The 60,948-nt window shown below is 43.9% G+C and overlaps 1 protein-coding gene across 3 annotated transcripts; it reads right to left on the bottom strand.

Moving 5' to 3' along the window:
* Positions 1-32,651: 32,651 nt before the first annotated feature.
* Positions 32,652-60,306, bottom strand: ALDH8A1 (aldehyde dehydrogenase 8 family member A1). Of its 3 annotated transcripts, XM_068985078.1 has the most exons (7): positions 60,144-60,306; positions 53,715-53,862; positions 50,703-50,858; positions 48,937-49,086; positions 43,601-43,857; positions 41,481-41,642; positions 32,652-33,926 (listed from the first exon to the last, which is right to left on the bottom strand). In XM_068985078.1, exons 1-7 carry the CDS (start codon positions 60,279-60,281, stop codon positions 33,474-33,476), a joined length of 1,464 nt encoding a protein of 487 aa, XP_068841179.1. In that variant the 5' UTR covers positions 60,282-60,306; the 3' UTR covers positions 32,652-33,473. The 3 variants fall into 3 exon arrangements, with proteins under 3 accessions (XP_068841179.1, XP_068841181.1, XP_068841180.1); XM_068985080.1 differs by lacking the exon at positions 48,937-49,086; XM_068985079.1 differs by lacking the exon at positions 41,481-41,642.
* Between the last annotated feature and the right edge of the window lie 642 nt (positions 60,307-60,948).

Raw genomic sequence — 60,948 nt, forward strand, 5'->3', positions numbered from 1 at the left:
GTGGTTGACTTTATTTAGGGGGGCTCCAAAATCAGTGCAGATGGTGACTTGCAGCCATGAAATTAAAAGACACTTGTTCCTTGGAAGAAAAGCTATGACCAACCTAGACAGAATATTAAAAAGCGGAGACAGCACTTTACCAACAAATGTCCATGTAGTCAAAGCTATGGTTTTCCCAGTGGTCTTATATGGATGTGAGAGTTGGACTATAAAGAAAGCTGAGCACTGAAGAATTGATGCTTTTGAACTGTGGTGTTGGAGAAGACTCTTGAGAGTCCCTTGGACTGCAAGGAGATCAAACCAATCAACTCTAAAGGAAATCAGTCCTGAATAGTCATTGGAAGGACTGATGCTGAGACTGAAACTCCAATACTTTGGCCACCTAATGTGAAGAACTGACTCACTGGGAAAGACCCTGATGTTGGGAAAGATTGAAAGCAGGAGGAGAAGGGGATGACAGAGGATGAGATGGTTAGATGGCATCACCGACTGGATGGACATAAGTTTGAGCAAGCTCTGGGAGTTGGTGATGCACAAGGAAGTCTAGTGTGCTGCAGTCCATGTGGTCACAAAGAGTCAGACACAACTGAGTGACTGAACTGACTGACTGACTGTTTTATATGCCAAACTCTGAAGTGTCTTGAGCGTAAATCTCTAAATGCTGTGGACCCATTAGAAGACTATTTTGATGGTCATAAATTGTAGTGCCTGAAAACATTCTTCATGACCAAGATAATCATGATGGTGTGATCACTCATCTAGAGCCAGACATCCTGGAATGTGAAGTCAAGTGGGCCTTAGAAAGCATCACTATGAACAAAGCTAGTGGAGGTCATGGAATTCCAGTTAAGCTATTTCAATTACTGAAAGATGATGCTGTGAAAGTGGTGCACTCAATATGCCAGCAAATTTGGAAAACTCAGCAGTGGCCACAGGACTGGAAAAGGTCAGTTTTCATTCCAATCCCAAAGAAAGGCAATGCCAAAGAATGTTCAAACTACCGCACAATTGCACTCATCTCACACGCTAGTAAAGTAATGCTCAAAATTCTCCAAGCCAGGCTTCAGCAGTACATGAACCGTGAACTTCCAGACATCCAAGCTGGTTTTAGAAAAGGCAGAGGAACCAGAGATCAAATTGCCAACACCCGCTGGATCATCGAAAAAGTAAGAGAGTTTCAGAAAAACATCTATTTCTGCTTTATTGACTATGCCAAAACCTTTGATTGTGTGGATCCAAAAACTGTGGAAAATTCTGAAAGAGATGGGAATACCAGACTTCCTGACGTGCCTCTTGAGAAACCTGTATGCAGGTCAGGAAGCAACAGTCAGAACTGGACATAGACCAACAGATTGGTTCCAGATAGGAAAAGGAGTATGTCAAGGCTGTATATTGTCACCCTGCCTATTTAACTTCTATGCACAGTACACCATGAGAAACGCTGGGCTGGAAGAAGCACAAGCTGGAATCAAGATTGCTGGGAGAAATACCAATAATCTCAGATATGCAGATGACACCACCCTTATGGCAGAAAGTGAAGAGGAACTAAAAAGCCTCTTGATGAAAGTGAAAGAGGAGAATGAAAAAGTTGGCTTAAAGCTCAACATTCATAAAACGAAGATCATAGCATCTGGTCCCATACTTCATGGCAAATAGACAGGGAAACAGTAGAAACAGTGGCAGATTTTATTTTGGGGGGCTCCAAAATCACTTCAGATGGTGACTGCAGCCATGAAATTAAAAGACGCTTACTCCTTGGAAGGAAAGTTATGACCAACCTAGATAGCATATTCAAAAGCAGAGACATTACTTTGCCAACAAAGGTCCATCTAGTCAAGGCTATGGTTTTTCCAGTGGTCATGTATGGATGTGAGAGTTGGACTGTGAAGAAAGCTGAGTGTCAAAGAATTGATGCTCTTGAACTGTGGTGTTGGAGAAGACTCTTGAGAGTCACTAGGACTGCAAGGAGATCCAGCCAGTGCGTTGTAAAGGAGATCAGTCCTGGGTGTTCTTTGGAGGCAATGATGCTGAAGCTGAAACTCCAATACTTTGGCCACCTCATGAGAAGAGTTGACTCATTGGAAAAGACTCTGATGCTGGGAGGAATTGAGGGCAGGAGGAGAAGGGGACGACAGAGGATGAGATGGCTGGATGGCATCACCGACTCGATGGACATGAGTTTGGGTAAACTCTGGGAGTTGGTGATGGACAGGGAGGCCTGGCGTGCTGCACTTCATGGGGTTGCAAAGAGTTGGACACGACTGAGCGACTGAACTGAACTGAAAACATTCTTAAGTTACTAGTCTTTTAAAACATAAAAATTCTCAAAAATATAGGAACAATGATTATAACAAAATAATTATGGCCAATATGCCTGTGATTTTTTGGAAATGCTGCACATTTTGTGTTTTCCATCATGAGTACAGTTTGAATGAATAGTGTATAGTTCACAAGGTCTTCATGCCTGCATTTTAAGATGAGGTAAATTACCTCATCTTTCAAGCTTGAAACTCTTTTTAATTTCATTTTAATTTTAAACAATGTGTAAATGGTTCCCTGGTCTCTGCATTTAGAAGTATAAGCAATATAATCTGTTGATTCTGTATATCATTTTTATAATTATGGTGAAACTCTGTCCTTAAGATGTTTAAAATAAACCTTACGTGTGCCAGAAAAACAAACGAAAGTTGTAGCATGTATTGTACTCCTTGGTAACAGTGAGGTCACCTGAAGTTTGCCTGTCTTTAGGCTTCAAGCCCTTCATCCCCTACACTGAAAATATACCATCCTCGTTCCTCAACACACTCAGATTTTCTTATATACATACTTTTGCGTAACTGTGGCTCCCCTGTGACTACACTCCCTTGTACACTTCATTCTACCTATTGAGTTTCTAAAATAAAACTAGAAATCACTTTGTTTCCTTCCCTTCTCTGTCGCTCAGCCTGGGCAGCTGCCACTGGCTGCAGTCTATCTTTTTACCAACCCTGAACACCACCCCCTCCCCTGCCACCTCCCACAGATCTCCTGCAGCGCTCAGTCCTCTGCATGTCATCATGCAGAGGCAAAGACACAGACCCCTTGCCTGTGTCTTCTGTAAAGACACAGACACACTTTCCCATGGCCTTGTGACTTGGTCCATGATAATATCAGTTCAGTGAACTTCAGTCGCTCAGTCATGTCTGACTCTTTGTGACCCCATGGACAGTAGCACACCAGCTTCCCTGTCCATCACCAACTTACAGAGCCTGCTCAAATTCATGTTCATCAAGTCAGTGATGCCATCCAACCATCTCATCCTCTGTTGTCCCCTTCTCCTCTTGCCTTCAATCTTCCCCAGCATCAGGGTCTTTTCCAGTGAGTCAGTTCTTCGCATCAGGTGGCCAAAGTACTGGGGTTTCAGCTTCAGCATCAGTCCTTCCAATGAATAGTCAGGACCGATTTCCTTTAGAATGAACTGGTTTGATCTCCATACAGTCTAAGGGACTCCCAAGAGTCTTCTCCAACACCACAGTTCAAAAGCATCAATTCTTCAGCACTCAGCTTTCTTTATAGCCTAACTCTCACAATCCACACATGACCACGGGAAACACCATAGCTTTGACTAGATGGACTTTTGTTGGCAAAGTAATATCTCTGTTTTTCAATATGCTGCCTAGGTTGGTCTCCATGACAACATAGTGCCTGGCAAATCACGACATCTTCCCATGGTCTTTGTGACTTGGTACATGACAACATAGCACCTGGCAAGTCACATTATCATATTAAATGAAGTAAGTCCAATGGAGAAAGACAAATATCATATGATATCACTTATATGTGGAAACTTAAAAATGATACAAATGAACTTAGTGACAAAACAGACTCAAAAACATAGAAAACAAACTTATGGTTACCATAGGGGAAACAAAAAGGAGGGATAAATTAGGAGTTTGGTATTAAAATATACACACTATTATATGAAGAGTAGATAACAAAGACCTACTGTATAGCACAGAGAACTACATTCAATTATCTTGTAATAACCTATAATGGAAAAGAATCTGAAAAATAATATTAACTGATTTACTTATATATAACTGATTACACATGATTGATTCAGTTTATATATGTCATTGACATTGAAGTCGCTCAGTCTTTGTGACCCCATGGACTGTAGTCTACCAGGCTCCTCCGTCCATGGAATTTTCCAGGCAAGAGTACTGGAATGGGTTTCCATTTCCTACTCCAGGACATCTTCTCGATCCAGGGATCGAACCCGGGTATCCCGCATTGTAGGCAAACGCTTTACCATCTGAGCCACCAGGGAAGTCCCAGTTTAAATCACTTTGGTGTGTTCCCAAAACTAACATAATATTGTAAAGCACCTATATTTCAATAAAAATTGTTTTTTAAATGATATGTGTCCTCTAAGATAAGAATTATCACTTCAGATTAATTTGTTTAGTCAACTAGCAAGATTAAGAATGGAACACAGAATAGAGTTTTGATGGCTGACCAGCTCAAGTAAGATATATATCATAAAACATAAAATCCCTAAGGAGGGGCTGGGTCTAAAGGAAAAAATCACAGAAATAAAACCCGAGACATTTAGGCTTTGCCTTTAGAATGAGATAAATCACAAGAAAGAAAAGCGAATACTTCATGCTTGAGTCAGAAATAGGAGAGGCTGTGTTTCCTGTCTTGGGCCACAGCTCTTATGCTCTGCTTCCATGTAGAGCGATAATTCTCCTTTGAGACGAGAATTTAATAAAACCATGTGTTTGGGTTTCCTGGAATTTTTCTGACTTTGAATATGGACTTGTTCCCCAAAACTTCCATGTCCCATCTGCTCTCATGAATGGGCAGTTTCCGTGATGTTGGCGGAGGGGACTCAGGGAGCGGCCTAATGGCTGCTGTGGCTGCTGGATGTGACACAGCAGGCGGTGGAGATTTATCCTCCTTGAGATTTACACACCGCTAAATTCACCTTTTAATTTATTGCCCCCAGCAAAACAGAATGAAATAAGAGCTAATAAAATAACCCAGTTGGCCAGAAAATGTTTTCCATCCTATTTCTTCAGAGTGCTCTAAATGAGCGTGAATCATCCCCACATCTATCAGACACGGTGGATGGTTAGCGATGCTACAAGCCTCTGAGCTCCCCCCTCCAGCCTCCTCCTTCTCCTTTTCTGTTTCCTTTCCCTTGCTTCTTTCTGTTCTTTTCTTTCTTTCCTCCCTTCCCTCTCCTGTAGCTCTCCTTTCTTTCTTTCTTCATTTCCTTCCATCCTTCATTCATTCAAAAAAAAGGAGGGCTTACCCCAGGTAAGGTGCTGCAAAGAGAGTAATAAAATTATTGCACAGAATCCTTTTCCTGCTCTCTCGCTCTCTCTCTCTCACACACACACACACATACAGAGACACGCACTCTCCTATTTGGGGACACCCCTGGTAACTCCTCAGCGTGAAGTGGATATTGGCTTTGTTACGTTTCACTTGGTGGTGAGGCATAGCTGATGCACACCAATGGCCTGGACAGGATGGGACAGCAAAAGCAACAGACAGGAGATCTGGGTCTGCCTCCTGGCTCTGCCTTTGCTTCTGAGTAAGGATCTGGCCCAAGGATCTGGGCCGTTAAGATTCTAGATGGTCTTCTCAAGTCCTCTCCGTCTCCCAACTGGTTACAAGATCTGAAAGACCTGAAGTGTTTGAGGATAATAATGAGGAAACTGGTCCTTCAAGGTCAGAAATGTTCAAACGAAAATCGTTTTTTAAAACCTGACTTTTTGATACCCTTGTTTATCAGGGATTACATAAGAAATGGAAGCAATTCCTATTTCCACTAAGGTTGTTGTTGTTTGGTCACTGAGTCATGTCTGACTCTCTGCAAACCAACAGACTGTAGCCCGCAAAACTCCTGTCCATGGGATTTCCCAGGCAAGGATATTGGAGTGGGTTACCATTTCCTTCTCTGGAGGATCTTCCCAACCCAGGGATCAAACCCGTGTCATCTGCATTGGCAGGCAGATTCTCTACTGCTGAGCCACCAGGAAAGCCCCTCCACTAAGGTAAAATATTCAAATTGTTTCTTGGGGTCTGGCCTCTGCAGTAGCAACATGAGAGAGAGGGAGGCTGATGAACCCATCAAAAAAAATTTCTGCAGGGAAGCACCACCACCTGCTGGTACATTATGGTGCTGCATGCGGTAACACAAATCATGAGGAATCATGGAGTCTGAGGTTTCACTGAATACAAGAATCCGGAGCATTAGTCTTAATCAGAAGCTGAACCTTTAAACTTTGACAAGACCATCAGACTGTGGAAAGATTTCTCCACAGGTTAATTTTAGCCATGTCTTAGATATACTTCCCTGGGAGAGGAAATGGCAACCCACTCCAGTATTCTTGCCTGGGAAATCCCATGGACAGAGGGACCCTGGCAGGCTACAGTCCATGGGACCGCAAAGAATCGGACACGACTGAGCGACTTTCACTTCACTTCACTTCACTTCACTTAGATATACTTCTGTATCAAACTGTTCATGCATGCTATACATCTTTCTTTATAAGTCAACCTCAATAATACATACTAATAAAGCCACTTAGTCAAAATTGATTATTTTGAGTATATAGCTAGGTTCAAAAGTTTAAAGTGTTCTTTAGTTCAGACTCCATTAATCAATCGACCAACTTGTCAGGTCTCCAAACCTCCATCCAGCTCTAGAATTCTACCACATGGAGAAAACCCTGTGTCTAATGAGTGCAATTTCACACAAGGCATTTTCAATACTGAGGGGTATATACAGTGTAAGACAGGCTTCCCTGGGGGCTCAGTGTGTGAGGAATGCACGTGCAATGCAAGAGTCACAGGTTTAATCCCTGGGATGGAAAGATCCCCTGGAGGAGGGCATGGCAACCCACTCCAGTATTCTTGCCTGAGAAGCCTATGAAGAGAGGAGTCCAGCGGGCTATAGGCCATGGGGTAGCAAAGAGTCAGACATGACTGAAGCGACTGACCACACAGACATGCACAGTGTAATATGCATTCCTGATCTTTCATTGTGGAGAATTGGCATGAAAACATACAAACATAAATGGCAACCATAAAAAATAAATAATTGGGCTAATCAGCAAGCAACATAGGCCCCAGAGGGAAAAGGACCTGATTGCTTTGAGAACCAGGGCTGCAGGCAGGGGACCAGAGACGGTTTTATGGAAAAAAGATTTCTGGAGTCACATCTGGAAAAATTGCTAGAATTCAGATAACATTCAAGGATGATGAGGGAAAAATGGAGCAAACATAAAAAATAGAGGCAGAAAACATGTTAAAATTCTTTATTTTTAAAGAAAATGAAATGCAATGTGCTAATAAACAACAGGAAGACCAACTTAACCTGAGTAAGACTTTTTAGGAGAATAGAGTGAGATAAGGCAGGAAAGGGAAGTTGAGACATGATTAAATGATTTCATAAATGCAAGAATAAGGAGTTTGAGCTTGTTCCTGTAAGCCATTGAAAAGTATTGAAGATTTCTGGGAAGGAAAATAAAATGATAAGAACTAGGTTTTAAGATGACTCACCTGGCAATCAGACACAGGACGAAATGACACTAAGATGTGAAAAGATGTCCTGAATGTACAAAAGACACATAAGTAAAAAAGAAGGGTTTTCAAGATCACAAATGTATACACAAAAACCGAAGAGGAATCTGACTCTGCAATACTTTTCTGAATCAAGGAATACATAATAACCTCAAATAATTCTGAATATTAAACCAAGAGAGGCCCCTGAACACAGGAAAGATTAAAATTTTAAGAAAAGAAAGGGTATACACCCCCATCCCCACCAAAAAGAAGGTACTTTAGAGGAAAGAAAGTGATCCTGACCCAAAGCCTGGGGGAGGCAATAACAGTGTTAAGGCCCCAGAGACATCTAGATTAACAAGAATTGAGAAACAAATCCATTAGACATGGTTCCACGATGTAGACAATCCATAAATAATAAATGGGTTAACTGATTGACTAATTGTTTAATATGTCGCTGAAGCTGAAGCTCCAATACTTTGGCCACCTGATGTGAAGAGCTGATTCACTGGAAAAGATGCTGATACTAGAAAACACTGAAGGCAAAAGGAGAAAGGGGCGGCAGAGGATTAGATGATTAGCTAGCATCATCTGCTCATTGGGCTTCCCTCGTAGCTCAGTCAATAAAGAATCTTCCTGCAATGCAGGAAACTCGAGTTCGTTTCCTGGGTTGGGAAGATCCCCTGGAGAATGAAATGGTAACCTACTCCAGTATTCTTGCCTGGAGAATTCCATAGACAGAGGAGCCTGGCAGGCTACAGTCCATGGAATTGCAAGAGTTGGACACGACTTAGCGACTAAACCACCACCACTCAATGGAACTGAGTTTGAGCAAACTCCGGGAGCTAGTGAAGAACAGGGAAGCCAGCATGCTGGAGTCTATGGGGTCGCAGAGAGTCAATTTACCTGTGTATCCATACAGTGGAATAGAATTTAACAGAAAAAAAGAGAGTAAAATATATGTACTGTGACATGGATGAACAGCAAAACCATTACGCTCAATTAAAAAAAAAAAAAGCCAGATACAACAGACAATATGTTATGTGATTCTATTTATATGAAATAGAATAGTGTGCTTGAAAGCCCCGCCCCCTCATTCTCTTTCTTTCCCTCTGTCTCTATCACTCTCATTTCCTCTTTTCCCACTTTGAGTTCCATTATAAGAACTCTCTTCTGTTATGCTGTGTATGTGCCCTGCCTCTCTTGGAAGAGAGAAATGTTTTAGGAAGGGAAAACCCCCAAACCATCAGGCCACCAAAAATGTAGATTTATAGTATTGTTAAAAACAAAATGCAACCAAGTAAAATTAAAAATGAAATTGGCTTAATTCAACAATTCATGAATGCGGCAGTATCCCTTTGAGCAACTGGAAGAGCTCTCTGAGAAGCTGTACAAACTGGAACATTTGTAGAGAGAGAAGGGTAGGACAGAGAGCTATTAGAAAAAGAAAGGATTATTTGTGGGCCAGGACTTTTTTGCAGGGAGAAGAAAATGGCAAGGGTTTTAACTTACTAACGAATAGCAAGTAAGAGTTTTGCTCAGAAGTAATCGCATTGGACAGAGTAAGGATCTGTTTTTATTGTCTTTTGGGGGCTGTTTGTGGCTGTTGCACTTTCTTTCAGTCAAAATTAGTCAGGACTGTGTCTCTTATTTCTCAGGAGCCACAGCATTAACTAGCAAATCTGGGACAGAATCCAGCTGGTGTGCTCACAGGAAGGTCTGTGGTGAGAAAGGGAGTACACCCAGGGAGTATTTTAGAATTTTTCCATCATTGTAACACATTTACTATTAATCTGCTTTGCCCACCGTGTCCTCTCCCCTCTACCCTGCCCACCACTAATTTACTTTTTGTTCTTAGAGCTTTGCCTTTTCTGGATATTTCATATAAATAGAATCACATAACATGTCGTCTTTTGTATCTGGCTTTTTTTTTTTTCATTCAGCATAATGTTTTTGCTGTTCATCCATGTCACAGTACATATATTTTACTCTCTTTTTTTTTTTTTCTGTTAAATTCTATTCCACTGTATGGATACACAGGTAAATTGACTCTCTGCAACCCCATAGACTGCACCAATGCTAGTTGCCTGCCAGTTGCCTCTTCTTCCTTGGAGTGGAGGTGGGAGGTTAATAGAGAAGACTTGCATGACAGATCACCTCATTAGTGCTGAACAGAACATTCCAGATTGGTTGATTAAGATGACGTTTCTGGAGATGGAAGCTGCAATAAGGGCAAATATTCATGTGGTTTTCTCTTTAACAGTGTTCACACTGCTTCATTGCCTTTTTGTTTTCATATTATACCACAAACATCTTTTGCTGTATTAAAATTCATTTTTTGTTCTAGCAGTAGCTCTCACATCTAGTATTCACTCCACTGTGCTTTTCTGGTTGGAAAATGATGTGACAGGCTAGGAACCCCCTACTTTCATCCTTCATAAGACCATAGCATGAGACTCCCTGGGCCATACAGAGCAGGGTTGGAAGGGCAGTAATCACAACATTCACTTTAATGGTTGTGTCGCATTTTATAAACTATGGTTCAATATTCAAAAAACGAAGATCATGGCATCCGGTCCCATCACTTATGGCAAATAGATGGGGAAACAATGGCAACAGTGACAGACTTTATTTTGGTGGGCTCCAAAATCACTGCAGATGGTGACTGCAGCCATGAAATTAAAAGACACTTGCTCCTTGGCAGAAAAGCTATGACCAACCTAGACACCATATTAAAAAGAAAAGACATTACTTTGCCGACAAAGGTCCATCTAGTCAAAGCTATGGTTTGTCCAGCAGTCATGTATGGATGTGAGAGTTGGACTATAAAGAAAGCTGAGCGCCAAAATACTGATGCTTTTGAACTGTGGAGTTGGAGAAGACTGTTGAAAGTCCCTTGGACTGCAAGGAGATCAAACCAGTCAACCCTAAAGGAAATCAGTCCTGAATATTCATTGGAAGGACTGATGCTGAGACTGAAATTCCAGTACTTTAGCCACCTGATGCGAAGAACTGACTCATTGGAAAAGACCCTGATTTTAGGAAAGATTGAAGGCAGGAGGATAAGGGGACAACAGACGATGAGATGGCTGGATGGCATCACCGATCGATAGATATGAGTTTGAGCAAGCTCCAGGAGGTTGTGATGGACAGGGTAGCCTGGCATGCTGCAGTCCATGGGGTCACAAAGAGTCGGACACGAATGAGCGACTGAACTGAACTGATAGCTTATGTCAGGTTTTCATTCTTTTAAATAAGGCTGTAGGAAGCAGCATGTAGCTAAAGCAGTGTGCATATTTCAGGCATTTTCTGAAATAAACTCCTAAAAGTGTTGCGGCTGATTCAAGCTTATGCACACATGTATATAGATTGAAAAATTACACTCTAAAAATTTTGTCCCAATTAAACCATAGCACTAGTATATAAGAAGGCTTGATCCCTTAGTCATCGGATTTTTTTTTTAACATCCATTAGGCTTATAGGTGGCAAGTTGTATTCCTTGTTTAAATTTGCAAATCTATCAATACTCATGCAGTTCATAATTTTTCTATTTTTATTAGACATGTATGTTGCTAGGTTATTCACTCATTAGCTCTTGGTTTTTAAATTCACAGTTCAGTCAAATTCTTTGAGAAGAAAGCCTTAGAACATCAGCTTTCCTGGAGCTCAGGCTCAAAGGAGAGTATGAACCCAAGACCAGCCAGCAAAATAGTCCAGGACTGGATTCCAGGCCAGAAGTCTGCAGTTCTGGAACACTCTCTGCCACCCTCAAACTCTTGACCAGCTCTTGAAGTATAATAGATGGTTTGGATACAGACAGCCCTTGTTCATAATTTCATAATAAAACCTCAAAGAGTTCTCTGTGCTACCTCTGAGGAGACAGACAAGCTCAGAGGTCTTGGAGGCTTTAATCAGATCAGTGCTTCCTTATCAAACTAAGAATCTGGCTTGCTACAGACTCTTTGCAAAATAAATTTAAATAACAATAAACTCTTTAGCGTAAAGTTAAAGAGGAGAATGTGAGCCCAGCTCACCTCTGCTCAGTCCTCAGGGTCCCATTGTCATTAATTAGTAATTCGTATCCTGCCTTCCTTCTTTTCTCCCTTCCCGGTGCCCCCTCCCTCCTACCTTCCCCTCCTTCCCACCCCTCCCTCCCTCCCTCCTTTTTTCTTTCCTTCCTTCCTTTCTGTCTTCCTGCCTTCCTGCCTTTAGCATGTCCTATTTGGGAATAGGTACAAGTCTTTGGAATTTCAAAGCAAAGAAAGTAAGATAATATACTCTGTTCCAAAGGTGGGCATAGAACACGCAATCAGGAAATAATTTTTAAGTTGGGTGGGGAGGAGGTTTGAAAGGAAAAGTTTGTAGCTGTTTTGATACATTTGCTTTCCACAGTTTAATAAAAGGGAGCTTCCCAGAGGAGAGTTATTCATGTTTCAATTTTTGTATATATAAAAGTAGAAAAGGTTGTTTTCAAAAGTTAAGCAGTATAAAGCTGTGTAAAGCAGAGTGAAAGGCAGTCCATGCATGTGCACGGGGGATAGAAAAGAAGCCAAAATGTTTCACTTCCCAGAGGAACAGTGTGAACGTGCCCTTGGAGACATGTGTCCATGTCCTGCACATTTGTGACGTATATGTAACAGAATGCTGCATGAATTCTCTCCCTTAGTCTTGAATGGCTAAAGTTCCAAAGTCGCACATTGTAAACACAGCTGCTAAGGAGCTGCCCCGACTCCCTTCAGCCTTCTAAAAGGTTGGCCAAAAAGAGCCCTGACCCTCAGCCCCACATCCATTCTCCAGAAAGAGAAGGCAGGTTCATGGAAGGACACAGGGAATCATGCAGGTAGTGAATAAGGTCATATCCAATTAGGGTGAGTTCTTAATCCGATATGACTGGAGTTCTCATGAAAAGAGGAGGAAAGTCACCATCACAGGGAAGTAATGGGTTCTGGGCTAGCCACCCCAAGGTATGTTGCTCTCTAGCATGCGCATTTCAAGCTGAAAATGATAGTGACCCAGAAGACTCAGGAAAAACCTTCGGAGTTTCTCCTCCTTTGGAGGAATCCTAACTGCCTTAAAGAATGGAGGCCTGTGCCAGGAGGAGCTTGGAGACCCTGTGGACTGTAGCCTGCCAGGCTCCACTGTACGTGGGATTCTCCAGGCAAGAATACTGGAATAGGGTTGCCATTTCCTCCTCCAGAGGATCTTCCTGACTCAGGGATTGAACCCCCATCTCCTGAGTCTCTTACATTGCAGACAGATTCTTTACCCACTGAGTCATTCTTACCCACTGACTGTCTATGGTCTATGGGAAGTCTCCATAGACAACTACAGTAAAGCATTAATGTCAGGTATGGGGGACAGGGAGGAACCTAGTGAAGCCCATTTGATCCAAGACCTCTCCGTGCCTCATTGTCTTTGAAGGGCCTACAAACATTCATTTACATTAACTCTTTTTACCTTCCTGTGAATTACTTTGTGAAAGTGAAAGTGTTAGTTGCTCAGCTCAGTTCAGTTCAGTAGCTCAGTCGTGTCTGACTTCATGCGACCCCATGGACTGCAGCATGCTAGGCTTCCCTGTCCATCATCAGCTCCCCCGGAGCTCACTCAAACTCATGTCCATTGAGTCAGTGATGCCATCCAACCATCTCATCCTCTGTTGTCCCCGTCTCCTCCTGTCTTCAATCTTTCTAGCATCAGGGTCTTTTCCAAAGTCAGTTCCTCTGACTCTTTCCAGAGTCAGTTCTTAGCATCAGGTGGCCAAAGTATTGGAGTTTCAGCCTTAGCATCAGTCCTTCCAGCGAATATTCAGCACTGATTTCCTTTAGGATTGACTATCTTCTTGCAGTCCAAGGGACTCTCAAGAGCCTTCTCCAACACCATAGTTCAAAAGCACCAATTCTTTGGCACTCAGCTTTCTTTATACTCCAACTTTCACATCCATACATGACTACTGGGAAAACCATAGCTTTGACTAGATGGATCTTTGCTGGTAAATCTCTGCTTTTTAATATGGTGTCTAGGTTGGTTATAGCTTTTCTGCCAAGGAGCAAGTGTCTTTTAATTTCATGGCTGCAGTCACCATCTGCAGTGATTTTGGAGCCCAAAAACAGTGAAGTCTTTCACTGTTAGTTCCTCAGTCATGTCCAACTCGACGATCTGTAGCCTGCTAGGCTCCCTGTCCATGAAATTTTCCAAGCAAGAATACTAGAGTAGGTAGCCATTCCCTTCTCCAGGGGATCTACTTCTGTTGCAGGGAGGAAGCGGTTCTGACTCCATGTTGGAAACTGTTTCTTTGACTTGCTTTCGTTATTATAATTATACTCCACGGCCGCCTGGAAGACCCTGCCCCTCTGCAGACTGTAAACTGAAGTGCCTTTGTTCAGCTCATGGAGAGAGAGTTTGTCCCTGTTACCTGTGAATAGAAGAGATTAACACACCCCTTCTGAAGGCTGGACATTCCCTTGGCGATGTTTTGCAAGACCGAAGACCCTTTCACTTTACTTCCCCATTGCATCTCCGCCTCTATTCAGCCTTTTGACTTTAGTTCCTATTTGCTACTTTCTCTCTAATCTATAAAAGAAGCTGGCATCCAGACCCCAATAAGATGGTTATTTTGAGGCACTATTCTGCCATCTTCTCGGTCTACTGGCTCCCCGATTAAAGTCTCTTCCTTTCCTCAACACCTCATCTCTCAGATTTATCGGCCTGTCGTGCGGTGAGCAGAGCAAGCTTGGACTCAGTAACACTCTGACCCCTTTCTCCTTAGTCCAGAAAATACACTTTGCCTTACCTTGCTGTCATCGAAATTCTTCACAGTTATGCAAATTCCTCATGCATACATAATAAATTTGATTTTTTCCCTATTAATCTGCCTTGTGTCATTTTTATTGCCAGCAAAAGAACAAAGAAGGGAGAGAGGGGAAGTTTGCCCTCCCCCAACAAGAGAACACCACATTGCGGCAGAGGCAGAGAGTAGAGGGATACATCTGCCAGCCAAGGATGCCGAGGTGACCGGAAGCTAAGAGAAAGGCATGAATGGAGTCTCCCCTAGAACTTCACAGAGAGCATGGCCCTGATGACGCCTTGATTTTAGACTTCTAATAAAGCCACCTCGTTTGTGGTACTTTGTAAGAGCAGGCTTGGAACACTAACACAGAGGCCAATTGATGTGTGGTCAAGAAGGAGAAGAGGGACGTCTCTGGTGGTTCAGTGGTTAAGACTACATGCTTCTGACACAGGGGGCACAAGTTTGAACCCTGCTCAGGGTACTAAGATCCCACATGCTATAGGCTGTGGCCAAATAAATTTAAAAAATTAAAAGGACATCAAAGTGTTAGTCACTCAGTCATGTCTGACTCTTTGCGACCCCATGGACTATAGCCCACCAGGCTCCTCTGTCCAACGGACTTTCCAGGCAAGAATACTGGAGTGGGTTCCCGTTTCCTTCTCCACAGGATCTTCCCAACCCAGGGATCGAACCTGGGTCTCCTGCATTGCAGACAGATTCTTCACTGTGTGAGTCACCAGGGAGGTCCCAAAGGACATCAAATGCATTACCAAATTGCACTATTTTTTAAAAAAACGAAGAAGGCAACAGAGGGATCAAAAGTGACCTAGATATGCCTGGCTTGGACCAGGTATAGAGGCTGGAGGCTACTACTGGGTAGAAGCCAGTGCTATAAGCAGATAGGGTAGGGGGTCCCAGAAAGAGAATCAGGCAGGACTTTCTTGACTTAAGAGAAGCCACTTTTTGGCATAAGCCTCTTTGTGATGTAAGCCTCACTGTAACACTTGTCCTTTAACAGGTCTCAGTAATTAACCATCCTAATAGAATGAAAGAATGCAGGAACAAACCATTATTTTCAGGCAAGAGAAGTAACAATAGCAAAGATATTTTTTCTATGTTAATCAAAGTCTTTAAAGACCCCCAGTTTTGTTTCAATGTTAAAGATCAACTGGAACCTAAGGGATGATGGAGCTGACCTTTCCTGACCCTCAGTGACATCAATCAAATAAAGCTTGTACCCTGTCGGCCTTTGCCCCAACTCTATGCTGGAATCCCCTCTGCTCATTTCTCATCATGAATAAGCATACACCACGCACTTCCCTTCATGAATGGGCATCTACTCTTAGCTCAAAACTTCCCCCAATTTTGCTGTTTGGGAGGACACCACTTTGGGAAAGATCTCCACTGTTCTTCTTGCTTGCTGCAAGTAGTAAGTCCTTCCTTCTCCCAGTTGATCTCTGGCTTGGCTGTCTTTTGGCTGTCTATCCTTCAAGAAGTGAACCCAGATTTCCTCACAGTACCCTGAACTGTAGTAATGGATATAGAAGATATACAAGGAGAGGCGGTCGGGTTGGGGCAGGGCGTGAGCAATGAGGTCGGTGTCTGACATGGTTTAAGTCATAGCCCCATGGTCCACCTATTTAGATATGCCCAGTCTGTGTTCAGAAGGAGAAGCTAAACTGATCACAAAGAGCCTAGAGGTAGATGTAAAAACGGGAACTGTCAGATTCATTTGAAAAGCGTCCATGTTCAAATTGGAAAGCCTTCATTCAATTAAATTGACAGACTTTGCTTTGGGGTAGAGACACAGATTTCTTGGCAGATTTGTACCCAGAGCTGATCTGGTGAGTTCTGGGAACTAGCTTTATTTCCCACCCAACAAGGGTCCCTACTTTGAGCTGATAGCTCCCTAGAGCTGATGTGGGCCTGTGTGGGCTCTGTCTGCGTCCGGGTGACACAGGCAGCCCAGTGGCCCAGACTGTGTGGGACTCACTGCAAGAAGAGTGGGAGGTGAGGAGCGGGGGGACCTGCCCCTGACCACGGCGGGTGGCCCTGCCCGGGAGAGCCCCGTTTCACAGTGAGAAACCACAGTAGGCCAACAGATAAAGGAGAGTGAGAACTGAAATCACCTACAGTTGGTAAAAGCAGAGTTTTTTTTACAGAGGAGGAAAATCAAACACAGAGAAGTTCAGTGGTTTATTCAAGGTCACCAACAATCAGGTTTCCGAGCTGAAGCTGGAAAGTGTTCTTTTCATTACAGCATTTCTAGGGTCTCTTTCAGCCTTTAAAACCTATGCTTTATAAAGGCAGTTTATAAATAGAATGGGGGTGCTAGAAGTTTCTAAATAGCACCACACACCAAACACTGCTATTTAAAAGAGAGAACTAATTGGAATTCATCAATCTCACAATTCAGACGCCTCACATTAATTTTGTGCATTGGAGCAAAACTGGAATGGCAGATCATTTGAATTCAGGTCAGTCAGACTGTGTTTTCAGAATGTTCCCTTCCAGAACATTCAAGAGTTCTTTCATACATGTGAGATTTTCACTGATCTTCTCTGGGACACAGCAACGGGGCTGGTAAAAAAAAAAAAAATTCCCCAAGATGTCCCCAGCTCAAAAACGAAAAACAACTGTGGTGGTAGCACACATTTAGAGACAGATAAAGCCATTGTTTAGAAATGGTGAAAAATAGCAACTCATGCCTCCCCCGGCTGATGTACTCACTGTAAAGGGGCTTCCCTCAGGTCACACCAAGCCAGGCTTCCGGAGCCGGACTTGGAGTGAATCAGAGAGATGAAGGGTGGGGTCTCGAGAGGACCAGGCTGCGAGGCTCTCACCTGCCAACTGCCGCCTGCAGATGCAGTCACAGACCCAGACTCGGCTGTGGCTGGAAGCCACCAGCTATAGAGCCAACAGTGACGCCTCCAGAGAACAGGAGACAGGAAGGCACTATGCCCCTCCCTGATCCCATCTCATTTCCTCTTACTTTTTTCTCCATCTGGGGCCACCCAAATTTCCCCTCCATCCTCTTCCTTTGTCCCATTCTTATTCTTCCTTCTCTGCCCCTCTCTCCCTTTCTTTCCCCCCTTTACCACGCCTCTTCTCCCGGTCTTTCCCTCCACCGTCACGCTCAGTCGCTCAGTCGTCTCTGACTCTTCGCAAGTCGAGGGACTCCTATAGCCTGCCAGGCTCCTCTATCCATGGAATTTTCCAGACAAGAATACTGGAGTGGGTTGCCATGCCCTCCTCCAGGGGCTCTTCCCAACCCAGGGATCAAAGCCATGTCTCTTGCATCCCCTGCATTGCCAGGTAGATTCTTTACCACTACACCATCTGGGAAGCCCCTCCTCTGCTCCAACCCCTGGTCTATTACCAGATGCGCAGAAATGAAGTTGCTTTCAATCAGTGTAAGTCAATAATGTCAATGTCTTAAAAAGACTAGCTTTGTGGTCATAAGTGGGACCTGTTCTTCCCTCCTAAAAGGCTCTAGTGACTCTAAGTGATCATGGACAGAGCCACCAGGGGATCAGGGACCACCAGCCCTAGGAGGACAGAAAGAGAAAGAGCACCATCTTGGTTCCCTGGTTGCCTGGATGGCCTAGCATCAGAATCTTCAGAAGGTACTAATATGGATTCCATGCTCCATTCTTAATTGAGATAGTAAACTGGACATATACAGAAACTACCCCTTCCAACACATAGAATAGGTAGAAATACTGGATTTAAAAAATACATCTATTGTTGTTTCTGTTTAGTAACTAAGTTGTGTCCAGCTCTTTGTGACCCCATGGACTATAGCCTGCCAGACTCCTCTGACCATGGGATTTCCCAGGCAAAAATACAGGAGGGAGTTGACATTCCCATGTATGTATATATATATATGAGAAGGCACTGGCACCCCACTCCAGTACTCTTGTCTGGCTCCCCATGGATGGAGGAGCCTGGTAGGCTGCAGTCCATGGGATCGTGAAGAGCTGGACACGACTGAGCGATTTCACTTTGACTTTTCACTTTCATGCATTGGAGAAGGAAATGGCAACCCACTCCAGTGTTTTTGCCTGAAGAATCCCAGGGACAGGGAAGCCTGGTGGACTGCCGTCTATGGGGTCACACAGAGTCGGACACGACTGAAGCAATTTAGCAGCATATATATATATATATATATATATACACACACACACATATAATTTGCTATATAACATGTATATGCTGTATAATACAACCAGATTCAAAACAAAGAAATAAAATCTTGAGAACAAGACCTCTAAGGACATAGCTGTGGAAAGATGTTTGATTCAGGTAATCCTCAGATGCTTTGGGAGGAGTTATGTGTCTCAGAACCATTTCTCTAGAGTTTCAGCCTGAAGCCCTTATTCAACAGGTGGCTAGAACTGGGTTCCTTGCATAAAGCCAACAGCGAAAAAGCCAAGTGCCACCCCTGATGAGTGACCAGAAAATTCTACCCCAAAGTGATAAAGCTGCTAGTATTTCTTCCAATCACTTTTGAGGCTGATCAACCCATAACTCTAATAATGGGCCCTCTCTGAAAGTTTTAACCTATGCAGAAGACAGAACCAGAAGAATCTTGCAATGAAACCTGCTTTAATTCTGTACTTTACATTGCATGGGCTTCCCAGGTGGTTCAGTAGTAAAGAGATGCAGGAAATGTCAGTTCCATCCGTGGGTTGGGAAGATCCCCTGGAGGAGGAAATGGTTACCCACTCCAGTATGGAAAATCCCATGGACAGAGGGGCCTGGTGGGCTACAGTCCATAAGCTCACAAAGAGTCGCAACTGAGCACAGCACAGCAACATACAGCAGTCAGCAAATAAGCAGTTAGAGAAAGAGGTGCGTGGATGTCTAGGGCCATCGCCTTAGAATATCACCTGGGATCAATCACTCTTTCATTTGCCCAAACCCTGTACCAGACACAGGTCATGTGTATCCAACAGGCACCCCTTATTGGGTTTTATGGATGTTAATTAAGAGCTTTATTGTTGCCAGGCCATTCAGAGACACTCAGCTGGAAAGAGGCAGCTTCACTGAGATTGTAAATGTGTCTGAGCCTCCCACGGAGACTTAACGGAGCAGCAGCATGGTAGGATGACTCAGGCACATGTTGATTTTGCAGTCTATCTGTGAATCCAGATCATCCAGGTCACTGAAATATGAATTTACAATGGGCTTTTCCATCCCCTCAGATAGTAATGCCTGCACGGTAGAATTCGTGGTAGAATCCCTTCGTGGTAGAATTTTATGAGTTTACTACATACTTTCACAAGATAAGCCAGTTCCTCTGAGGTAGAACATGGGGTCCTGGTTTCTAACCACAAATGAGAAGAGGAGGACAAGGAGGTTTGGTGACTTGTTCACCAAGAGCTGGGCTTGGGTCCAGGTTTCTGATTCACTACACCAGGTGCCCAGATGGCTTTTCCTTCCAATGACCATGACCTTCTACTATCCTTCTCCTGATAGTTGACTTTAGCTATCCCACACTTGTTTTTTATTGTAGTAAAATATACACAGCATATTTTAACCACTTTTAAATGTGCAGTGAAGCAATATTAAGTACATTTCCACTATTGTTCAACCAACAGTACCATCCACCTCCAGAACATTTTTCTCATCCCAAACTGAAACTCTGTACCCATTAAACAATAATCCTCCATTGCCTCCTCTCCCAATCCCTGGTAACCACTGCTCTACTTTCCATCTCTGTGAATTTGATGATTCTAGGTACCTCATATAAAATCATACACTGTCTGTCCTTTTGCATCTGGCTTATTTCACTTTGTATCTTGTTTTCAGTTTCATCCATACAGTAGCAATGATCAGAATTTCCATCATTTTTTAAGGCTGAATAATATTCCATCGTATGTATAGACCACATTTTATTTATTAATCTGTTTAAGTTGCCCTGGTAGGATAGGCACCCTAAGTAACTTCCAGCTGTTTGCACTGCCGCCCCCTAGTGGCCACTGCCACAATGGTGCTCTCACTTCTTACCCCAGCTCTGCGAAGCATCTGGCCCTTTAATGCCTGCCCCACTCTTTTGGAGACATCCAGTGCAGGGTCCTAGCTCTTTCTAGACTTTGACAATTAACCAGGCCATGCCTCAACCATACCTGATCCTGGCTGAACTATACAGCAAAGCCACCTCTCCTTACCGCCTGGTCCAAGCTCTTCTCAAGTCCTATACGTAGTAAATAAAACTAGCTATGTGCCAGGAAAATCCCATGAACAGAGGAGCCTCAAGGCTGGGGTCACAGAGAGCTGAACATGACCGAGCACACACACACGCATGCACACATGTTAACTAGGATTTGTGAACTCCAATGCAGATGTAAAAAATAATTCATGATTAGAGAGGAATTTTCCTTTCGTTACTTGAGAAGCACTTTTGTTCTCAGTGTATATTTCCTCAGCTGGTCAAGAAACATTCATAATGAAGCCATCTTTAGCCTGATGAAAGTCACATTGTCCACAGACTGACAGAGACCAGGAGTCATAAACCGAGTGGCCAATCTCACTCCCCTCCCCTCCCTGAGGCCCACCGGGATTCCTGTGAGGACAGGCTACCTCGAGCTGCAATGCCCACCCAACTCTCCCAACCCAGGGCTCTCCGACTCCAGGACCCTCAAGCCAGCAGAGAAATGAAAGGCATCATCTCTTCCTGTCCTCCTGATACAGAGCAGCCCTGTGCAGAGAAACAGCCAGCCCCAAAGGAGTGCATATTTCCCCAGACAGCTTCGGTCACTGCACCAGGAAGGCATTCAGTGGACATCAGCTCATAGGCCAGGTCAATGCCAAGGACAACCAGCCAGGTTGAACTTTCCTTTTTATTTTTTCTGTTCCTGCCCTTGGGCACAACTTGAAGGTACAATGAGTTTCTCCTCATCCGTCCCCTGCCAGCAACCAGAACAAAACCACTCAGCCATTTCCTTGAAAACTGCACAGCCTGCAGAAAGGCCAAGTTCAGAAACCGCACCAAGGAACATTAGCCGTCACGCCACCTCACATGCTGTCTTAAGGATCTGTAACCTAATATGAGTCCCCATAATCTTCACATTTCATCTGACTTAGCAATACTCAGTGACAGATATGCATGTACAGATCACAGGGGAGCCCGTGATGCGAGCTCTGAGCACAGGTTGTTCTGATCCTATCTGAGAAATACCTAAGGATGGGGGAGGTGGATGGAGGGGAGACTGTGATGATGCAGATCTAAAAAAAGAAAAAATCCAGAGACTGGCGCACATATAAAATTACTCTGTAGAACACACCAAAAGTAAAAAATGAAAATAATGAGGTGTTCTACATCCCCAGTCCTGGATGAGGGGCACCCAGCGGCACCAGGCACATGAATGCAGTTCCCACTGCAGGCCCTCTGTCTGGTTCTATAGAGAGGGCTTCATACTGTTTGTAACAGAAGCCACCCCTACGTCCTCATCTCTGGTGAGCAGACATCACCAGGATGGGAAAACAAATAATTATTATTTTGTTGTTGATGGTGGTGGTCATGCAGCTCGCAGGATCTCAGTTTCCCGGGAACTGAAGCCAGACCATGGCAATGAAAGCTCAGAATCCTGACCACTAGGCCACCAGGGAACTCCCAAACAATTATCTCCCAACAAAATTAAACTCTGAAGGCAGACGAAAGTGAGCAGGATGTGGTCCCAGAGCCCCCATCCCTGCCCTGCCCCCTACCACAGTTGTAAAGCACAATTCACTAATATCATTCCTACTGAAGAGGATTTGGGGTTGGGGATAACTAGGTCAACTCTGGATTCCATTTCCCCACGACCTTAAAGCAGTGGTCCCCAACCTTTTTGGCACCAGGGGCCAGTTTTGTGGAAGACAATTTTTCCACAGATGGAGGAGCGGGCGGGTGGTTTTGGGATGATTCAAGCCACATTATATCTCAGAGGTTGGGGACCCCTGCCTTAGAGGTGGCTACCTGCCTATTGTCTCAGTACAGCCCAAACCTAGATAAATCCCCTCCAAGCCAGCCACAGGGCTCCCAGGCACCATCTCAGTGTCAGCATTTTCCATCCATCAAATAGCAGAGAGAGCCAAGTGGGACTCAATGGCTGAATAAGGCCAAGTAGGACTGAGGCACAGTGAGTCCGTAAATCTGGCCAGTTGTAGTATATACAGCATTTCACAGCTCTAACAGAGGGCAGTGGGTATAGAAATATTTGCATCTTAAAATCACACCCTAACATCTTTGAGGTAAACCCTGCTAGAGAAATGGAACAGTCTGCGAACTTAGGCTATAAAGGACTTACAAAGTTGTTAAAAGAAAGCAAGTTTTTCTTATGAAACATGCACTTTCAGGTTTGCAATTATTTAATTCAGGAAATCTCCATTCAGCGAAAAACATCAGGTCAAGAATAAATATCCAAATGGGAAAACTCCACAACATAAAATAAATATCTAACAGGCCAAGTGAAGATTAATGGAAAACCAGAAATTCCTAGAGCAAAGGAGATGAGGATGTGAACGTCATCGTGAACCAAACAGCTCCCTGGAAGACAGCAAGTGTCCCCAAATTAAACAGAGATTCCCAGGACCAGGATGCATTGCTTCAGTTAACCCGCCTCCAAGGACCTGGCTTCTTTTCAGGAAACTCACATTGAACACAATTCACTCACAGTTACCTCAGGCTAAGCAAAGGGATAAGAGAGATGTCTGTTAAGACGCATCCTCTAAACTCACCAATTCCTGAGGAATGGAATCATCCTAAGGAAACGGGTAACAGCAATGCTTTACTAAACTGTCTCCATGCTTGGAAATACATTTCCTTTTCTAGCATTTCAGTGTCCCACCCCTCAACAAAACCTGTGCTTTTCCAGATCTTCTCGATGGTTTCCCTGGAAGAGAATACCGCCTTGTGATAATATCCACCTTGCTTTGTATTGTATGTATTTACACGAATTTATGTTATTTAATTCTGTTTCTGTTGTTTAGTCATCTTTTTTCATTCTCCCTCACTTAAAACCTCTGTGAAATGAAAGACTCAGAAACTGTTCTTTTTGAGTTCCATTGTATGACCCTACAAATAGCAAGGATGTTCAAAATATTCCCATTAAATATTGAAATTATAATACACTAAGAATTAAATCATTGATGAAATATCTGTTCTTAGTTATTACTGAAAAGATTCCTTTCAGATACAAAATCTTGAGAAAACTATGAAAAAATGTCCACTTCCATTTGACACTCAGGACCTGGACTTCCTTCCACTTTACCATAACAGACTAGTAAAAGTTAGACTCGGTCAGGTCCCTGTGGGTAAGCCCAACTCCTTTTTTCATAGATCTTCTTAAAATGATGATTCTACCCACTAGAACCCACTCTTTTTCGTTTCTGTTCTCGAACAAGCCTGGAACCCAGAAGTGCAGAATCTGTACTCGCCTTTGCAATTTACCTTTGTTCAGATGCCATACTCTGAGTACACGGGGCCTTGAAAACCCAGTTTAAAAACCCCAGTTACTCACAGCATCCACATCACTTGCCCTCCAACTGGGTATGTTTTTCTCCCAGAATATTCTCACCCAAGCATAAATCCAAATATCTCTTCACTTAGCTGTAGTGGGCGTATTTTTCTTTAAGTGATGGGAAATATACAAAAGAAAGGGGAGGGACTTGTCTGGTGGTTCAGTGGTTAAGAATCTGCCTTGCAATGTCGGGGACCAAGGTTCCATCCCTAGTCAGGAAACTAAGAACACACATGCTGCTCCACAACTAGAGCGCCTGCATACCACGACTACCAAGCCTGCATGACACAAACAAAGATCCTGCGCGCAGCCAAATAAATAAGTAAAACAGAGGGGATCAATGTATGCCAGGCTTCCCTGGTGGCTCAGATGATAAAGTATCTGCCTGCAATGCAGGAGACCAAGGTTCGATCCCTGGGTGGGGAAGATCCCCTGGAGTAGGGAACGGCAAGCCACTCCAGTGTTCTTGCCTGGAGAATTCCACGGACAGAGGAGCCTGGCAGGCTACAGTCCATGGTGTCGCAAACAGTCAGGCGTGACTAGGCGACTAAGCACAGTATACGCCACGCTGAAGTATACTGCTTTGGTAGAGGGATTATTTTGAACTGCAAACAAAATATTTACCAAAAATAACAGGGCATAAATTCCTGTGTGAAGGTGTCTCCTGCCGTCTCCCAGACCAGAAAGAGAACCTTTATCACAGAGACAGAGACTAGATGAGTCTGCGTGAACAAACCTTATGAAATAACCCTCATTTACAGTTCACTTCTAGAGGAGGAAATGGCAACCCGCTCCAGTATTCTTGCCCGGAAAATGTCAAGGACAGAGGAGCCTGGGGGACTACGGTCCATGAGGTCTCAAAGAGTCGGACACAACTGAGCGACTGAGCACGCAGACAGTTAATTTCCCCCCGTGTATTTACCTTCCCACAGTTCACCATTCCCAGAAGCCCTAACTCTCTTTCCTTCTTGGCTCAGTCCTTTCTCCACAATTTATCACCTTTGTTAAGATGGCATATAAGCCCTTCCCCCCAAGTATAACTGCTGTTTAGAGGGCTTCATTTCCTTTCTCTGGAAACCTCATACTCAAAAAATTAAAATTGTGATGCCTTTGCTCTTGTTAACCTTTTGTCAGTTTAATATACAGGCCCCAGGTATAAACCTAAGAATACAGAGGAAAAGGTTTTCTTTTCTTTTTTTCCTATGCTACAGAAATAAGGTGAAAATTTTTATTTCTCATCCATGGATGGAATTCAGAATTTTGCATCTGTCACAATAAAGGAACCATCATAGGAAGAAAGGGTTGAAGGAAGGAAAATAATGGCTTTAGGGTTTTCAGGAGATGAAAGTAGAAGTTTGTGAATGACATGTCCAAACTTTGGCCCCAGGGACTTTTCTGGTCCATGATGTCACCTCTTCATTGAAAGGCCAGATCACCCCACCAAAAGGCTTCATTTTATAAGGTACAAATTATTGCTTTAGTGAGTTTAACCCAAAACACTTGAGTCAATACATATCTGATTTTAAATTCCCACAAAACCATAGTTCATGCTGCCAATTTAACATTTTGTCATTAGATTGACTTCAGTACCTACACTCTGTCCTGCATCTTCAAGTACAGAGTGTTTCTTCCTCCTTCAGATGCCAGACACACATTTTGGAGAGTATTACAGAAATTCGATGAGTCATTCTAGGAGACCTAAGGCAATGGTGGTACAATCATTGCCTTTCAGCCACACAGTGAAGCCTACGCCCTTCCTGAGTGGTGGTTTAGAGGTTACATTTAATGAACTCTCTGAATACTCTGCACCTGAACAAGACCTGGGCCAGGCCACACCTCCTGAGCGGTCTGAGGGCCTGACCCCCATTACCTACCACTTGGGCCACAACCCTCTGCCAAGAAACAAGCAGCCTGGCTTCAGAGTTTACATTGTCTGATGTGCCAGGACACCTGATTTCTGTACTCGTGTTTGTGGGATGGATGGGCCTACCCAGAAATCAGTCAAGATTAGCCTAACTATTAAACGCAGTCTCAGCCTCACTGTAAACCATGCATTATTTCTCCAGAACCAAAGACAGGTGATATAGTCACACAATGATCCTTATTTTTATTAAATTCAGTCTAAGTACAGTAAACTTGTATTCAGTTTCCACACTGTCAAAGGCACTGATCTAGGATTTGCAGGAATAAAGAAAAATCCTGGCATTCATCTAACATAAAATACAATCCCTGCCTTCCAGGAGTTTACACTCCGCAGAGAAGGAAACAATGTTGAAACTCATCTTCAGAGCGCTGCATGGAAAACACACAGAGGACACTTACATATGTTTCAAAATACATAAATGATGAGGAAACAGGACTGGGCCATCTTCAGATCCTTCAGAACTTGAAAATTAAATGCTGCCTTCTGTATGCTTGACCTCTAAAGCAATCCATATAGGATATACAAAGCTATCTATAGTTGCCAAGATTTAAGTCATTTTTCCAAAATGGGTTGATGAAGACAGAGGCAGGATTTTCCTGTAATGAAGGAGAGGTGAATGACAGGGTCAGTGTGCTGAACAGTCTAGAATAATCACAGCATTTACTTAGGTTTCTAGGGCTATGTGGGTACTTGTGATGCATAACAAAGCATAAAGAACCGTCAAAAGGCAGAAATAGTAATGGCTCACCTTATCACGCCAGGGGACTGTCATATTCTTTTTAATAAACAATATGGTTCAAAGGTTCACAAGAGTGAGAAGTCTGGCATGGGGCAATGTTTTCACTACTCATCTCTTTTTGACAGTTACAAGAAATCTAGGGAAGGGATTTTCTTGTCTAATTGTTTCTAACCTTAAAGTTCATGGAGTTAGTCTTACTCAAGATTAGGATGCACTAAGAACATCCTGAGGAAAGGGTGCAGTACATTCCCTGCAACCACTGTCCAGGAGATGTGAACTCTCTGGCTTTATTTAGGCCATCAGAGGAAGGGCAGAGGGCGGAGCGAGTGCGGTCACAGCTCAGGGCAAGTGCTTCATCAGCACTTTCTGTCGCTTCCACCGGGAACAGGGCATGGCCATCCTGATGATGGAACCGCAGTCTGACCGCAGACCACTAACTCAGCCCAAGTGCCAGCCAGGGGCCATGGGATCCCGAGGAGTTATAAATAACCCCTTAGACCTGCTTCCTGGTGATTTATTACTACTGAGTGTGAGTGTATTTCCCAGAAGATACCTGAACTGAATGCAAAAATGAACTCCAGAAGCATGTATTTTGCTGAACTTGAGACATCAGAGAAGTGGTTTAAAAATCCAACCCCACCTCACCCCCACCCAAGAGATAAACAAGATGATCATCAAATTTTTACCTGTCTTGATGATTCTTACATGCTTTGATTTCGCAGGGATGTTGCAGGAAAATCAGATTTCTTCTGTTTAGAGACCCATCCGTCCCTGCTGTTCATTTCCCAGCAGCAGAACTTATAATCAGATAAGCGAACCCCTTGAGAGGTTTCGGGGAGAGCACTCAGGGCCCGCTCAGCCACACAGGCAGTGGGCACCTGGTGCACGGGACGCCGCCCTTGCTGTCAGACATTGCGCAATATCGTCCAGGGCTCCCCCACCTCACCCTGCCACTCCTCTGCCCCTGACAGGGGCACCACCCTTGCTTAGAGTCCAGAAAGGGGTCCCCACCATTCCCTATTTCTGAAAAAGAAACATTGAAATGAAGTACTTCTTTTACATAAAAACTCAAACTGTAATTAAGAACCTTCCCCCCATACTCACATCCCCATATCTTATCCTCAGTGGAGACAGAGGCCAGCTGCTGATTATCTGTTGGAAGTCCAAAATACTTATCAGTACTTGCAGTTCTTTCCATTGTCCTCAGAATACCTCTATCCCTCCCATACTTTTATCTCTGTATGTCTAATTCCACTGAGAGGCTTTGTTTGCTGTTAAGATCTTTGGCAAGTCAGATAACCCCCCGTGCCTCAGTTGTCCATGTGGGAGGAGTGGGGAGCTGGACACGGTGAGCTCAAGGTCCCTGGCAACTCTACCTTGCTATGATTGAATGACTCCCCCAGTCCTTTCTGTTCCAAGGAGTATTTTTCAGGGCTTCACTGGATACTGTTGAGTCACATTGGAATGGTAATTATATGAGATTGGAGAACAATGATATCTCCTGAAATAAAGATTGGGCCGAGGAATGTGGATGAGGAGGCAATGAGGTGTGGGATGGGAAAGCTTAATCAGAGCGGGAAGATGGCATATCCGGGGCCAACAGACAAGATTAGGGCCAATTCCAGACGCTTGATGAATGGCCAGCTGCAGTCAGAAATACGACTCTTCCCAGAAGAGCTACCTAGCATTTGTTTGGCAGAAGCCACAGAGTATTGACGCCAGTGGTTTACACAAGGTCCCTGAGTGAGTCAGTACTGATGGTGGCACTGACAAGTGTGGCAACAGAAACTGACAGTGTAAATGCTTGGGAGCGTTAGACGAATGAACACTGGGACACAGTCCAGAGGCTTGCTTTAGACACACATGAACATAATGTCTTCCTCAAAGTACACCCTGAAATGGATCATCCGCAAAGCCTGCTATGAGGGGCTCATCAATGAGACATTCTGGGGTGGATCCACCCACTGTTAATGGGGGTCACAGGAAGCTGTTGACACCTCCAAGAAAAGGATTAAGCAAATTGTCAGGAGTTAAGCAAATCCAGAAGAAAGGACCACAAGCTTTGGAGATTTCTTTTAAAAGTCTGGGCTCTGGCTTAGGGGAATATTTCACCACGGAGGGCCAGAGGGCTTCTTATCCTCCTTGTGTTTGTAGGAGGGAAAGGACAGGTGAGATGGGAAGAGGGTTCTCCTGGGTCAGCCTCTATAACGTCGTGCTGGGCAGACAGGCAGCACTCAAGGCACTGGAAGACATCTTCCAAGCTTAATTTAGTTAAGTTTCCAAAATAGTTTGACTTTAAAAATTGAAAACCAGTAACACAATGGCACCCCACTCCAGTACTTTTGACTGGAAAATCCCATGGGCGGAGGAGCCTGGTAAGCTGCAGTCCATGGGGTCGCTAGAGTCAAGACTTTCACCTTTCACTTTCATGCATTGGAGAAGGAAATGGCAACCCACTCCAGTGTTCTTGCCTGGAGAATCCCAGGGACGGCGGAGCCTGGTGGGCTGCCCTCTATGGGGTCGCACAGAGTCGGACACGACTGAAGCGATTTAGCAGCAGTAGCAGCAGCAGCAACAGATATTGAGATATTCAAAACGTTGTTATTCAGTGGCTAAGTCATGTTCGACTCTGCAACCCCATGGACTGTAGCAGGCCAGTCTTTCTTCCCTGTCTTCATTATCTCCTGGAGTTTGCTCAAACTTCTGTCCACCAAGTCAGTGATGCTGTCTAACCATCTCATCTTCTGCCGCTCTCTTCTCCTTTTGCCTTTAATCTTTCTTATATATTCAAAATATATAACTATTAATTTTAGTATTAAGTAGTGTGTAAGGCCCATAAAGATAGAAATGCGATTTTTATGTTACCGAAAATTTCCATCCAACAAAAGATGGAAAAATGGATTCTTTTTACGCTTGCTTACCCCTTCAATTTTTCCAAGTCACGTCACATTTTAGTTCGCCTTGTCTTATCATGCTGTCTAAATAGCTTTTTGTTTCTTTTATTCTAATGGATAGAATAGCCTACATGTACTTTTTACATGTCTAAGATCATCCAGATTATTAAACATATTTTGAATCAATGTTCTCCAGTCACTATCTCCTGTCTCCCCTGTTCTAATTTGAGCCAACTGCTTTCTAGGCCTGATTAACAGCTGATAACTTGAAATGTCTTTCCATTTTATTCCTCAGACAGTTCTGCTCATTGCATTCAGTTTTCTTTTTCTATATCCCCAAGTCATTCCAGGAGGAGGACATAGGAGAAAATTTCTGAGTCACTGGATAACTTACTTTGCCTTAATTCTGAAGTAATAGTTTGCTGGCTATTAAATGAGGCTCAAACAATTTTCCCTGAGAACTTTGAAGTCTTGCTTCACTGTCTTCTAGCATCAATAATATTAATGTAAAGTATGATGACAGTCTTCTAGGGCTTTTTTTGGTATTTTTTACTTTGTGTGGCTTTTTTTTTTTTTTTTTGGTAGATATCCTGGTAATTCTCTCCACAACCTTTATATTAGGAATTTCAGATTTTCAACAGACTAGTGCTCAGCACTTGGTGAATATTTTCCATCTGAAAATCTTTTTTTTTTTAGTTCAGGGAAATTATCTTTTCTAATTTATTTCATTATTCATTTTTGTTCTCTGAGTGTGGATTAGTTACATATTAATAAGTTTCTAGATCTATCTGCCATTTCAGCTCTTGGATATTTTCCTTTTCAGTCATTCTGTACATTCTGAGCTATTTTCTCAACTTTATCTTCCAGATACTAATTTAGTTTTCAGTCAAACCAGTGATTCAATTCTACTGATTTTTTAAATGTATTTGGGGAATGTTTAATTTGTCGTGGCTTCTTTCCTGTTTTCTGCCTGCTCTTTTTTCACAGCAGCCTAATCTTCTGTGTGAATCCACTGTTGTCTCAGACCTCTCTGAAGATGCTAATTCAATTTTTTTTTTGTCATCTTCCTTTTGCATTTCTCCCGTGGTCCGTCACTTTTCACACATCTTGATATTTCTCTTTTACCAAATATTTGATGATCCCTGATTGGTCAGTAATATCTTTTTTAATAAAAAAGCATGCTGGCTGATTATTATAGGTAATTGGCAAAGTTATTCTTTGCAGTTTGGAAGGACAATTTACCCATGGAACTCATCACTGAATGGGGAACTAACTTTACATATCTGTGTGTGAGGGGATCAGAGACAGGCTTCTTTCTAGGGTATGTGGACAGTCCAGCTGGTATCCTCATAACTATGAAAGTGAGGAGGACTTCACCATGGGAAGTGAAATTCTTTGGTGGACTTCACTGCTAGGTGGGGTTGCCTTTCCTTCCGCCTCCTCTGAGTTGCAAGCAAAGGGCCCTAGTTATCTCAGGCTCTGCGCCAACATCTCCCTTGATTTTTTATTTCAGTTCTGAGCAAACTCACCACCCTCCCCCCAACACACACACACCAAGGCAGCACTCCGCTCAGGTGGAACTCTGTAGTGGGGTAGGCACAGACACAAATGGTACCTTAGCGGGTATGAGATGGCTGGAGAAGGAGAAGGTCTTAGAACTAAACTCACCCGCTTGGGACAGAACTGATGAGGAAAGGTCTAACAGGGGTGCTAAGACATTGTATCTAATGGTTTGAAGAACTGAGAACCAAGGCAGTGGTGAGTTGAGGGAGAACAGCCTTTGGCCAAATCTGTATCCATGAGACTGACATGTGAGCCCAGGGGAGCTTCTAGAGACCACAAGAGACACAGAAGCAGTGAAATGGCCCCCAGGATGTCTGTCAGCAGGAAGCAGGCACCTCCACAAGGCAGGATCCAGATCCTGGACAGGCTGACTCCAAATTCCAGAGAGGACCGATTCCTGGACAGAAAACCAGCATGTTGGGAGATGGGTATTCAGGCACCAGGAGCTAAGAGCTTCAGTTGTCAGTATTCAGACTGAAGATAGGCCTTAGGTGTTAGAAATAAGGATGAAGCTTGGGCCAGATCAACTACAAGAGTGAAGATGTAGATTCTTAGACACTGGAGCTACTGAATTTCTTCCTGGTGACACTCAGAATTGGTCCTAGACTTACCTGATCAAGGTCAAGGGACCCTAGCCAGGGAAGAGGGAAAGCGAGGAAAGGAGAGGGGGTAGAAGGTAGAAGCTAAGAACCAGCTATAATCTGACACTATCACGTCACCTCAAGGGACTTATAATTTTCAGCATTTGTAAACAAGCCAACATATGCTAAATCCTACACAAAATGATAAAGACTATTTTGTACACCTGCCCCAATCCCCCATACATCATGCAAACAATACACTGGGGCCCCAGGAAGACCTCGTCGCATCTTGTGACTCGTTCTGGGTGCCCTCTGTGCACAGCCAGGCACTGGACTGTGACTCTGAGACTTCAGAGGGGAGGAATGTCTGCCGTGACCTTTGGCAACTCCCGTCCCATCAGGAAGAGAGACAGGTGAACAGATAGTTTTGGTCAGTGTGGGAAGGACCGTACCAGAACTTGGGAAAGGGCTGGCTGCATAGATTGGGCTGCGTGGCTGAGTGGAGTAAGGCAGGAGAGAGGAGGGAGAGACAAAGCGGGAGGGAGATGCAGAGGGGAGACCCAACATGACGTGTTCTACAAACCACTGAAGTGTGAAGTGTTAGTTGCTCAGTCGTGTTCAAGTCCTTGTGACCCCATAAACTGTAGCCCACCAGGCTCCTCTGTCCATGGGATTCCCCAGGCAAGAATACTGGAGTGGGTTGACATTTGCTTCTTCGGGGGTCTCCCGACCCAGGGATCAAACCCAAGTTTCCTGCATTACAGGCAGATTCTTTACCATCTGAGCCACCAGGGAAGCCCTTAAGGACTCCATTTTTCTGAAACACCCAAGGTAAGCATGAAATGGTCAGAAATCATAGGGTATGGCATCTGAGAGCCCTGGGTCCAAGTCCTTCCCTTCCCCGCATCATTTGTGGGAACTCGAATGTGCTACTTAATGTCTGTAAATCTCAGATTTCTCCTCTGAACATTGGGAGATTCAGGGGAAAAGAGCGAAGAATACCTCTAATACTTGGTAAAAAGTCTATGCTCCTAAGAGGATGAAGATAAGAATAAAGGACAATTCATGAAGAAGGTGACTGCTTGCTAAAATTATTTAACATTTATTGTTTCCTTTAAGATTAGTAAAGTTTTTAAACTTTTTATTTTATGCTAGGGTATAGTTAACAATTTTGTGATAGCTATAGGTAGACAGCAAAGAGACTCAGCCATACAGTATTCAAAAATTTTAAGTTTCCTGAGATACATACACTTTGAATTGGAATTGATTAGACTCCATAGTAGGAAAATATCAAACTCTCCTTGTTCTGAGTTTCTTCCAAAAGTAATCATTATTTCATTTTTCTTTGTCCTCATAAAGACATATTTAGTAGGACCTACCATATATGGTTACTCTGACAAATCCCACATAAATTACATCATCAACATTCAAAGCACCCTTGCATAATGAGGTACAGTCAATTCTAATGAGCCATGCTAGTGGCTGATGGATGGAGAGACCATTTCAGCAATCTCCCCAAAGCTAGAGATTATGGTGATATGTTTCTCTTTGGCTTTGTAGAATTTTTTTTTTAACCATATACTTGCAAATGAAAAAAGGAAACTAATTATCTGTGAATTTTTAAGAATTGAATCAAAATGATGAAAAAATACAATAAAAACACAACCTAGGAGGAGCCCAATGTTTGTGTGGCTTCCTTTGTATGCCTTCCTACTCAGAGATCTTCTCTTCTTTGACTCCCCACTGAAAAGAGCAAGCATCTTTTCACCAGTCGGTAAAAATACTGAGTACAGAGGATAAGCTATAGCGAGAATCTTCTGCTGAGTCAAGACTTGGCTGAAATTTATGAGGGATTTCTTTTCAGTACACTGGACGACTGATTCTCTGCAGCCAAGCATCAGCTTCTGCACTGGCCGAGGTCAGTGTTTAACAGTGATGGTTTTGACTTCAGTGAAGAATTCATAAGAGTCTTTGGCTCCTTCTCTGCCCACCCCAGAACTCTTCATCCCCCCGAAAGGTAGGTTCAGCTCTCTAATGAGCCAGCAGTTGGTCCAGACCAAGCCTGACTGTAACTTCTTGGCCACCCGGTGGATACGCCCCACGTTGCCTGACCACACGGTAGCAGCCAGTCCATATTTAACATTGTTGGCTCTTTGAATCACTTCCTCTTCACTATCAAAGGGGACGACACACGTCACTGGACCAAATATCTCTTCCTTCATGCAGCAGGACTCATCCTTAACATCTGTTATCACCGTGGGAAGCATGAAGTACCCTGCCTGATTCCTGGGGGGAAGGTTCAACTTATCCACTCCCTCACCACACAGAATTTGGGCCCCTTCCATGCGAGCTTTCTCGATGTAACTTCTGACCTGGGCAGATAAAAAACATAGTAACAACTTATCATTTGTCTTCACATAGCACAGAGAGAATTCAATATTTTTCAAGCACCTAGGAAAGGCATACCCCACTCCAGTACTCTTGCCTAGAAAATCCCATGGATGGAGGAGCCTGGTGGGCTGTAGTCCATGGGGTCGCTAAGAGTCAGACACGACTGAGCAACTTCATTTTCACTTTCCTGTGTTGGAGAAGGAAAAGGCAACCCACTCCAGTGTTCTTGCCTGGAGAATCCCAGGGACGGGGGAGCCTGGTGGGCTGCCGTCTCTGGGGTCACACAGAGTCGGCCATGACTGAAGCGACTTAGCAGCAGCAGCAGCAGGAAAGACATATTGGAGTGGGAAATGGCAACCCACTCCAGTATTCTTGTTGGAGAATCCCATGGATGAAGGAGCCTGGCAGGCTACAGTCCATGGGGTGGATAAGAGTCAGACATAACTGAGCATGCATGCACAGGAAAGACATATAAGGTTATTCCCCCCATAAAATCTAAGGTTGATTATATTTCCACTCAGCTGATAAGCCTGAGGGCAGACATGCTCTAACCATCATCTGGCCAGTCAGCCCCCACAGGTAAGAAAAGCAGAGTTGTTTATTTAATGTCTAAGAACCAGGCATGTGGATAAGTGCTTTTAACACATTCTCACATAATTCCCTCAAAACTCTATTAGCTAGCTACATATTACTGTCCCCTATTTGCTGATGACATAAGTGAATCTCCGAAAGCATACATAGTTCATATGGCTGATAAACAATATAGAATTCTCTTTCTCCTACTCTCTTGCCCCTTTCGAAGCAGCACACTCACGTTAATTAAAAGATGCCAAGAGGCAGCATTTTGTGTGAACAGGGTGTGTGCAGGTGAGTCTCCAGAGGCCCGGCTGGATGCAGAGCCAGGATTTTCAGCAGCAATTCAAATAGTGCAAGGAGCGCTCTGCCTTCAGATGATCACGTCTAAGCAAAATTACACAATTCTCTCTTCGATTTTAGGATAATAAAATGTGAAGGGAAGTGTCGGTTTTCAAATTGTGAATTCATCGAATTTAGCATATAAGGTGACTCACACGAAACTGAATTTCTTTTCTAGAGAAAATCTCCCCAGATAACACAATGATATCTACACTCCTAGCTCAGAAAAACAACCTTGTGACTGATAAAGGTGATACAAAATGGAATGAAATATTGCTCTAAGACCTTTCCTTGAGAGGAGAGAGCAGAGAATCATCAGCACTTGGTAATTTTGGACATAAAAGCAAAGCCTGGAGGTTGGAAGAGCGGGCTTAGGAGTCCAGTAGTGCTCCGATCTCAGGTCCTTACCAGCTGAGGGATTCAAATGCTCTAGGCCTCGGTTTCCTCATCAGAAAAATGGGATTGACTGCGCCACCTCTTTCCCAGGTTCTTGCAAAGACTAAATACGATAATGTATGTAAAGTCCTTAGCATGACACCTGCTACATAGCAAAACTTCTGAAGGTCAGATGCTGCAGTTTGTGTTGATGGTGATGGTGATGATGACGACCGTATAATGCATAATCTGACATCCGCAAGCTGTGAGACTTCAAGGATGCCCCCTACTCTGTATGCCAGTTTTCCTAACTGACAAAGGAGGACAGGAAGCTGGGTTTGGGGGAGAATGATGTATATGTATGACTGAGTCCCTTCACTGTTCACCTGAAATGGTCACAGCATTGCTAATTGGCTATACCTCAATACAAAATGGTTTTGGTTTAAAAATAAATAAATAAAAGAGTGGACCTTAGTTAGACCCAAAGCTTGGCCTTACTGGGGGATAAACCCATGAACTTCCTCTGTGCGTCCTCCAGCCTCACTGTCAACATCCAGCATTCTCTTTCTCTAGTTACTTGCATCTTTGGGAGGCTGGCCTAGAGCCAGATTCTCCAGACAGTCAAGTAGGTGAGGATTCCAGAGAGTAAAAAGAAAACCAAAAACAAAAAGCAACCCTGTGAAAGAGACAAGGGAGACATTTCTGCATCCCCTGAGGATAAAATCACCTGCCATTTCCCGGGCCTCCCCTGCCATCACTGGGAACCTGAGAAGCCACGCCTGCACCTAGGAGCCCTTTGCCTACAGAACATCCGTCACGTGCTCCAGTTGGGTTCTTCGGTCACCGCATCTCCATCTGTTTTGACAATCCCACAGAAGTAGGATGGACACAAAGATCCTGTGGCTAAGTCAGTTTGCAGAAGTCAGAGACCCACTGCAGAAGAGGGTTGGAACGCCAAGATGGCGGCTGGCCTCTCCTTGACTCGCAGCCCCCACAGCTTCCTGGTGAAAGGCGAGAAAACATGACCACCAGTGGAGCATGTCTGCTGCCTCCTTGATCCCAGACTAAGGTTTGGCAGAATGAACTGAAAAGAATCACAGCCTGAAAAAGACACATATGCTTCCTGAGCTGCTTCCACTGGCTCCCTCTCAAAGGGCAGAGACACACAGGGTCCCCTCATAAGACTTGAGCTGTTAAAGCCCCCGTCCAGGGGTTCATGTGGTGAGAGACCCAGAGGGTAAAGCTGCGACTCCTGGCATCCAGGCACACATGTTCTGGGCGGAGCAGTGAGGATGGCAGGTGTCCAGGGACCCTCTGAACCTCAGCAGGATGGTTCTGAGACTTTGAGTGTGTGTGGGGGTGACTACAAGCAGAGCTGAGAGATCTCCCCATGGACCCACAAAACAAGGGGAACCCCACAGCTACCTGCACTTTTGTGTGCATTAGAATAATGGAAATACCATCTGTATTGTTCTTCCCTAAAATATAAAAATAAATGGCTGATGATAAATACTATTTTTAAGTTTTTAACTGTAAAAAAAAAATTTAACACTGCAACATCTTCCAGTAGAACCTTAGAAATTTTTGAGGGGTGTGTGTGTGTGTGTGTGTGTGTGCGTGCAGTCACTCAGTCATGTCTGATTCTTTGCAACCCCATGTTAGTTAGTTAGTTCAGTCACTCAGTTGTGTCTGACTCTTTGTGACCCCATGAATCGCAGCACACCAGGCCTCCCTGTCCATCACCAACTTCCGGATTTCACTCAGACTCACGCTCATCGAGTCAGTGATGCCATCCAGCCATCTCATCCTCTGTCATCCCCTTCTCCTCCTGCCTCCAATCCCTCCCAGCATCAGAGTCTTTTCCAATGAGTCAACTCTTCCCATGAGATGGCCAAAGTACTGGAGTTTCAGCTTTAGCATCATTCCTTCCAAAGAAATCTCAGGGCTGATCTCCTTCAGAATGGTCTGGTTGGATCTCCTTTGCAGTCCAAGGGACTCTCAAGAGTCTTCTCCAACACCACAGTTCAAAAGCATCAATTCTTCGGCGCTCAGCTTTCTTCACAGTCCAATTCTCACATCCATAAATGATCACTGGAAAAACCATAGCCTTGACTAGATGGACCTTAGTCGGCAAAGTAATGTCTCTGCTTTTGAATATGCTATCTAGGTTGGTCATAACTTTCCTTCCAAGGAGTAAGCGTCTTTTAATTTCATGGCTGCAGTCACCATCTGCAGTGATTTTGGAGCCCCCAAAAATAAAGTCTGACACTGTTTCCCCATCTATTTCCCATGAAGTGATGGGACCAGATGCCATGATCTTCATTTTCTGAATGTTGAGCTTTAAGCCAACTTTTTCACTCTCCTCTTTCACTTTCATCAAGAGGCTTTTTAGCTCCTCTTCCCTTTCTGCCATAAGGGTGGTGTCATCTGCATATCTGAGGTTATTGATATTTCTCCCAGCAATCTTGATTCCAGCTTGTGTTTCTTCTACTAAATAAGCAGGGTGAAAATATACAGCCTTGATGCACATCTTTTCCTATTTGGAACCAGTCTGTTGTTCCATGTCCAGTTCTAACTGTTGCTTCCTGACCATGAGGTACCCTCTTTTCAAGATGGATGTCTTAAAAGGGCAGTGTGTTTGAGCTTAACACAACCAGATTTTAAGTGGCCTCCTCTTGACTGTCTTGTCATCATGAGGCATCATCTAAAGGGCACCACAGGGGCAGACTCTGATGCTGGGAAAGACTGAGGGCAGGAGGAGAAGGGGGAACCAGGATGAGATGGTTGGATGGTATCACTGACTCAATGGACATGAGTTTGAGCACGCTCCAGGAGATGGTGGAGGACAGGGAAGCCTGGTGTGCTGCAGTCCATGAGGTCGCAAAGAGTCAGACACACAACTCAATGACTGAACAGTGCAACAACAGGGTCAGAAGCTGGCTTTGTTTACTCTTCTCCTCCGAATAGAACCAGGGCTCAGTAGACAAAGGTCCTGCTGCCCACGTGGGGTAGAGTAGCTCAGACAGCCTGAGGCTGCTTGTTGTTGGAAAGCAGAGTTGCCTGGAGGAGAGCCTGTGGTGGAGTTCAGGAGGGTGTGGTGGGGGGCGGGGCTAAAGAGAGGGCGGGCCCCTTTGAGCCAGCAGGAATACGCAGAGCATCACAAATATTGCATTAACGCTCACAGGACCTACAATACGGGGAAACCCAGCAAGTCTGTATTTGAGCCGAGTTCACGATATGGGACAAAAGGGAGAAATAATCAGAATATGACCAAGAAAAGTCGTAACTACCAATAGGAGCCTGTGAATGGTGTTGGTTTCTTTCACACACAAAAGAGAGTTTGTGTGTGTGTGCATGCACACACATAGAGGGGCTACACATCATTCAACTGCTACAGGAAAGTCAAATACTTTGATTTGCTTCACTGACGCACCTCCCCTCATTGGAGAACTTAATGATTATGACAGTGCCTAGGATAGAAAAACAGTTTCTCTGCTGAGTTGATGAAGAGAGCTTTGAGTCTCCAGTGAGTTGGTGAACTGCACAGGGGTGCCGTGGCCTGAGCTTTCCTGGTGGCTCAGACACGAAAGAATCCACCTGCAATATGGAAGACCTGGGTTCGATCTCCAGGTTGGGAAGATCCCCTGGAGGAGGGCATGGCAACCCACTCCAGTATTCCTGCCTGGAGAATCCCATGGACAGAGGAGCCTGGTGGCTACAGTCCATGGAGGTGCAAAGAGTCAGACACGACTGAGCACCTAAGCACAGACACCACATCAGTTCAGTTCAACTCAGTCGCTCAGTCGTGTCCAACCCTTTGCAACCCCATGGACTGCAGCACACCAGGCCTCCCTGTCCATCACCAACTCCCAGAGCTTACTCAAACTCATGTCCATTGAGTCAGTGATGCCATCCAGCCATCTCATCTTCTGTCTTCCCCTTCTCCGCCTGCCTCAATCATTCCCAGAATCAGGGTCTTTTCAAATGAGTCAGTTCTTCACAGCAGGTGGCCAAAGTACTGGAATTTCAGCTTCAACATCAGTCCTTTCAATGAATATTCAGGACTGATTTCCTTTAGGATGAACTAGTTGGATCTCCTTGCAGTCCAAGGGACTCTCAAGAGTCTTCTCCAACACCACAGTTCAAAAGCATCAATTCTTCAGTGCTCAGCTTTCTTTATAGTCCAACTCTCACATCCTACATGACTACTGAAAAACCCATAGCTTTGACTAGACGGACCTTTGTTGCCGAAGTAACGTTTCTGCTTTTTAATAGGCTTTTGAGGTGGTCGTAACTTCTTTTCCAAGGAGCAAGCATCTTTTAATTTCACATGGCCTGAGCTTAATGAAAGATGCTCCTGGAAAGGTAACTTTTCTCCACAGGAAGCATTCGGAAAGTGGCAAAAGTTATTTTTCACCACTTATTTGCATGCGTGGGTTTACAGCATGGATCGCTGAGTTCAGAACAGTCAGATGAGAGAGAACCAGGGAGCCTCTTACATCGGGTGACACCTCGCTTCACAAGATGGAAACAGTCACAGTTGTGGGTCCCCCAGGCTCACTCTGGGGACTGCTACCTATGTGCCTGCAATTGTGCAGGTGAATTTGACTGGAGGAAGACACAGCTATGCTGGCTGGCCTCACTTTAAATCAATGACCATATGCTTTGTTAGTGTGACCACAAGTGATCACAGCTCCGAGGGGAGCCCTTGAAGCTGCCCCGCTGACAATACTGTCACTTCAAGTCCATGTCTGTCTCTCCTGATCTCCTTGAAGACTATCTCAGAACTTATCCTCCTCCTTGAAACCTTCAACACCATCTCCCCTCCTCACCTTGCTTCCTATTTTATTGAGAAAACAAAAGAAATAAGAAGAGACCGGGAAGACTGACACTGCATTTCCTACCTGTGGGAATCTGTGCTTCACAGTATAGTGAAAGTCAAAATTCAAATTCAAGTGTGGCAAGTCTGTTGAATCTACGTAAGGGCTCTGGCCCTCACTGGTTAACCCATGGGGGCGTACTACCATTACCCTTGCTTGGTCTTAGTTACCATAGCTCAAAATGAGATCTTTTAACTCCAAAATTCTATGACTTACTGTGGGAGTTTTATCAGGAAATGAAAATGATCTTAAAGACCCAAATTCCACAAAGCACCCAGAGAACACCTTCTTCAGTGGCTTCTCCCACAAAGACCTCACAAGTCACCCCACCAGTTAAAGTCTACATTGTTCAGACTGGATTCGCACTTCCAGAACCCCTGTTTGCTATTACCCAGAGGCAGAACCTTACTGCCTGAGAACTGACTGGGAGCATTTACCTGTGGAAATCCCTGCCACCCTCAACCCACAACATTAGCATCAGCTGACCTTTATGCTTTGAAATTTGCTTTCCTCACTCTACTGACTGGCTCTATGAAAGTCAGACTCCATGCTGACTTCCCAGGTTTATTTATGTCATGTAGGTGCTGCTTTAACTTGACTACATTCGTGTATCTATCTTTAACATTTTCAGACTCAGTGCCTGGAGACAATTCCCCACAGATCATAATTAAAAAAAAAAAAAAAGAATAGGGTAGTAATTTAACAGTATTTCAAAGATGGTGCTATGCCTTGGCACTGAGTTTCTCTCCCCATAAGTATTCTTTCTGGAGTCACAGATTTAAGAGGACGAATTTACGGTTGCCAAGGGGAAGGACCAGGGAAAGGGATAGTTAGGGAGTTTGGGATGAGCATGTATACTCTGCTGTATTTAAAATGGATAATCAACAAGGACCTGCTGTATAAATGGCCATCTCTTTGTGGCTACCCCAGGGACTGTAGCCTGCCAGGCTTCTCTGTCCATGGGATTTTCCAGGCAAGAATACTGTAATGGGTTGCCTTTTCTCCTCTAGGGGATCTTCCTGAACTAGGGATCAAACCTGGGTCTCCCACATTGCAGGCAGATTCCTTACCATCCGAACCACCAGGGAAACCCTGCATAGTACATGGAACATGGCTATATTTAAAATGGAAAACTAACAAGGCCCTTCTGTATACCACAGGGAACTCTGCTCAATGTCATATGGCACCTGGATGGGAATGAGTTTGGGGGAGAATGATACATGTATATGTATGGCTGAGTCACTTTGCGGTTCACCTGAAACTGTCACAACATTGTCAATTGACTACACCCCAATACAAAATTTAAAAAAAAAAAATTTTTTTTTAAGAATTCTTTCTGAAACTTACACAGAGGGTTTTACTTACTTTCTCCAGATGAGCTTTACTGATCAGGGCGCCCATGTCAGCCGATGGGTCAGAAGGAATACCAACTTTCCACATTCTGGTCGCCTCTACAAACCTCTTTAAAAATTCACTATAGATGCTCTTCTGGACAAAGATCCTGCTGGTACACAGGCAGATTTCACCCTGCCAAGAATGACTCATGAAGACAAGGACAAGCCAGGGGGCTCCACTGCACGGACAGATCACCCTGCACTCATGAGTGCCTGTCACATATCCGGCATGGGTCTAGACAATGGGAACAGCAGTAAACAAGACAAAGTCCCACTATCTGGAATACATGGCCTTGTGGGGAAGACAGGCAACCATGCAATAAAGCTCAATAAATAACACAACTTCAGGCCATGACCAAAACAATACAAGAAAACTAAGCTGAGGATAAGAGTAGAAACTAGTGGGGAGGGAGAACTTTTACTCCCTTTTACCAAAGGGAGTCCTGGATGACACTAGGGAACAGGGAATGTTTGAACTGACCCTTGATTGATGTGAAGGAGCCAGATGGATAGAGGTACAGAATTCTCAGCAGTAAGTGAGAAATGAGCTTGGAGTGTGTAAGGGAAGTGAGGAAGGTGAATGGGACTGAGGTGGGGGGTGGAGGCAGGGATGGGGTCAGAGCAACGTAGGGTATAAAGGCAGGAGGTGAGGAGTGAGGCAACATCATACAGAATCTTATAGGCTCACAGGCTCACAAGGAGCTTGCATTTTATCCTCAGTGTCATGAAAGGATCACGGACAGCTTTAAGCAGCAAGAAGATGTGGACAGGATTTACATTTTTAAATGATCATTCTGGCAGCTGTGTGGAGAAAAGAATTGGAGAGAATGAGAGTGGGTTAGGAGAGCTTTTCAGACATCCCGGTAAGTGGACCAGGTGGAATCAATGGAGATGAGAGAAGTGATAGGAGTCCACTGAGATCAGCAGATTCTTCAAGGGGCAAGGGGACTCCAAAAGGGTAAAGAAACTGGCCAAGATGCTCCAAAGAAGATTCCAGATATACCTTAAAGATAGAACCAATAGGACCTATTGGTGGATGAGTGAGGTGGAAGGAAAAGAGGAGGTTAGAACAAGCATGAGTCCCAGATTTTTGGCCCAAACACACAGTGGATGGTACTCTCTTCTTCAGAAAGGTAAACTCGAGGCAGAGAGAGCAGAGACGGTGCAGGGAAAGGAGGGGAGGAAATCAGTTCTGCTTTGTTCAGGTGAAGTTTCAGATGATACTGGACCTCCAAACATAGACACTGGGTGTTCCAGGGAGAGTCACTAACAGGTTTCTGAGTGAAAAGCCATCCTTACTATTATTTGAGCATAACATGTAATAGTTTACAAACCACATTCTGGACTTGTCAGCATTGTGTATGTATGATTGCACCTGTACACAGAAACAAATATTTTCATCACATTGATATTGGATCTTCACAATTCTTCCAATGACCAGGAAATACAAAGTTCCTTGAGGCTCCTCCATGATTTTAAGGTAAGAAACCTGCTTGAGATTGGTTCAAATATTTATTTGAATGTGTGAATGCATTTGAGGTGCTTTTGGGTGGGGGCAGAGAATAAGGTTTCCAAGAAATAGGACTCTTGGACAGCAAGAAAAGCCTGGGAAAAGTATAAATAGAGGAAGGGAGAAGCCAGAAAGCAATCATTTGGCCCATGGCTGGTCCCCCATAAGAGTTCTGAGGGCAAGAGGAGAAGAGGGTGACAGAGGATGAGAGGGTTGGATGGCATCACCTACTCAATGGACTTGAGTTTGAGCAAACTCCAGGAGATAGTGAAGGACAGGGAGGCCCATGGGGTCACGAAGAGTGGGACCTGACTGAGCAACTGAACAACAACAGGAGAAGAAGAGCTTGCTAAACAGGAGCTGTGATGCCACAATGCCACCAAGTGACATTAAGACTGAAGAGATGGTCAAAACAGTAACACAATGTAACCATTCTCCTTTCACTGAAATAGCCCTGCACAGACCTACTCAACCTGGTTTTCACTGTGATGCAACAGATGCAGTTTGACAAGGCTGCTGAGTTAAAAACAAGCAAAAAAACAAAGGGGGAGAAAAAAAAAAAAAAGAAAAAAAAGACATACCTGGTTGGCAAAGCTGGATCTGACAGTTGTCGGAATGCACTCGGCCAGGTTGGCATCTTCAAAGACGATGGCAGGATTCTTGCCCCCCAGCTCCAGCGAGAGCTTCTTGCAGTGGGGGGCACTCAGCTGTGTGATGCGCTCGGCGGTGGGCTGGCTCCCAGTGAAGGAGATGAGGGGCACCTCTGGGTGGGACACTAGGGCCTCGCCTACCCTGGGCCCCGTTCCAAACACAATGTTTACCACACCTGGGGGAACACCTGGATGGGAAGCAGTACCGGTTAGAGCTATTCTTCTCAGCGTGTCAAGGGCTTCAGGTTACATAGAGATTCTCCTTCAAAGTGCTTTGTTTGTTTGGTTTTGGGGGTGGTGTTTTTGGGTTTTTTGGCAAAATGATTGCTGTCAATGTTGTGTTAGTTTCTGTAGCTTGAATGGGGGTGAGAAGGGACGTTAATGGTTGTCTCTGAAGTGAAGTGAAGTCGCTCAGTCGTGTCCGACTCCTTGCGACCCCATGGACTGTAGCCTATCAGGCTCCTTCATCCATGGGATTTTCCAGGCAAGAGTGCTGGAGTGGATTGCCATTTCCTTCTCCAAATGGTTGTCTCTAGTCAATAGCAAAACAGAGACAACAGCATCATCTCTGCCTGTATTATGCCCCAGCTGGAATTTCTCTGGGTGCTTTGCCCTAGAAAATGCAGGGTTAAACGTCCTGTGTAATTCATTCCAGAGTACTGACTAAGCCTCAGGGGCTGAGGATGCAGAGATACCCTCAGGCAGGCTAGGCCCTGTGAGAGAGGAGAGCAAAGGTTAAGTTCAGGGAGCATCCACACTGCAGAAGCCAGAGAAGAGAGCGGCTACCTCCCTAAGAGAGAGAGGGAGGGTCCCCCGGAGAAGGTGACGTTTGAGTTGAAGGTCCTGTTCCCCATGATCTGGATGCCATCACCCTCTAAGACTGAGTGTCCAAGAACACCCCCAAGCAGGTGCTCCAGGCTTTTCTATTACAAAAACGTACTGCCCTATATCTGCATGTATTCATTACGTGCTTTATGGATTTACCTGTTCACTACACATCCACCGCTAGAAGGGACACCAGCCAAGGGCAGACATGGGCCTGTGTTTTGCCCTCGATTGTATCCCTTGTGCCATGGCCTACTTTGCCAGATAGAATGAATACTCAATTTTTTTTAAAAAAATCTTTTTTGGGCCATGCTATCGGTATATGGGATCTTAGTTCCCCAAACAGGGATCGAACTTGGCACCCACTACATTTGAAATGCAGGGTCTTAACCAGCAGATTGCCAGGGAAATCCCTAGAAAAATATTTTTAATGCATCACATTTAAAATAGATCAATGAGAAAAGAAGATATAATGCTACATATATATGTTATTAAAATAATTTTAGTAATAATAAAAATAAAAATGTAAAGAGATAACACCAGTAAATGCTCCCATTTATTGGGTGCTCACTGTGAATCAACTGTAACTATAGTGGGTTACACTATAGTTAACCCACTATAGTCTAAAGTGGGTTACACCCTTTACATCTCCCAATGGGAGGTACATCATATTAATATCCTCACATCACTCATGAGAATATTGAGGCAAAGTGAGGTTAAATAAGAGCTTCCCAGGTGGTGCTAGTGGTAAAGAACCCACCTGCCAGTGCAGGAGACGTAAGAGACTCAGGTTTAATCCCAGGGTTAAATAACAACCAATAGAAGGCAAAACTAGGTTTTGGTTAGTAAGCAATTATTAGGTCAATGAATGCATGAATGTGTACAGCATCCAATTCAGAAAAGGTTCTTGACTTTGGGAAGATTTAAGTGTTCAGAAGAAAAAAATCTATGTGCAATCGATTGCGTCCAGGAAACTCTTCGGGTTTGCATGGAGGTAGCTGAATATATTCCCTGTGTTTGCAGGTTTGAACAACAGGAGATGCAGAAATGCTCTTTTGTAAGGTAACTACTCTCTCGCTCCTATCATAGTTCCCTTGCTCCGACTTAGACATACTCTCTTGGATTAAAATCATCTCTTCAAGAATATGCTCTTAAGGTATACATGATAAGTTCTCACTGATGATCCATGATCATCAAGAACCCCTTCCCACAGAGCACAGCCTTCACCATATCACCTTGAGGCCTTATCCAGGTGAGCCCCTAAGGAGACAAGGGTCTGGCAGAGTCTCCCTCTAATGGTCCCACCTCCGCATTCAGCCTGCAAACTTGTTTGAAATCCAGCTCAAGTGCATCCTGGATCATAGACACCATATGAGAGCAGCTGGGCCATGGGTTGGGCCAAAGAGGAGGTTTGAGGGAGAGGTCCTGCCAGCTGGTGATAGGGGAAAACAAGGACAAAGTTTCCCGTCATTCACATTCTCATGAGTCCCGCATCTCCATCACTATCGAGCTTGTAAATATTTGCCCCGTATTCAAATAGAGAGTTGAGAGCCAGAGAATGTGGACTGTTGGACTTTATGACTCCTGAAGGCAAAAAAAAAAAATGGCTCAAATCACTTCTAATGCTTATTTTAGCATTTTTTTAAAAGGGTGAGAGAAAACATAGAAATACCACATATTTATCATCACAGGAAAATGAGCTCATTTCAGTGGGCAGAGTGCCTTCTACACAACGGAATATACATTTTGATTACATTTCCTTGAACTCCAATGTTAATAAATTGAGTTATGTATCTAGTGGCTTGTATTTCTCAAAACCATTTTGCCATTTGATCCAGACATTAATGAAACTTTTCTAGAGACATTCACCTTTTACCCTTAAGAGATTCTGGTTAAAGAGAGGGAAGACAGTTTAATTGGCAAATAACAATTCACTAAAATTCAGAGTAGGTGGCTAAGAGACAGCAAAGCGAAGGGAGGCCTGCCAGTGCCACGATATGGCTGGATGCTGACAAGGAAAATTTTAAGCTTAAATAGAGCAGAACAAAAATTAATAGGAAGGGCCAGAAATCTACCACCAGTAGCCACTTCAAGAATGAGGGCAAACATTTGGTGCACCCAAGACAAAAACAAATATTCTAAGACTTGCAAAGAGGTATTCATGTGTACTTCAAAACATCTTAAATGATTTTTTATTTCAAAGGAAGTTCATCTTCCAAGTCTGTGTGAACACTCAGGACTAGAAGAGCTAGATCTTGCAATATCCAGACTGCACTGGCAGGTGGTTTTAGCTTTCTTACACAGTTGGAAGTTTCTCTTAGAGTGCTCTAAGCAGTAAGTAGAGGAGATTGACACCCCTATCCCAGTGGAGAGACTGAGGGCTCATGTCAGGTGCGATTGGATCATCACCCTCTCAGTGTTTGTTGGAGGAGGAGAGTTTGGAAAAACCAGCTCAGAGGGGGAGGGAGGGAAGGACCATCTTGGTATAACAGGTTTATTCGCCCAGAGGAATAACAGTGCAATGCTGTGCAAATAAATGGAAACATTAAACTCTCGTGCAGACTGGGTTCTGAGTTATTTGAAAGGGGAGGGTGGTTAGACAAGAGCAATCCTCATAGACCAAGACGTAGCTGATTTTAGGACAGGGAGGTGTCCAGGATGCAGCTCTTTGGTCCCTCCCCACCTCCTCATGCAATCTCCCAACACAGGATGAAGCAGAGCAGAGGCCCCCCTTCTGTCTCACACCAAAGAACCAGCGAGCAAGAGACAGGGAAGAAAGCCCTTGGACCGTTGCAGATACTAGAGACTCAGTTTTGCAAAGAAAGGGATAGAACACGGTCACCTTTGTAAGGAAAGGATGACACATTCTGGGATGCAAAGGAGGTAAGGACGTCCACTTCATCCTTACCAGTTTGGTAAGGATGTTTCCAGAGGTCCAGAGCAGCCATTGACGTCAACCCAGAGACCTAGGCTGGTTAACCTCTTTCCTCCATAGGATACGAGGGAGCTAAACCAGGGTCACAAGGCTCCATGCGCTTCCCTAAACAAGCACCACTTAACTTGTCATCTATACCCTGGAGTAAGGAACTGGCTTAGCTATCCTGGAAGCCAACATGTATGTTTTGCTTTGAGAGAAAAGATGTTTAGGAGAGAGAGACAGGCTTTCAGCAACCGCCCCCTCTATGGTCGTGAGTGAGTGGGGAAGCACCTTCTCTGGGGGCTGGAAGGAAGCGAGCACAGCAGAGACTGATATGGCCCGAAAGACAGCCTGTTCCCCCATCCCGCCTGCAGGTCACTCCAACCCAGAGACATGAGCTCAGGGCCTCACAGTGAGGGGCTTCCTCGTGGGTTACAAGCTAGAGCCTCCTGCCTGTGACCTTCCAACCCTGGCACGGTGTCGGCTCAACACTCTGGAATGAAGCCAGGAACACACGTGGCCATTAAACCATCTGCAAGAGAAAGACAAGGAGCCACGGGCATCATCATCCACTCGGTAGTGGGTTCCAGGGCAGGGAAAACTAAGGGGTGTCTGTCTATTCAGTTCTCTTGAAAATGGGAGGTTTGTCTCAGGCCTTCTGTTCCTACGCAAATCAGAGTGGTATCCAGCAATATTTTCTTTTCATCAAGATCCACCAGTGGTGCCAATGCAGGATTTAAATTGATGATTGGAGACACTGTCTGGGGCAGGCTGGTGTCGGATTTGGTCGGGCTCTTGTAGCCGGCCGCTGTGCCGCTGTCCTTTGCTCTGGGTACTGTCTGTGGAGCGCCACAGGGAGGACTGTCCCACAGCAGTGCGTTCTGGGCAAGGATAAAGGAAGCAGTGGGAGCAAAGCCCGTGGATCCGCTCAGAAGAGTGTATTTCTCAGAAGAGGTTAAGGAAGACAAATAACCAAAGATGTCCCTGGGATCTGCCAAGCAGATTTCTATTCAAAATAACTTTTCAGATGTCAGTGGCCCCAGACATAGAGAACAAATGTATGGACACCGAGAGGGGAAAGGAGGTTGGGATTGACACATATACACTCAATCACGTCTGACTCTTTGTGACCCCGTGGACTGAAGCCTGCCAGGCTCCTTGGTCCATGCGGATTCTCCAGGTACAAAAACTGGAAAGTGTTGCCATTTCCTTCTCCAATATATATACTACTATGTATAAAACAGATAACTAATGAGAACCTCAGCACAAGGAGCTCTACTCAATGCTCTGTGGTGACCTAAATGGGAAGCAACTCTAAAAAAGAGGAGATGTATGTATATGTACACCTGATTCGCTTTTCTGTACAGCAGAAACTAACATAACATCGTAAAGCAACTATACTCCAATTAAAATTTTTTTCCATTATTTTAAAAATGTCAGTGACCCTACAGTGGCTGAAGCCTACAAAACATACATCTCCAAAGCCAGTCATGTGCCTCTCCTCTGACACCCTAACACTGATTACCTGCTTTCTCCAGGAGTCTGCACATCATCCACGCGGTCACGGAAGTCAGCTCGCTGGGCTTAGCTATCACTGTGTTGCCAGCAGCGATTGCTGGAGCGATCTTCCAGGTCAGCAGATAGAGGGGTAGATTCCAGGGACTGATCAGAGCAGCTAACAGAGGAGAACAGAAGCATCGCCAGCAATGACATACCCTTCAAAGCAGATGGGCCAGACATGCTTTACTAATGAAAACTCCTTCATGCTACACCAAATGTCAGCTTGCTCTTCCAAAATCCCAATCGCTTGTGGAATTTCAATGCTTCAAAAAATTCCACAAAAGAATCTCCAGTCTTTTGTAGAATTTCTGTAGAATTTCAGAGAAATTAGTCTAAAATATATTACAAGCAGCCATACCTTTAAAACTATAATCAATACAGCTTACTCTTTTCTTGATGACTTTCAATTATATTTATAAACAAGAACAATATAAGTACCAGGGCTAAAATGCTGTCACCTCTCCCTAAACAGTCTTAGAATGTGATCAGTATTGAGGTTTGTAGACTGATCTTTGTACTGTCTCAACAATCTTTTTTTAATCTTTAAATGGTCTAGGCACTATTTCTTCTAAATTTTTCCACTTGTTTTTCTAATTAGTTGTGGATTGAAAAATAAGATCTTAAATTGTTCACAATTACTTGTAATAAATAAGAGCAAATAGGTTCTGAGATGTGAAATCCATTTTAGCTAACCCAGGGAATTTTTTACTAAATAACTTATCTCTAGGTTCTCACCTGTATCCTAACAAGATAGGTTTGCTGGCTAAGTAACATCTGTAACATTTAGAATGTGTCTTCATGTAAGAAGCCTTCCAGACTTCTGACCACAAAATACATAAAAAATAAAACCCACATTATGAATAAGTAAATGGAGTCACTTTATTTTATATTCTACCCTCAAACCTGAGCTATGAAAGTAAATATGCTTTATATATTATTAAATTTCCCACTGAAAAATCTGCTCTTCAGGGAGTAAGAGAATATTTTTGCAGCATAATGTGTTAGTATACTTCTTAGAAGGAGACTAAAGTTTTGTTATACTGCCTTGAAAATGTTATTTCCGAAGGGTTCAGATCACCAAAGTGGCAAAATGTCCCATTTTCTTTTCTTTAACTTATCTTCTTTTATCCTATCATAAAATGGAACTAGTAAAATATGGAGTTGATGGTTTTTTCTCAGAGGAAAGAGTGACATCTAGTGGACACCTTGAGTCATTGCATATATTTCTGAAATGCAGGAACCACAGAGATAAGTATCAATAGATAATACAGTCAAGGCTTATTCATCACAGTACCAGGCACTGTTCTAAGTGCTCTACATCTATTAATTTATATAATTCACATACAACATATATAGACAAAATTAAACTATTCTCCTAATTTCCAGAGTACAATACTGAAGCACACAAAAGTGACACCCTACTGTGATCTTAACTGCACTACTTTCCTGAAAGTTTTTTTTTTTTCAATTACAAGGAACAAAATGTCCTGGTTTATGAATTTATTCTCAGTGTCATTTCTTTCCCTGTGATTCCTCAAGAACAATGTAGGGATAAGTAGGGAATTTGACACAAACAAAATAAACTAGATTTAGATTTTTAAGGTCAATTAAATTTCAGATAAAGCAGAAGTTTCTTTTTTTTTAAAGTCTGTTCCTTTCGATCACTTCTACAGGGCTGACCAAGCATCTCTATGTGCTACTGTGGCCCAGCTGTCATTGCACAGCACCTACCGATGCCCACAGGGGCCCGCACTGTGTAGTGCAGACAGCCCAAGTGGTCCATCTGTGTGCATTCAGATGTGTGGTGCAGGATGGAGGAGGCGAAGAACTGGAAGTTCTGCACAGCCCGGGGAATGTCCATGGTTCTCGCCAGGGTTATGGTTTTCCCTGTAAGAGGTCAGCAGAAGGCACTGTCAGTGTACTTCACCTCGAACTTGGAGGAGACTCTACCACACACATATCCCAGCTCCCTCTGAAGCAGCTTCTGTTCCTTCCAGCCTGGGATGGACATTGCTTGATTACAGGGAGTGTTGATCATGGTTTAATAAGACTATGAAATAATTAGATGAGATTATAAGATGAAGTAGAAGTGGTTAGAAGTGAGTCAAATAATCTTTGCTTATTAGACTGAATGATTCATAGCTATCATCATTCCAGATGCTACCACTTCACCCGAACCAGCTCTTTCAATTCAGAATCACCAAGCTTTGGACATGCAGCAGAAGGGTTGGAATAATGGGTGTTAAGACAGCTGTGTTTGCACATCACCAAAAAAACGTGATGATATTGATTAACTCCTCAGCACACAGTGGAGCCATTAAGATGAGCATGTGGCAGAACGCTGATGGGAACCAGCAGAGGATGCTGTGTGGCCCTTGCTCACCATCACGGGCCCCCCGCACTTCCTAGACACACACTTACCTGAATTGTCCCTTAGCTATCTTTAGTGATGCTGGAGACTCTGCCACGTCAGGAAGCATCTTCTACTTAAGGGTTTGGGGTCAAGATGCTTTCTAACTTTAGGCCACTTTACAGCACACATATACATAAATACATACGTACATACATACATACATACAGGGCTGCTCAGGTGGCACTAGTGGTAAAGAACCTGCTTGCCAATGCAGGAGACTTTAAGAGGCGCACGTTCGATCCCTGGGTTGGGAAGATCCCCTGGAGGAGGGCACGGCAACCTACTCCAGTATTCATGCCTGGAGAATCCCATGGACGGAGGAGTCTGGTGGGCTATGGTCTATAGGGTTGCAGAGTCGAACACAACTGAAGCAACTTAGCAGCAGCAGCATACATATACATATTTATACATACACGTATATCCTAACATATCTTTACAGAGATTTGCAGATGTTTACTCCATTACGATGACTTCTGGGAAGCAGCTTTAAACATTGGGAAATTGTGTTGGGAGTGGAACAGTGACTGACATATTGGAAATCTTCCTACATTACTTGACTTTGTGCCCTTCAAATTATCTTTGCTTTTAGGAAACAAACTTGGGTTACCAAAGGGAAAAGGTGGGGAAAGAGATAAATTAGGAGGTTGGATAACATATACACACTACTATATATAAAATAGATCACCAACAAAGACCTACTGTCGAGCACAGGGGACTATACTCAATATCTTGTAATAACCTATAAAGGGAAAGAATCTGAAAAAGAACATATATATATACACACAGAGACTCGTGAGAGTCCCTTGGACTGCAAGGAGATCAAACCAGTCAATCCAAGAGGAAATCAGTCCTGAATATTCATTGGAAGGACAGATGCTGAGGCTGAAGCTCCAGTACTTTTGCCACCTGATGCAAAGAGTCGACTCTTTAGAAAAGACCCTGATGGTGGGAAAGATTAAATACAGGAGGAGAAGGGGATCACAGAGGAGGAGATGGTTGGATGGCATCACCAACTCAATGGACATGAGTTTTGATCAAGCTCTGAGAGATGGTGAAGGACGGGGAAGTCTGGCGTGCTGCAGTCCATGGGGTCACAAGGAGTCAGACGTGACTGAGCAGCTGAACAACTAATACACACACACACACAGACACACACACACACACACACACACACACACACACACACACACACAGGCTTCCCTGGTGGCTCAGAGGGTAGAGTCTGCCTGCAATGGGTTCCATCCCTGGTTCGGGGAGATCCCCTGGTTCGGGAGGAGGGCATGGCAACCTACTCCAGTATTCTTGCCTGAAGAATTTCATGGACAGAGGAGCCTGGCAGGCTACAGTCCATGGGGTTGCAAAGAGTCGGACATGACTGAGCAACCAACACACACACACACACACACACACACACACACACACACACACACACACAAGACAATCTGAAGAGTAGTCACACACTTATATGAATGTGTATATAGACATATATAACTGAATTACTGTGCTGTACACCTGAAACCAACACAAAATTTTAAATCAACTATACTTTAGTTTTTGTTTGTTTTGTTTACTTTTAACTTTTTATTTTACACTGGAGTAAAGCTGACTGATGATGTTGTAATAGTTTCAGGTGCACAGCAGAGCAATTCAGACCATACATACACACGTATCCATTCTCCTCCAAACTCCCCTCTCATCCAGGCTGCAACATAACATTGAGCAGAGTTCCCTGTGCTCTGCAGTAGGTCCCTGCTGGTTATCCATTTTAAACGTAGCAGTGCAACTATACTTCCATTAAAAAAAAATAGTAAAATACAAATGAATAATGCAGTTAAAAAAGAAGAGAGACAATTTTCTTTTTTTTTTTGGTTTGAAACTCTCTACTTAGAACTGGTGGAGGGCTGCAATCTCAACCCTCTCTCCCCAAATCCATGCCCTTTGCCATAAGATCTCTGTAGTTCTTTCTACCAACAGTGTGTTTATTTCCCTGCCTCTTCAACTTGGGTTCAGCCTTGACTTGCTTTGACCATCAGACTGAGGCAGAAGTGGGCCAGTTGCAAGCCTCAGCCTTCAGAGGCCTTGGCTGGTCGGGCTTTCCAAGCTTTACTGCTGCCATGAGAAGCACTGGGTGGGCAGACCTGATGGGCCCACAAGGGGCCACATGATGAAAGAGTCCTGAGTTCTATTCATATGATTGACAACTTGGAAGGAGGGCGTGAATGGCCAGCATCTGAGTAAGCGCATTTCCATTCAGGACAGGGCACTAGACTTGGCCCCACTAGAGAGCTGGCAGGAGAAAGAGGGAAGAGGCTGGCACAGACCCCTCTCACCTTGGTCCTTGGACTCAGCCTGGGCCAGCTCCTCCAGGGACTGTTCCAGCAAGTCCGCCAACCGCTGTAGCACCTGTGAGCGCTCCTGGGGGCTCCGGGAGGACCAGCCTGGAAAAGCTGCTCTGGCAGCCTCCACCGCGGCTTCGACCTTGCAGCAGCAAACAGAAGAAGGTCACCTTACCCTGTTGCTCTTGAGGAGCAGAAGCTAAGAGCTTCTAGTAATCACGTACAGATGTGAGAGTTGGATCCTAAAGAAGGCTGAGGGCCAAAGAATTGATGCTTTCAAATTGTGGTGCTGGAGAAGACTTTTAAGAGGCCCCTGGACAGCAAGGAGATCAAACCAGTCAATCCTAAAGGAAATAAACCCTGACTATTCACTGGAAGGACTGATGTTGAAGCTCCAATACTTTGGCCACCTGATGCGAAGAGCTGATTCATTGGAAAAGATCCTGATACTAGGAAAGATTGAGGGCAGGAAGAGAAGGGGATGACAGAGAAGGAGATGGTTGGATGGCATTACCGATTTAATGGACATGAGTTTGAGCAAGCTCCAGGAGATAGTGAAGGACAGGAAAGCCTGGCATGCTGCAGTTCATGGGGTCACAAAGAGTCACACATGACTGAGCAACTGAACAACCACTCGAGGGTTGGATGAGTCCAGAACCCAGGTCTGTATATGTCTCACTTTTTCCTGCCTACTTCCAAATACCCTTATGGCAGAAAGTGAAGAGGAACTAAAAAGCCTCTTGCTGAAAGTGAAAATGGAGAGTGAGAAAGTTGGCTTAAAGCTCAACATTCAGAAAATGAAGATCATGGCATCTGGTCCCATCACTTCATGGGAAATAGATGGGGAAACAGTGGAAACAGTGTCAGACTTTATTTTGGGGGGCTCCAAAATCACTGCAGATGGTGACTGCAGCCATGAAATTAAAAGACGCTTACTCCTTGGAAGGAAAGTTATGACCAACCTAGATAGCATATTCAAAAGCAGAGACATTACTTTGCCGACTAAGGTCCATCTAGTCAAGGCTATGGTTTTTCCAGTAGTCATGTATGGATGTGAGAGTTGGACTGTGAAGAAGGCTGAGTGCCGAAGAATTGATGCTTCTGAACTGTGGTGTTGGAGAAGAGAGTCCCTTGGACTGCAGGGAGATCCAACCAGTCCATTCTGAAGGAGATCAGCCCTGGGTGTTCTTTGGAGGGAATGATGCTGAAGCTGAAACTCTAGTACTTTGACCACCTCATGCAAAGAGTTGACTCATTGGAAAAGACTCTGATGCTGGGAGGGATTGGGGGCAGGAGGAGAAGGGGACGACAGAGGATGAGATGGCTGGATGGCATCACTAATTCGACGGACGCTAGTCTGGGTGAACTCCAGGAGTCGGTGATGGACAGGAAGGCCTGGCGTGCTGTGATTCATGGGGTCACAAAGAGTCGGACACGACTGAGCGACTGAACTGAACTGAACTGAACTTCCAAATATTTAACACTCCTCAGTGCTGAGTTGCCCATGAAGTGTTGTTTACTTAACCAGCAAAGCAGGGCACCACAAAAAATAACCCAAATTCTCCATTTCAATCAAGTTATCCAAAATGTGGTGATAATCGAAAGAAGCTATTTCAATAGCTGGTATACATTTTCAGTAATTTCAAAATACTGAAGTTTTTGAATATCATATGAGAGAGAAAACTTAAGGGTGTACTGAATCCCTAAACTCTTAAAGAAGTTTTGACATACTTGATAAAATCTAAAAGTTTGAAATCACATCCCAGACTGTCTTTCTGACTTGGAATAACTTGTCATATTAGTTATGCATTGACTATTTTTTATATTTAAAGGAAGATGCTAAATGCTTTGCACAAATTATTTCATTAACTCCCCTTTAAAGTTCTGTAACATGAGTATTGTTAAGCCCATTTTACAGATGAACAAACTGAAGCACAGAGAGCTCAAGTAACTTGTCAGATGTCACACAGCTAATAAGTGGCAGAATCAGAATGTAAACCCAGGTCTTCGTAGTTCCCAAGACCACAGCTGGCCTGCTATGGCATAACCACAGTCCCTGCCTCTGCCTGGCTCCACCCAGTGGAAGGGCCCTCTGTTGGAGAAGAATTTGAACAGATGGCTTGGGGACCGGGTTTTAGAGTTAAATCCAAAGCAAACAATGAACGGGAAGATGTGAGCAAGGCCAGTTCATGCAAGCAGAATGAATTATCAGGGCATCTTCTGCCCCTTCAGGGCTTTCCTGGTGGCTCAGTGAGCAAAAAGTCCACCTGCAATGCAGGAGACCACTTGGGATGCAAAAGATCTGGGTTCGATCCCTGGGTCTGGAAGGTCCCCTGGAGAAGGAAATGGCAACCCCCTCCAGTATTCCTGCCTGGAGAATCCCATGGACAGAGGAGCCTGGCGGGCTACAGTCCATGGGGTCACATGAGTTGGACACAACTAAGCAACTAAAGCACTGCTGCCTTTCTCCTTTCTTAAAACTGATTGAGGGATCATTATACAACTTGTGACTCTTGTTATCATTCACATTTTGCTTCCCTGGGTTTTTGTTCCAACCCTGTGTATGTTATAAACACGTTTATTCCTGTAAAATTTTCAAAATTGATGCATCATGACATTCTGAGTGATGAAAAATTTTTTAGTGAATTTTATAGAGATACTCTGTCTGACTGTGTCTCAGATGATGACAGTTTTTCAGAATATAGTCCTGATTCAGACAATGTAAATATTAGGCCAAGAAAAAGACGAATATCCTTGTGATCCAACATTCACTCACCTAACCAATCACCAGCCATAGGCATTGTGTGTGTGTGCTCAGCTGTGTCCGACTCTTTGCAACCCTGTGGACTGTATTTCACCAGGCTCCTCTGTCCACAGGGTGTTCCGGCAAGAATACTGGAATGGGTTGCCATGTCCTATTCCAGGGGATCTTCCCGACTCAGGGTTTTGAATCTGCATCTCTTGCCTTTTCTGCATTGCCAGGTGGATTCTTTAACACTGAGTCACCTGGGAAGCCCACAGCCATAGGCATTATGTTCTGTAAAAATCCCCGGTCAATAATGTGTTAAGCAGTATCTAAGCAATGCCCTTTCCAGAGACGGCACATCCAGAGGCTGTGTCTCATTCCTCCCCTCTCTCACCTATAATCACACATTTTCTTCCACCACGGGACCCATATCAGTCTCAGAATCTTCTCCCACAGTCTTCCAGCCATCACAGCATCTTTCCTGCCATTTCCTTCTCCAGGGTATCTTCCCGACCCAGGGATCAAACCCACATCTCTTGCATTGGAAGGCCCCTTCTTTACCACCGAGCCACCAGGGAAGCCGTTCTTGCATCACATGACGGGACAGTTCAGTGGCCCGCTCACTCCAAATCTGATCTACACACCTTCCTGTTTTCTTTATGTAAACAAGGTCACTTTCAGATAAGCTAAAGGTATAAGAAATGATTCTCATCCTAATTATAAATTTCTGGGAATTGGGTGGTTTCACCTCAGAAACCAAATCTCAAATCTCCACCAGGAGCTGTAGTCTCGGGGACACCCCACTGCCAGCCAATAAGAGGAGAGTCAGTGTCAAATCTAGTCTTCTTCCAATTGTCCATGTAAAACTCTGATCTTTTTGAAAAGCAGAAAATTCAAGTCCAGTCATATTTTCTAAGTTGTCTTCGGTCACATTCGTCTTATGTCTATTTAATATAGAGCACGTATTAATCCACTATATACAATAATAACAGCAAAAGCTAATACTTGGAAAGCTTTTACCAATGCTAGACACAAAGGGCTCTACATATGCAAGTCTGTTTAATCTTCAGAACAACACTGAAGATGTTATTACTATACCCATTTTATAGATAAAGAGACTGAGGCACAGGGAGGTTCAGCTCTAAGTTCAGACCATACATAGTAAGTGGTGCTGCCAATCTTTGAAGCCAGGCAGTCGAACCCCAATCTGCGCTTATGACTGCAACACTACAGTGCAAAAGCTACGAAAGTGTGTGCCTGTGTGTGTGTACGTGTGATCACTGATATAAGCACGTTCAGTTCAGTTCAGTTCAGTTCAGTCTCTCAGTCGTGTCCGACTCTTTGCGACCCCATGAATCACAGCACGCCAGGCCTCCCTGTCCATCACCAACTCCTGGAGTTCACTCAGACTCACGTCCATCGAGTCCGTGATGCCATCCAGCCATCTCATCCTCTGTCATCCCCTTCTCCTCCTGCCCCCAATCCCTCCCAGCATCAGAGTCTTTTCCAATGAGTCTACTCTTCGCATGAGGTGACCAGAGTACTGGAGTTTCAGCTTTAGCATCATTCCTTCCAAAGAAATCCCAGGGCTGATCTCCTTCAGAATGGACTGGTTGGATCTCCCTGCAGTCCAAGGGACTCTCAAGAGTCTTCTCCAACACCACAGTTCAAGAGCATCAATTCTTCGGCGCTCAGCCTTCTTCACAGTCCAACTCTCACATCCATAAATGATCACTGGAAAAACCATAGCCTTGACTAGATGGACCTTAGTCGGCAAAGTAATGTCTCTGCTTTTGAATATACTATCTAGGTTGGTCATAACTTTTCTTCCAAGGAGTAAGCGTCTTTTAATTTCATGGCTGCAGTCACCATCTGCAGTGATTTTGGAGCCCCAAAAAATAAAGTCTGACACTGTTTCCACTGTTTCCCCATCTATTTCCCATGAAGTGATGGGACCAGATGCCATGATCTTCATTTTCTGAATGTTGAGCTTTAAGCCAACTTTTTCACTCTCCTCTTTTACTTTCATCAAGAGGCTCTTTAGTTCTCCCCTTTGTGCCATAAGGGTGGTGTCATCTGCATATCGGAGGTTATTGATATTTCTCCTGGCAATCTTGATTCCAGCTGGTGTTTCTTCCAGTCCAGCGTTTCTCATGATGTACTCTGCATAGAAGTTCAATAAGCAGGGTGACAATATACAGCCTTGACGTACTCCTTTTCCTATTTGGAACCAGTCTATTGTTCCATGTCATGTTGTCATCCGTAAAATAAGGATGATGATAAAGTTTCACTTACAGGTGTTACAATGCTGATTTGGGACAATTTTTGTTCCATGGCTTAGTGACTGCACAGCACAAGGCAGATGCTGGAAGAACAGGAGCCCCATTGGCAGCATAGCAGCACTTTTTTGAGTGACTTTTAGGGGACACTGGGCTTGTAACCTGCATGACAACCATATTCTTCAAGCCAGAAAAACATAAGATTTGTGGGATCAGATGCAATGTCTGCAAGCTAGGTTACTGGGAAATCCAAAATGTACATTCCTCTGCTGGCGGGTGTACTGATCCCTCTCTTTCTCATCTGAAAAGGCTGAGTCATTAGCTGCAGAAAAGATTTCACCTGAATTTGATGTACTTGTCATTTTTACTTTATTTCAGAAAGGACTCAGACAGAGAGAACTGGAAAACACAAAGCTGGATTTTCCCCATGTAATCCCAGGTCATTCGAAACAGATAAAACTGTGGGTTACAGTTTAACCAACAAACTAGTCAATATTTGCAAACTTTAATCCAGAAGTCTAAAGGTTTTTTTTAAATACAAAACAGATTTACAATATTATTAACAATAGAGAAAAAAATATCTTAACCCTTTTTAAAAAAACGCCTTGCATATACTACTTATTTGTTAATATATATATAAAGACTACACTTATCTTTTAAATAATCTAGTTCTTTGTGCTTGACAAAATAAATTAAAATCTATTAGGCTTTAGATGAGTATACATTCATCAGCCACATTTATCACCTCAAATATATTTATTTTCTCAGTGCAATAAGATACTAATAAAATATATCTTAAATATCTTACAAAACTTGAATAATATTAATTTTACATTACTGAAAAAAAGTTTTAACGTGTGTTTCCTTTGAGTAAGAAAAAGTAATGTTAAATTTAAATCGAAAAATATGTAGGAATTTGATTTTGCATTTCATCGTTGAAATGATCAGTATTTACTTTATTAGATAATTTGAAGACATGAAGAATTACTAGAGGATAAGTAATCCCTGGGTTTAAAAATTTTGTTTACTTTAGTGAAGTAACAGGTTTTCTGGAAATCCATGAATATAGTGGCAAATTCAGGCAAACTTGATTGAGAAAGGGAACACTTAGTAATATGATAATTCTTACAAATACTACTTTTTACCAGCAGCCACTGAGGAATGTCTGAGAGATGTGGCTCTCTGTGAGGTTATCTAGGTTATTAGTCACTTCTGCATATGATCACCTGAGATTTGTTCCATACATCATATATACTCAGCTACAAAGTAAACCTTCTTAGAACTAAAAACCTTCCTTTGGCTAACATTTAGCAATCCCCTTTGCTCCTCGAAAATTAAGTACCACAAGTCACTGCCAGGCTAAGTAGATTTCAGTCTCCTCCAGCTGAAGGTACTCACCTCTTCTTTCCCACTGTTTGGCACACGGCAGTACACTTCCCCTGTGGAGGGATCATAGGAATCTAGGTATGAGCTACAAGGTAAAAATTTTCCACCTATAAAGTTTTCCAGCATCAGAAGACCCCCTCTTCCAGCCATAGTAAAGGATTCGCCTGCCCTTCCCCTTGGCTTTGCTGGGTGAGGTTGCCGCCCCCACTCCAGGACTCCTGACTTAGTCTCCTCCTCACTTCCAGCCCCAGTGCCTCATCTGCCAATCACTGAAAGCGGGCGGTGACCTTGCAGTCAGAGGATTTCAGTCTCCAAGCTTTGAATGAAGAGTTCCTGAATATGTCACAGCTGACCAGGACATTATGACAACTGGATAATAAAAGTATATTAAAGTAGCATCAGCTATGAGTTCATGATCCTTCAAAATGGCCAAAAGGCATCTGTCTGTATCATGTTATTGGGTACCAGACCGATAGTGCCAGGCCCTGAGGCAGGTTGTTTACATGAATTTACTCATTTGTTCCACACAAAAACCTATAGAAATCAAATTTCCCCTATTTTCTAGAAAAGCCAGCTTCAGAGAAGTGAAGTCCCAAATGGCATAGTTGGTAAGGGTAAACAGTCATTTTGTCTCCAAGTTGCCTGCTTTTTCCTCAGTGCATCCGTCACTGTCTTGACCATCAGAGGTGGTTGAGGGCAGACTCTCTCTTTCCACCACCCACCATCTTCTACCCTGGCTGTCTTGTCGCTACACTGTCCATCCTGAAACCAGGGTGGTCACTGCAGCAACATCTTCCCCAGACATACTGTGAAGATA

The sequence above is a fragment of the Capricornis sumatraensis genome, chromosome 13 (genome assembly GCF_032405125.1).
Source record: "Capricornis sumatraensis isolate serow.1 chromosome 13, serow.2, whole genome shotgun sequence".
Lineage (NCBI taxonomy): Eukaryota > Metazoa > Chordata > Mammalia > Artiodactyla > Bovidae > Capricornis > Capricornis sumatraensis.

Bases quoted from the DNA above. Each gene is read 5' to 3' on its own strand.
- ALDH8A1 (XM_068985078.1), bottom strand. From the start codon at position 60,281: ATGGCTGGAAGAGGGGGTCTTCTGATGCTGGAAAACTTTATAGGTGGA. The intron at 49,087-50,702 runs GTAGGTGCTGTG...CTCCTCTGTTAG, and splicing joins GCGGGCCCCTGTGGGCATCG to CTGCTCTGATCAGTCCCTGG. The intron at 43,858-48,936 runs GTAATCAGTGTT...CTTCCCATCCAG, and splicing joins CAGACTCCTGGAGAAAGCAG to GTGTTCCCCCAGGTGTGGTA.